Source organism: Helianthus annuus, chromosome 16, assembly GCF_002127325.2.
Source record: "Helianthus annuus cultivar XRQ/B chromosome 16, HanXRQr2.0-SUNRISE, whole genome shotgun sequence".
In the NCBI taxonomy this organism is placed as follows: Eukaryota; Viridiplantae; Streptophyta; class Magnoliopsida; order Asterales; family Asteraceae; genus Helianthus; species Helianthus annuus.
This window is the reverse complement of record NC_035448.2, coordinates 150040852-150112940: the sequence shown is the minus strand read 5'-3', so window position 1 is coordinate 150112940 and position 72089 is coordinate 150040852. Positions and strand designations below refer to the sequence as shown.

General features: G+C 38.1%; 1 protein-coding gene across 1 annotated transcript; it reads right to left on the bottom strand.

Moving 5' to 3' along the window:
• Positions 1 to 33809: 33809 nt before the first annotated feature.
• On the bottom strand, positions 33810 to 35730 carry LOC110919788 (probable WRKY transcription factor 65). The gene is made up of 3 exons (XM_022164044.2): positions 35423 to 35730; positions 35155 to 35304; positions 33810 to 34638 (listed from the first exon to the last, which is right to left on the bottom strand). Exons 1-3 carry the CDS (start codon positions 35530 to 35532, stop codon positions 34032 to 34034), a joined length of 867 nt encoding a protein of 288 aa, XP_022019736.2. The 5' UTR covers positions 35533 to 35730; the 3' UTR covers positions 33810 to 34031.
• Between the last annotated feature and the right edge of the window lie 36359 nt (positions 35731 to 72089).

Here is a 72089-nt window from a genome sequence, read left to right as displayed (position 1 = left end):
GCGTGTCATGTGTTATTTGGGAGACCTTGGCAATACGATCGCCGAGCCAAACACGATGGTTTTCGGAACACCTATTCATTCAAAAAGGATGGGATCCACATAACCTTAGCCCCTTGTGACCCCCGCAAGGAACCCGACCCTTCTTCCCTCGTATCAAAGTCCGTTTTCACCACCTTGCTTAAAACCGAGCCCACACAACTAGTTCTCGGCCTTGTCTTGACCGAACCAAACACATCCGAAGCTATTATCCCGCCACAGGTCCAACCACTTTTAGCCGAGTATGGGGATGTCTTTCCATCCGAGATTCCACCGGGTCTTCCCTTAATCCGGGACATCCAACATTGTATAGACATTGTACCAGGTGCGAGCATCCCTAATAAACCTGCCTATCGCATGAACCCGACTGAATTCAACGAGCTGAACTGTCAAGTTCAAGAACTGTTGGAAAAGGGGTTAATTCGCGAGAGTATGAGTCCATGCGCGGTACCGGCTTTGTTGGTTCCGAAACCAAACGGAACTTTCGTATGTGTATCGACAGCCGAGCGGTCAATAAAATAACCATCAAATATCGGTTTCCTATTCCGAGATTCGATGACTTACTTGACCATTTACACGGGGCACGTGTTTTCACCAAAATCGATTTACGTAGTGGGTACCATCAGATCCGGATGCGTGAAGGTGACGAATGGAAGACGGCTTTCAAAACACGTGACGGACTGTACGAATGGATGGTGATGCCTTCGGGTTGTCAAATGCCCCGAGCACGTTCATGCGCCTTATGAATCACATCTTCAAGCCTTTTATCGGTACGTGCGTTGTGGTTTATTTTGATGACATTCTCGTTTATAGTGCAGATGTCGCTCAACATTTATCCCACCTTCGATCCATTTTTGAGGTTTTACGGGCACAAAAACTCTACGCGAATAAAGAAAAATGCCAATTTTTACAACCGGAGGTGATATTTTTGGGGTTCTTTATTTCGGGAGACGGCTTACGTATGGACGATTCTAAGGTTCGAGTGATCACCACGTGGCCCGCTCCTAAGTCACTTCACGACATTAGGAGTTTTCACGGGCTCGCGTCTGTTTATCGGAGGTTCATAAAAGATTTCAGTTCCATTGTCGCCCCGATCACCGAGTGTTTAAAGAGTTCAAAGTTTACGTGGACACCTGCCGCCCAAACGGCTTTTGAGAAGCTGAAAGCCCCGGTCACTCAAGCGCCGGTTTTAGCAATTCCTGATTTTGATAAAGTCTTCCAAGTCGAATGTGACGCGTCGGGGCTAGGCATCGGGGGCGTCTTATCACAAAACAACCGTCCAATCGCTTTTTTCAGTGAAAAGTTCAGCGACACACGTAAACGTTACAGCACCTATGACAAAGAATTTTACGCCATTGTGAGAAGCTTAGAATATTGGCGTCATTACTTGTTACCACACGAGTTCGTTTTATTTTCGGATCACCAAGCGCTCAAGTTCATTCAGGGCCAAGCAAAGTTAAATCCGCGGCACGCTAAATGGGTTGAAACGCTTCAGGATTTCAATTTCGTCATTCGCCACAAAGCGGGCACAGCAAATTCGGCTGCCGACGCACTTAGTAGACGCCCGTCGTTACTCGTCACCATGGCTGTCGAGGTTCACGGCTTCGATTCGTTCCCGGCCCTATACCCAAACGATCCCGACTTCGCCGAATGGTGGATCTCCACGGCCACTGCTCCGCAAAAAAACTTTTGGCGAAAGGGTGATTTTTTGTATAAAGGAACGAGGCTTTGTGTCCCGCGATCGTCTTTTCGGGAATCTATTATCTTGGAATATCATCAAGGCGCGCTAGCGGGACATTTTGGAAGGGATAAGAGTGTCGCACTTGTGAAAGAAAATTTTTTTTGGCCGAAACTGTCAAGAGATGTTACCACTATCATAAAACGTTGCCGAATTTGCCATCTTGCAAAAGCGAGACACACCAACCAAGGCCTCTACACGCCGTTACCCGTACCCGCAAGACCGTGGGAAGATATCAGTCTTGATTTCGTTTTGGGTCTTCCACTTACCCAACGGAAAAAGGACTCCATTATGGTGGTCGTCGATCGTTTCTCAAAAATGGCCCATTTCATCCCGTGTGTTAAGACGTATGATGCCTCACAGGTAGCTCGGTTGTATTTTTCGGAAGTTGTTCGGTTGCACGGCGTACCCAAATCCATCACTTCCGACAGAGACGTAAAATTTGTAAGCCATTTCTGGAGAACCTAGTGGAAACGTCTTGGAGCGAAATTACAGTTTAGCAGTTCGCATCACCCACAGACAGATGGCCAAACGAAAGTCACGAATCGAAGTTTGGGAAATCTGTTGCGGTCATTGGTTGGGGATCATCCGAAGCAGTGGGATTTGGTACTTCCTCAAGCGGAGTTCGCGTATAACAGATCCAATAACAGTTCCATGGGTCGAAGCCCATTTTTCATCATATATGGGAGGCAGCCTTTTACGCCATTGGAACTTGTCCCTCAACTCGACGTGGAGCACTTTAGCGCCGACGGGGAAGCCCAAGCTAATCAGATTAAAGCGATTCACGAACAGGTGCGCGAACAGATTGTGGCCCATAACTTACAGTATCAGCAAAAAGCGAACCAACATCGTACAAAAAAAGTTTTTAATGAAGGCGACTTGGTTTGGGTTTTTTTGAGAAAAGATAGATTTCCCCCGGGTCGACATGGGAAGTTACAACCGCGAGCTGATGGTCCGTTTCGAGTGCTAAAGAGGATCAACGACAACGCATACAAGATTGAGCTACCAGGTCATTACAATGTCTCTGCAACCTTTAACGTGGCAGATCTCATACCTTTCGAGGGACATGATGTCAACGATTCGCAGGCAAATCATTTTTTAGAGGGGGAGGATGATACGGATCCGTCCCACACTCCGAAGCCCAATAGCGACACGACCCGAGAGGAAGATGAGGCGGAAGAAAGTGGCTAACAGTTCGGGCCGGCCTAATCCTTATCCAGCCGATTATGCAGCTTTAATTTTTATTAATTTAGTTTCTTTAAGTTTTGAACCTTTGTTATCTTGTTTCATATTTTATCTTGTTTCCTATTTTCTTGGACCTTGTTATTTATTCTCCATCGGCTGGAATATCAATTTGGTTTTTGAAGTTTAAAGTTTGTTTATTGTTTATCTTGGCCGATTGGATCCCTCAATCGCGGGCTTCCTTCGTTGTCGATTACGAGGAAGGTTTACTTCGCTAGGGTTTCTAGCGTGCACTTGTACGAATCCGTATCAATATATTTCTAGGTTTTCGAGTCGGGGTCTCACTGGAAGCAGCCTTTCTATTCCTACGGGGTAGAGGTAAGGTTGTCTACATCTTACCCTCCTCCGACGCTACCTTAGCTTTGCTATTGGTGAGATTTACTGAGTATGATGATGATGAGTCTCAACAAGCCTCTGTTTTACTCAAATGACTTAACTTGACCACCGTACATCCAAATTTAATTACCTATATACCATTTCATGGTACAATGTCCGAGTTTGGTTTGAACTTTGAACTAGATTTAAAACTTTAATGATGAGGCAAAGCATTGGAGGCAACAACCTTAAGCAATGAAGGCGGCAACCTCAAGCAATAAATCTCGTATATCTTGTTATTCTTAAACAATTGAGGCACGTGTTTCTAGTTAGAAGCATGCAAAAAACATGCATATAAACTTATAAAGTAACATAAAAGGGCTTTTATATACTAACACGAACTTTAACCCACGCGTAAATAAATAATTCACATAGTTTCTTTTGACAAGATGCAAATAATTAATACATATCCATCATGTATTGATTGATTTGAAAACCGAATCAGTTATCAAATCAGTCTTATTACTAGTTTACTGGTCGGACCAGTTGACTTGTTGAACTCCGGACTAAAATACCGGTTGATATTATAGTTAATTTGATTTTGGTTTGAACTAATATGTTGTTATGTTATTTAAATATTTAACAGAATATAGGAAATATGATATTTTATTAAAAAAATAAAATAAGGAGGAGATCATTTTGGGGAGAACATTCAATTTAGCTACCGAGCAATACAATACAAGTATACAACACCAATGTCTTTGTACATTAGGTGACAAATCTTTCATATGTGTATGATACATTGATACCTATCAACTTCGAATAATATTATCTGCAATGTAACATTAACATCTTTTGAGATTAGTTAGCAAACATGAACTTATGTACAAGGTAGGTTATTATATTTTTGCAATATATTAAGTCAAAACATGTCAAAGAAACAAACAGTCTGAAGCATTAAGTGTTGAACCCGCAAGAGGTCTGAACCATTAAGAGCCTATTAAGAGCTCATATGAACTCAACTCATGAGCGCCCCTGAGGATGGGCGGGGAGGACCACCGGCCAGGGCCCGATATTTAGAAGGGCACGTTATTTAAAAACAATCCGATATGTATATGTAAAAAACAAATTAATAGGGTATACACATACAAACATCAAAATAGACCCACTTATACAACTATTTTTATGGTTCAGATTAGTTGTTAGCCAATTGTCATTAGGTTTAGAACGCCCAATACCCAATTTCGTTAAGGTCTAAGAGCACGTTTTTATCGAGCTCGAACAGGGTACACGAATTCTCAGAGCCGGCCTTGACTCAACTGTCAAAGGATGTGGTTCACGGGTCAATCCGATTTTAACATCACGTATATCATATTTTAAACAAACATGTGGTTTGGTTTGTTGGGTGTGAGTTAGCCCCCACCGTTATTGAAAATGGGTGCTTTTTATTATTTTTTAAACGGTATAAAAGTATTATAAAGAAAAAAGAACTCTAACAAGTTGCTAGATAACAATTGCATAAAAGACAGAATGAGCTGTCATTTGACAACTTGGAGCTGGGGCCTAACAATTTTTGAGTTTTGGTTCTAATCCATGGGCTTGGCAGCCCAATTCATATCTAATTATCTACTTCTATCATTTTTTTATTCCATGTTATAATTAGAGGTGTAAAAAAAATTGGTTTGGATTTCCAAACCGCTTCCTAACCCGGCCTGGTACCATATGAAAACTGGTTTGACGCAAACTGGTGCCAACCCGACCCCGTCCACATGTTTGTATACCGGTTCGATAATTCTCCAGCAAAACCCGTTGTACTCGAACCAGTGACAAACTGATGCAGCCCACAGGATTTGAGTATCAGTTTGGGCCTGAGCCGGTTTTAATTCGCCCCCAATCCATTTGGATAGGGTTCAATTATTTTCCTATAAAACCAGTTTATATGAAATCTTATACTTAAAAGCCGTCATTGATTATTCTGTAATCACAAACGAAACGTTTGTCACAAATACCAAGTCACAGACAACACCTAGAGTGAAATTTTAACAAAATACAATCCTTGAAACACGTGAAATATGACTTTTTTTAACTTTTAGTGTAATATTATGGACGGACTACCGATAAGTAAAAAGGAATATCTTTTTTAATATAAATATAATTAGATGTAAGAGATCCGTGCTTCATGGAATTAGGTGTACACGAAAAAACTGGTTTAGGCTCGGCGACCCGGACCCGGTAAAAAGCAGGTTTGGGTCCAACCTGACCCGGCGGTTTGGTATAGCTTTTGAAACATTTTTGTTGAGAATCGGTTCCGGCCTAAACTGGTTTGAGACCGCCTAAAAACCGTTAAAAACTAGTTTAAACGCTAAAACTTGTTTTGAACCCGATCAGAATCGGTTTGAGTGGGTTAGGGTTTTCAACCCTAAAATCGGCTCTTAACCAAGCCGTTTGGGCCAAACCGGTACGAGACGAAATAAAAAAAAAGGTTCGGTTTATAAACTGAACCAGTTAGAGCTCAAACTGAGTTTTGTACACCTCACATGGAATTAGTTTTGAAGCCCATTATTAGGTGGCAAATGGCAATGGTGGGTGATCCAATTAACTAAGTTAAAGAAACTCCTAATTGGGCTGGGCTCATCATCTATCTAGTAATTGGGCTAGGACACATTTCAAATTGTATTTCTCCTTAGCTTTTTGTTTAACAGCTTATCTTCATTTTCGCAGTGGCAAAGTTTGAAATTTCTGATGGGGGTCGAAAACGTATATACCCAAAAATTTCTATAGAACCGGGGGGGGGGGGTCGAAAACGTATATACCCAAAAATTTCTATACGAAAGCTACATACATAACACTACTAAGCGAAAAGTTCGGGGGGCCGGGCGCCCCCACCGGCCCCTTTTAACCTTCGCCCTTGCATTTGCGGATACCCGTTCATTGGTTATCATTTTTCCATTGCTACATACTCAGCATAATTTGTGGCTTAGACTCGGACATCCTTTACATTATGTTTTTTTTTTTTCAATATCTTTCTTATATAAAATCAGCACATGAAATCTTGGATAAAAAAATGTAAAGCTTGCAATCAAGGTCCCATCTTCATATCCCCAACTCATAGTATATAATTATTTTTATATGTTATCCATTGTGATATAGGGGGCACTTCACCTATTGCCTCTTATAGTTATCCCATATTTTTTCACTTAAATGTTTAGAGTTTATAAATTGGATTGAGTTAATTACTTTTTTTTGCATGTGGTTTGTTGAAAATAACTATTAGAGTCTGTTAGATTAAAAATTACAAACACGGTACCAGTACATTCATTTTTGTTTCAATAGGACTCACCCCGCTAACCCATCCATATCACGGTACCAGATCTAATTGAAACAAATATGAAAGCACTAGTACTGGTTTGACAATTTTTAAACTAATGGATTATAATAGATTTTTTCAACAAACCACACAGACAAAAAAAAAGTAATTAACTCACTTGGATTTAACCTTTGACATATCATTCCCAGTACGTATTGTTTCTTTTTCATCTATATTAAAAATATATTTCCACCAGTGTAAAACATGTATAAGTGTGATGAAGCTCCTAAATTGGCACAAGGCCAAACGATATAGTTTCATGTTAATTTCAACATTACATATCACATTTTGTCTCATTATAGATCGCAACAAGAAATCCCTGAAAGAGAAAATTGTCATGTTGTCTGACACTAGCCACACTACAACCTTTCTTATTAACCGAATATCATCTCCAGCCACCCTCATTCAGTTATTCATCACCCAGTTAGTTTCTCTTTCCATTCTCAGAGTGATTATACAGTATTTGATAATTTTGGGTTTCTTTGTTATCTATAAAAGATGTGTTGTCTTTGTAGAACTAATTGTATCCTTCTATGCAGTGGCGAAGCTTGACGTTTTCGACGGGGGGTCGGAAAACGTATATACCCAAAATTTCTATAGAATCGGGGGGTCGAAAATGTATATACCCAAAAATTTCTATACGGAAACTACATATATATAACACTACTAAACGAAAAGTTCGAGGGGTCGAGCGCCCCTCCCAGACCCTTCAAAGCTTCGCCAATGCTTCTATGGCAAAAAATATCGAGTTGACATGATACCCGAAATTGGAAACATCTGGGCGGGTATTGGAGTATGAGATTGAAAAATGAATATATTACGCGGATATGAGATTAGGTAATGCCTGGCCAGATTACCTAATGTTAGAAATACCCCGTTGACATGGGAGGCTTTGATGGTGTGCGGGGAGGACCTCCGCACAAGGCCCACGATTTCGAGGGGCATGCGATTTAAAAAAAATCCGATACGTATATGTTATTTTTTTAAATAGTAAACACATACCACTTTCAATATAGGCCCATTTACAAATAATTTTTATGGTTTAGAATTTAGCCCACTTGGAATTATGTTTATTAAGCCCAATACTGATTTGATCTTTTTTAAATAATAACAAAACATAACAGAAAGGCACATTTTTTTCAATCTCGAACAGGGTACGTGAATTCTCAGAGACGCCTCTGCCCGTTGATGTGGCCTAACAGATTATTTAAGTAACGTTACCAATATGACATAATTAGTCACCGGCAATTACTTGACGATAGTAATTGTAAATATTGAAAAATTTATCAATTTTTATATATTCTAAAATGTTTTTTTTGCTAATATTTTATTCTCTCGCACTTTAAACTTGGATAAGAAATAAAGTCAAGTCTAGCACAACATCAGTCTTAAATAAAAAAAAAAGTATATAAATTTGGTCGTAGAAACCTCGCAAACGGTTTTCCAAAACGAAACAAAAGGAAATAAATAATAAGTTTGTGGCAACTTGCAAATCATTTGGTGAGACTACGATCCTCACGGAAACTGTGGGTGGGATAAACTCTACAAAAAGGTAATATTTATATTAATAAAAAAGGGATTTTTTTTTTTAATTTTAAAAGCCTTTTCAATAGTTAGAAATAAGAGTATACATTTCATCCTTTAAATCATATGGTGACTCACCTTTTTGCTTCACAACTGGCTGCTTTGGCTCATGCAACAGGTGAAGGGCTAGACTTAAAACTGGAGTCAATGATCTATCAGGTTTTGTCAAATATTATGTTTTGCATTCTTCATAGTTCATAGTCACAATCCAGGATAAACTAGAAATGTAAATTTTCCTAATCTAAAGTTGTGAAAACTTAGTACCATCATCCTTAATGATCTAGTTATATGTTTTTTTTTATATATTGAATAAACATCATGCTACATACAATGTTGTCTCTCTATCATGGTAAAACCAGTTAGAGCAATAGTTGAATTGCCGGAAATAAACTTATGGAGTCTAAAGTAGCGCAGATTTTTCTATGTTGATTGGTTGCAAAAGAAGAGATGAAGTAAATGTTTGCTAATGAATAAAAGACCTACGTTTCTTGGTTTCGTGGAATGAAATAATACTTCGAGAGTTCTGTCTAGTTATCCAAATTTTATGTAGTCCTTTTAAGTTTCAAAGATACTACTTTAATAATCGGCATCTCAACTTCGCTCCATATTAGACATATCTTAGCTTGTTATGAAACTATCACTAAAGAGAGAACACAATACCGAAAATTTTTAATTGTGTATCTTGTATATAAATATAACTATCTAAATCCAAACTTAGTGAAAAACTAACTTCAACAAATACATAGTTAACATATGCCAACAAAAGAGAAAGACAAAGCTTCTTACAACATATCAAGGATGTTTGAATTAGGGACTTAGGGTTATTTATGTCCCGCCTACACGATCCTAGGTTTGGGAACTAGCATTTTTTGTTTTTCAAACTTTTCAAACTAAAATTTATCTTTGAAACTGTCTGAACAATTAGGTTTTCGAATTAGAACAGCTAACACACACTTCCTCTATATTTCTAAAAGCTAGTTCTAAATCTACACCAATGTGAGTCATGACTAGAACCCTCTACTTTGCAGAACACCTTCTAAACCTACTCTAAACCCTTTGATATAAAAAGGGGTCTACATATTCAAAGGCCTATTTCCACACCATTTAAGACGCCTCGTATAGGTCTAGACGAGGCGTCTAGGGTTTTTGCCTCCTAACAGTACACCCTTTAAGACGCCTCGTATAGGCCTAGACGGGACGCGTCTAAGGTTTTTGTCTCCGACCAGATACTGAACTCGTACCAGGTCAAATCAATCACATCAGATGGGACATCTAGGTCTAGCTAGATGATAGAGGAATACGATAGAGGAAGACGCCTCGTCTAGGCCTAGACGAGGCGTCTTGAGGACTGATTTGACTATCTTTCTAGCATGTGATTAAAGTAATAAGATGCGTATAGAGCTATACGAGGCATACATATTGGAATTAAATAGGGACATGCAGGCCTAGACGAGTCGTCTAGACCCTTTAAATTTTGTGCCCAACGTCCTACTCAAAGCCCCTTGATTTCAGTGCCTAGAAGCTTCGTATAGGTCTAGACGAGACGTCTAGGACACCAAAAGTGTACAAATAGATACGATGGGTGTGTGAATAGATCTAGCCAAAAAAAATCATTACTCCTGGTTAGACTTAAAACTATTTAACTCCAACGGTAAACAAACACCCTATTTCAATGAAGAGGAAGTGACCTTAACACTCCAAAGATCCCTTCTTCTGGTTTATTATAAACCAATTTGTTACTAGTTAACTTTATGAAATGTAAACGCTAATTAAATATTCAAGTAGGCATATTAGATTAAAGTTTAAGATCTGTGTAATCTCACATGGTTTGAAGTTCAGTTCAAGCTTCCAGCTGGCATATATAATTAATCTATTCATCCAATGAACTTAATTAAGGATAAGGAAGAAGATTAATTGACGATGTAAACAATAATGCTCATCTTGATGACGCATTCCAGAGAAAGTCTTTATGATGCAAATAGGGTATCAGATTGATGGTTTGTAACTTTGGTTTAATTGTGTTTTTTTATTATTATTTGTTGTTCAAAAAATTAGTTTAAAGGCCCACTTGGATGCTCTTTAATGTAGTTTCTTTACCTACTACATTTTTGTGTTTAATATATATATATATATATATATATATATATATATATAGAGGCCGGTTAACGTACAATACCTCTTATCCAACATTATGTACGCGATGCCCTCAGCCGTACGATCTTCAATCGATCAAACGCGAGCGAAACTAATTTAAATGATTAAGTTAATCATTTTAATATATCTAAATCATACCAGGAAGGTTAAACGTCATAGTTCAAAATCAAACCCTAAATCAAATTCAAAAACCTGAAAATCTTCTTCCCCAACCTCCCTTCGTTCCTTTTAGTGCGATATCGGTAATAAGAACTACTAATTTGAGAGTTGTAAGGGTCAAACGGAAGAAGACTGACAATGATCGACCAACAATCGAAGAAGATGAACAGTAACACACACACAGATTTTTCACATGCGATATTCAATTTTCCACATGCGATTCTACACACCCCATGCCATTTTTCACATTACCCTATGCTAGCCATTTTTTCACATGCGATATTCAATTTTCCACATGCGATTCTACGCACCCCATGCCATTTTTCACATTACCCCATGCCATTTTTTCACATGCGATATTCAATTTTCCACATGCGATTCTACACACCCCATGCTATTTTTCACATTACCCCATGCTAGCCATTTTTTCACATGCGATATTCAATCTTCCACATGCGATTCTACACACCCCATGCCATTTTTCACATTACCCCGTTCCATTTTTTCACATGCGATATTCAAATCTTCCACATGCGATTTTGTCCATCTACATACCCCGTGTCATTTTTCACACTACCCCATGCTAACCATTTTTTCACATGCGATATGTATTGAATTCGCACCAGATCTGCACCTGATCGAACGGCTGGGATGATCGTGTACGTATCGTACGATAAGCGCATTTGTATTTTACTCTTTACCTATATATATATATATATATATATATATATATATATATATATATATATATATATATATATATATATATATATATATATATATATATATATATATATATATATATATATGTATCATCATCATATTCAGTAAATCGCACCAATAACAAAGTTAAGGTAGAGTCTAAGAAGGGTAAGATGTAGACAACCTTACCTCTACCCTGTATGAATAGAGAGGTTGCTTCCAGTGAGATCCCCGGCTTGATGGTAGTTTTGTATCAACCCTTGGACATAAGACACATGACACTCGGCAATTAAGACAAAGGTCAATTAGTGCATATACTCCATTGTCTTTCGGCTATCAACGCCACCACATGATGCATGATTAATCATCCTCCTCTTTTAACATTATTTTCACGAAATTAGTAAAATAATGTTAAAATTAGTGAACTTTCACTTTTGCTACCCGAGCGCCCACACATATATACATTACATACATTATGTATGTATGTATGCGTATATTCTTAGAGCATCCACAATAAGCAATATCTAGGAGATGTTTTTAAGGTGTCACATGACATCTGCCCATAAATTTCTCCCTCTTGCCGTCTCACAAACAAAATACCCATCAAATATTTATCTTCTCTCTCCTCTCTCATCTCTCCTACATCATACTCACATACCTTTTTTCCCTCTATTTTTTCTCACATACAACACTACACTATCTCTCCTCTACCTCACACCCTCTCTCCTCCACATCACACCATCTTTCCTTAAAAACACAAAAAAATGCATCTGGATGCTCTTAAGGTTTCTTTGATAGTGGTCAATCATTATTTTTCTTCTATCTGTACATAGCTATGTTAAGTATAGATAATTAGATGAAAAATAATAAAATATATACAATAATTATTAGGCTAAATATACTTATGATTATATATAACAACCTAATTATTTAGATGCCCGAAATTAAAAAATTCCAGCTACGATTGCTCAATGTCAACTGTATAAATGACTTTTATGGGATATAATAAGTTCATTCATTTGATTACAATGAGTTTTAATTTTGATCTTTTGTATTTTTGAACAATTTTTTTACTCCTAAATACCATGTAATTAAGCTGTATTTGCAGGGAATTGAACTCATGCCATACTTATGAGGAGTAATCACGAATGTCACTCGACCACAAGGACGTAGACATTTTTTAAATTTATTTGATTAGACTACCTAGTGGGCATGAAAATTTTACACATCAATAACCTTTGTGTGCTTTTTTTTAAAGCTTAAAAATTTGTGTATTATATAAGTTAAATATAAAAAAATAGATTTAATATTATTTTAGTTTTCATGTGTTATAAACACGTTTATTACATAAGTTGAATATCGAAAAAAAATGTAAATCATAAATTTCTATATAGCTTTTATCACATGGTTAGAATATATAATACTATTATAGTTTTATACGTTCATAATTCATGAAATGTATAACACTGGTTGAGGAAATATAAACTATAATCTTATAAAAATGTGTAACACGGTTAATAAATGTAATAATCTTATCACACGGTTAAAAATCATGTATTGTTGATGGGTATATAAATTGTTTTATAAATTAAAATATTATTCAAATTTTAAGTGTGATAAACTCAACCATTTTTTGTGTATAAGATTTATATGGAGGTGGTAGTTTATAAATAAAGATTATAATATTATTTGTATTATTATATAACACCTTTGTTATTATATTTATTTTATAATATTAGGAAGTTTGGCCAATTTTTTAGGGTAAAAATTAATAGATATATGTATATAGGGTAGGAAGTAAAAAACTCCTAAAAATGTGAAAAGTCTATGCAGGCATTGTGTTATAAGTTTTAGGCATAAAGTTTTACAATCTTTTGACATAATATTATATAGAAAAACACCAAACGTATGCATTCTAGGCATGAAATTTAAAACACACTTATTAACTTTCTTAGCATGGTGGTTTGAATTTGATGTCTAGAATACATTTCATTATGTTCTAAATTGTTACCTTTGATGTTTTTCTATAAAATACCTTGCTAAAAGAATCTAAAACAACCTGCCTAAAATTTAAAAAAACAATACCTACATAAACCTCTCATACTTTTTTAAAACTTTATAACTAACTCATAACCTATATATAATATTAAAATTGTAAGAATAGGTTTGGTGCTTATACGTAATATTCTTGAAATCATTTATCGTAATAAGGATAATAAGGATGTGTTATTATATGTGTGAATAATTGTGAAAGATCAATTGAGAAAAAAAAATTGTGAAAGATCAATTGAGAACAAAGAAATTAAATTCATAGTACTACGTGTAATTTCACATGTGCTTTATATGCCATCTATGAACATTCTCAACCATTCATTCACATTTGTGAATAAATCAAATATTGTACGAAATAAATATACAACTTTTGGCTTTTAATATCTTTTCTCATTAAACAAAGTCACATGATTCGATTTAATATATTACATATGAACCGATAGGGTAAGAATAAGGTCTGAGGATTTTCTAAGCGTTTTATGTGGAAAAGAAATGTTACACATACACATTAGTAAAGGGTGTTATGTTGAGTTGAAATATGAAATATGGTATTAAGTTGAGGTAGAGGTAAAGAATTGGTTAATATATTAATTTATAATACAAAAGAGGGGTAGTTGGCGGTTCGCCTTACGCCAAAAGGGGCAGTGCCCTATTTAAAGCCTTTATGTAATGGTGTACATCACACCCCGCTCCCTCATTGGGCCTAAGTGTGGGGCATTTGTATGACGATTGTATGACAGAATCACATCACAATGGAAGTAAATATAATAGTAATCGAAAATACAAGCTTATTCAAAACTCGATATTTATCAAAATATTTAAGTATCAATATCTCATACAAAACAACCAAAAGGTAGATAAAAAGAAGAAGTGACTTGGCAACATCTTAGGCTTCGTCAATGGAGTCGCAACTTCCAAAGTGACGAACCTAACCCATCCTATTGTTAAGGAGCAACACACATGAGTCGATCTTTAAAATATGTCAGCTTTCGCTAGTAAATAAAATTATCAAAACACATTTATAAAGCATGTTTAAACAGTCATGAGATAAGTATCTTGAATTAAAGGATTACCAAGATATACCAATCGTACACATCACCGCAATCATTAGGTGTTATGCCTACACTTTGTGTTTTGTGGCTTAAACCGCAATCATCATGTGTTATGCCTACACTTTGTGTTTTGTGGCTTAAACCATGAATACATCAAGGTACTTTCATACGTGCATGAATTGGCTCAAAGTGTTTATAGTTACAAGCATGCTGCCATAAATCGAGTTATCTCATGACGGCCAAAGCCCCATTATGTGTGATACGTTTACCAAGAGGTTTTATACTAGAATCTTAGATTTTCATAAAGTAGTTAATATGTATTTACCTGTAATAACACTTGGAACACAGTCTATTCACAGTTGTATTATAGATGTATCAAAGTATTATTGTCTCATAGTGCGTATTCCAGGTTGGTTCTATAGTCATAGATCATAATGGAATAATCTTCCATTAAGAGGGTTACTAACTGTTAATTTTCATTTTGGGTGATCATAAGTCACCGGATTTTAAAAGCACAACCGTTAGATTAAACGGTTGAATCAGATAGATTGGTGTTTTACAATCCGCCTGGGTGAAATATTCACATTTCACAGTTTGTTCGTTACTGATCAAAGAGTTGAAGTTAGTCCTTTATGGACCGTGTAGGTGGATTAGGCTAAGACAAACGGTTCGTAACCCAATTACTTGGGTTAGGACAAAATGAGTTCGTTATGGGTCATGTACATGAAATAAGTTGTATAAGTCCCCAATGCAAAACTAGTCAATTTAGTTGGATGGTTACCAAGACGTGTCATGGGGAACCATTATGCACTTGGCACATGATCCGAAGTGGGTTCTTGAACACTTAACCTGTTTGACTTAACCAAACTGAAATCAGTTACCCGCAATTAAGGTGAACCTAAAGAGTAGACACGTACCTAGATTTAAGATAAAAGTCCAGATGCAATGATTTTGAAATTGGTGGTTCCAATCAACCTAGAACAAAGGTCAAACCAGAAAGTTCAATATAAAAAATACGCAAAGTACAGAAGAAATAAAGACCAAACCATTAAGGACATCGAATGGCTTGGGAATGAGCTTGAATCTATGAAACTCAAAAGAACTCAGAAATCAGAGTGAAAGTGAGTGTTTAAGAGAAAGTTTGTGAAAGGTGTGAAGAATTCATCAATGGAGGTGTGTATTTATAACCTAAAAGATAAGGGAATGAGCTTATACGCTTCTAATGAGTGGAGATGTAGAATATATGTGGCACAAAGTGGTGATAGAAGCCACCATGTACCAGTGTGAGCACATGGTTTTTGTAGGACTGCAATGGTTCACAGTCAGGGTCCGCGATGAATGAAGAAAACTAAAAAAATTACGTTTTGTCAAGTATGGTCGCTCAACTTCAAAATTTTAATCCAATGACAACTTTAACTCCTTAACTTCAATTTAGTTATCACAAGAAAAGTGTTGAAACACATGTCATTCATTACCATGGTTAATCGAGAAATACCGGTTGGTACAGTGTACAACACCCAATTTGCCAACATTGTAAGTGGTTGCCCCCCCCCCCATAAAGCCCACAATACATGGTCTAATACAAGTCCCACCTGATTGAACTGAACTAACTCGAATTAAGTATTTGGTCTGGATATCATTATGCTATTTTATATGATGGTTTTCGGTGAGGTGCAAGTTCTGACTAAACCAAAATGAAAAAAAAAACTTTTATTTTGACATTTATTATTTATATGAGAGTAAATTACAAAAATCGTTCTTTATGTTGACACAAGATTGCAAAGTGTGTCCTTTATCTTCAAAAAATACAAAAAAACGTACTCGATGTTTGCAAACCTTGCACATTATGTCCTTTATCCCTAACTTTGTTATTTTTTATTGTTAAGTGGGTGTGAAATAACCTAAATACCCTTACTGTTAAATAAATAACTAAAAAGTTAAAAGAAATATAATTAATATTTAAAAATTTATGTGGGACCCACCACTCATCCTACCTTCTTCATCTTCCCCGATCTTCACAACCTCTACCTTTCACCACCACCACCACCTCACCCATCGGAATTAATCTACTCTGGTTTGGCAGGCGATGTCTCCATCCTATCCACCCCCATAAAAACCCAGACGTATCTCTCACCCACACCAACAACACAATAATACTTTTTGAGAGAGAAACTTCACCTCCAACAAACTCTCATTTCTCCACACTTTCTGTCTCTAGATCATCCACACTCTTTCAATCTCCGCTCCCTTTGATCGGTGGAATGCAATCGGAAACCGTCGAAACGACGTCGTTTGCCATGCTTAACAACAAAGTGATAGATAACGGAAACTCAACGATGCCGGTGACTTTGACGATGCTTCTGGAGAATCAGTTGCTGGTGCTGATGACATCAGCAACAGTTTTGTTAGGTTTTATAGTAGTTTTCGTGTGGAATAGAGCGTCCGGTAAGAAGTCCGGTAAGGAATTAAAGCCTCCGAAGATCGTCGTGCCGAAGCGGCAGGTGGAGGAGGAGGTTGATGACGATAAGAAGAAGGTTACGGACTTTTTCAAGCCAAACCTAGCTTGAAATTAATAAAGATTACTGTAACCAATGAAAAATTAAAAATCCCATCAAGCATTTATCGATTCAGAATTCAAGAATGAGTATAAATAAAGAAATTGAAAAATTAAGTAAACCCAGTTTGGGTGTAGACAATCGTGGTTGCAGGTGTGGGTGGAGGAAGAGGCTGAAGTGGGTGATATGGACGAGAGTAGATTAATTATGGCGGGGTGAGGTGGTGGTGGTGGTGAAAGGTGGAGGTGGTGAAGATTGAGGAAGACAAAGAGGGTGGGATGGGTGGTGGGTCTCACATAAATTTTTAAGTATTAATTATATTTCTTTTAACTTTTTAGTTATTTATTTAACAGTAAGGGTATTTAGGTCATGTCACACCTACTTAACAATGAACAATAACTAAGTTAAGGATAAAGGACATAATGTGTAGGGGTTTGCAAACATCGAGTACGTTTTCTATACTTTTTGAAGATAAATGACACACTTTGTAATCTAATATCAACATAAAGAACGGTTTTTGTAATTTACTCTTTAGAGCATCCTCAACAGGGTTGTTGTTTTTGATGTTTTTATGATGCCAAGGTGGCATTGCCCCACCAATCACAAACATTCTCTCTCTTGCCCCATTCCCATCACCTAAAAACAACACTCCTTCTTCTCTCTCCTCCCTCCCTCTCACAACACCTTTCTCTCTCCTTAAATACATGTTTTTCACTACATACATCACCACACCTTCTCTCTTCCACCTCACACTCTCTTTCATCCACCTCACCTTTCTCTCTCCTTAAAAACACTCAAATACACCTTATTGGGATGCTCTTATACGAAGAATCCCTATGTTGTACCCATCATAGTTTGCACACCTAAAGAGTTTCTTATTTTTTGTATCAACTTAAAAATTCATGTGTATCCCCATCGTTCCTCACCAAATATACAAATTCACTAAATTTTACATGCCATTCATAAATATACAAAAATTTTCTTTTATGCAATATTAGTTCAATAATATAAATGCATTGTCTTTTAACCCCTATCCCCCACCATTTCATCCCTTGAGCGCATTTTGACCCAACCCCCACACTTTAGAAGGGCGGCCGTCAAGGGTGCCCATTATCGATTGTGTAAATGTTTCATTTTAGGGATTTCTTTCATTTTCTCCATTTAAAAGGCACATAACTTATTCGTGGTTATTTGATTGGTTTTGACAAGATTTGGGAGCAATAACAAATGATCCCTTACTTCAATCCATGATCATTTCCATTCTTCACCATTGAGGGCCGTTAAATTCTTATCTATCTTATAAAATAAAGAAACATGATGGTAGTTAGTATGCATCTTAGCTTTGCTTTCTATGCTATGGATTCATGGTAGATCTATTTTGTGTTCACTGTGATGATGTGAACCCAAAATTTTGTTAATTAATCTTTAACACTTATAGTTTGACCTATATTTGATTGTGATTCGAAATTGTTCAAGTAAATCTTAGAGGACTACCATTTGGATGTTTCTTGCACGAGTGTTAACATTGGACTACTTGTATGTTAAGAACCGTTAATTTATGTTGTTTGCATGTGTTTGACTATTTTCAAATGGTTGAATCTCATATTTGGATGACATTTAGTATTCATTCTATCATAGTATGTAGTTCTTACTCTGACATATGATCAACTTCAGTGTATTTTGACATTTGATAACTTGTACTATGAATGTTGATTCACGAATAATTTTTAATGTGTTTTGCATATCTGGTAATATTAAATAGATCACATGTAGGTAATTTCATAAATTTACTTTAACAAATGGGGTTATATGTGTTTCATGGGCATTTGATAACTAATGTGACAAGACCATAACTGGTTTCATTAATATACCCGCACACGATTAGTTTCGAGTTTAAATTGGCATAATACATTATGAGCAATCTAGTTTCATATATGGAAGAATCAGTGGTTTCATGTTTGATTGCACTATTTTAATGCACACCTGTTGGAAATTTTTTGCACTCTTTTTTCGATATATGTAGGTCTAGAGGCTTACTAATTTACTATTGCCTTACTTGTTTTCATCTTTATTTTATTGTTACCATACAAATTGTAAATTGAGAGATTAAGAGCTAAAGATTGGAGAAGAAGAAGAAATCCAGAGAAGGAGGAGATTACTCTTAAATTCAATAGATACTCACTTGTTTGTTACATAAATGAACACTTATTACACCATACAATTACAACCTTATGCTATTGAACTATTACAATTCTGGTCCCTATACTATATAGTATGTAACATTACTCCCCCTTAAAATATTTTTGTCCCAAAAAATCAGAACAGGGAGAACAAATGTAAAAAAAATATAATCAAAACTATCAAATTTAAATTGGAAAAATTCATGTGCTTGACTTTGTAGCTCCAAATGAGCATGCACCTTAGCAAATTGTTTTGGCAAATGGAAGTGAAGTTTACCCACCATAGACTCCAAGATTATGTAGCACATGCTTTTTTTAATACCATAATTTCTTTTGTACAACAAAAGAGATAACTTTTGCTTCACTTTTTTTAGAAACTTATTTTACTTTCTCACTGTTAACCTTGCCACCCTTCATGACCTCACAGGGTCTTGCTTAATGTCTAAACCAACTTGGTTAATTACGCTAAGAACTGTATAAGTCTCAGCATTAACAAAAGTTATCCTCATTAAATATATTTTTAATCCATCTACAAGAATGCTACTTGCCTTCTGAAAATAGGTCTCAACATCATTGGTTTCTTCATCCTTACTAACTTTGAATGTATGATCTATCGTTTGCAACTCCCATGTATTGATCTGAATAATCTGGTTCTCACTGGCCAAATTTATGCAATTATGGAAGAAGTTCATGATCTGTTCAATGTTTATAATCGGATGAAAATCAGTTGTATTGTTGGTGCATACGTCTGTCGACTTCGTCTTGTATCGAGTCTTGTAATAGAAATGTTAGATCAGGACACGTAGTACGAGAAATATAGGATTTGTGTGTGAATGGTTGATTTCGCATGAAATAGCATTTATCTATTTCGTACGAAATGGCATTCAAGTCATTTCGCACGAAATGACTTCAGCCTATTTCGTGCGAAACCACTTCCCTATAAATACCTCTCATGCGAATTCATTTGTAAGGTTCGTGATTCCGGTACCGAAGTGCTGCCGACGTCTCTACTGATCTGTAAACGTGTTATATCAATAATACAAGACAATTAAAAGTGAATCAAGCTGTTACAAAGTCTAATCAATGAATTCTGCCTCTGATTAGACCGAGATCTCTTCTGATAGACTCATTTTGATCGTCTAACGATCCTACAAGTGGTATCAGAGCTCAGGAGGAAGAGTTCTTACCAAATTCAGCTTGATTTCTACAAATTTCTGAGTTCTACACCTTCTTTCTCAAAATTAACAAGTTTTTATGGTTAAAAATGGTCTGAATTTCACATATTACACGTGAAACAGTGTTTTAATGAATCCTTGAAAGAATTAGACCTTAATTCAGCTTAAATTTTGGTCAATTTAACAAAAATCAGATCTGTCATGATGACGTCAGCAGTATTTCGCGCGAAATAGACTATTTCGTGTGAATTTGTCATATCATTTCACACGAAATTAAAGCTTTAAAATCTCATTTCGTACGAAATCACTCATTTCGTACGAAATCATCCTTATTTCGCACGAAGTCACCCATTTCGTACGAAATCATCCTTATTTCGCACGAAATCACCCATTTCGTACGAAATCATCCTCATTTCGTACGAAATCATTGTATTTCGAACGAAACCAGTACTCATTTCGTCTGAAATTGGTATTTCGTGTGAAAGCTAATATCATTTGAAAAGGCTATTTCGCACAATTGATTTCGTTTGAAAATCTTTATTTCGCACCAAACTGATTTCGTATCAGTGTGTCATTTCGTGTGTATTCTCATCTTGTGTGAACTTTCGTTGTTATTTGAACTTTGTGAATTTGTGAAACAGGTTACCGAAACATGGAAGAGGAATTTTACAATGCGTTTGCAACACCTGTTGCTCCAGTTACTGCTGCCGAAACTATTTACAGTGAGAATGAGACAGGAACTCACCAAAAACCACCAAAGCTAATGTACATTGAAGATTTCAAAGGTTGGCAAAGTCGGTTTGAAAACTGGGTGCAAGCATATAAGTTTGACGCATGGTGTTCACTAGATGTAGATTACGTGAAACCGAAAAATGAACGTGGGATTGAAAAAGCTTTCAGTGATTTTTCAGATGGAGAAAAGTTAAAATACACCTGTGAAAAAATGATGATTAGTCTTCTACAACAATTCGTAAAAGAATATATTTTTGTGCTAGATCAATTTGGTTGGCATTGATTAACAAGTTTAAAGGAAGCGCTGATATGATAAAGAACAAACAAGCTTTATTAAAGAAATCATTTGATTTGTTTGTAGCATTAGAAGGAGAGTCAACAAAAGCAACTATTGATAGATATTGTCATCTCGTTCTGGAAATGGGAAGATTAGAAATCAAGAAAGATGACGATGAGTGGGTTGATAAGCTAGCCGATGCGCTACCACAGCATAAATGGAGAACGTATTTGTTGATTTTGAAACACATGAGAAAGTCTGAAAGTATGAACTTGGCAAAATTTATTCAGAAGATTGAAGAAAATGAGTTGGATATTCAGAAAACTGCAATTATGAGTAATCCAAATGCTCAACAAGATGTCAGTTTATACTACAGAGGAAACAAATTTGAGGTTACTCCGAGTCCAAAGACTAAAACTGCTTTCAGTGTTGATGGTTCTTCTGGAACAACTGCTAGTACTGTGACTCAGAGTGGTGGATATACTTCATCATATTCAAGTTTTGATCCGAATTCCACAACACCAACTCCTCAACGACAAAATTCAACAAATTTGCAACGCAATGTTACTTTGAACATTCAAAATGGTCAAAATCTTTCTCCAGAAATAGCTAAGCAACACATGGCATCACTTGTTACTATGTTAGAATCGTATGAAAGCTTAGTTGCTAGTAGAATTGGAAATCTAATGCTTACCAAAGAGGATTATGACCAAATTGATTCTGAAGAACTTGAGTTGATGGACATCAAGTGGTGTCTAGCCAGTGCTGTAAGAAGAGCAGAAAAATTCACACAAATCACCGGAAGAGATGAGTTTCATGAAATGGGTGCATCTCCGATAGGGTTTAACAAATCAAAGGTTACGTGTTTTCGTTGTAAAGAAAAAGGACATTTTAAACGAGAGTGTAAAAATAAAGAAGCAACTGGAAGACAAGATGGAAAGAATGATTATTTTCAAAAATCAATTTTTCATCAGATGGTTCAACAACCGTCATCATCTCGTGCCATTGAAGTTGAAAAGAAGAAAGCTTATCTTGTTAATCAAGATGATGAAAAAGTAGCAGAGGGATTTAGCTGGGACAAATACATTCCGGCTGGTTCAGGTCTTGTTGCTCAAATCTTGGAAGCATGAGAAGTCAAGACTAAACCAAAAAGAACGAAGATTTTTAGATCATCTGAAAGTGATGATGATACTGATGATGAAGAAGAATATATTAATACAGCTCGAAAAAATTTGTACTCATTCAGTTTTAATTTGTTTTTTGCAGATAAAATTGAGATGTTGAAAGAAAAACGAGCTGCTCGTCTGAAGAAAGAGTTAGAAGAAATGGAAGCAAGAAAGATGGTTGAGAAAGAATTGGAAGCTAGTAGAATTGCTGAAGGAAAGGTAAAATTGGAAGCTAAGAATGCAGAAGTTGAAGAAAATTCAACTGAAAAGGTTGTAAATGAAGGATGGGAAGCAGGAATAGAATTTGATGAAGAAGCAGATGTGGTTGAAAAGATAGTGGAGAAAGTGGTGGAGAAAATTGTCGAAGTCGAAAAAATTGTTGAGGTTATAAAACCATGTCAGAAGTGTTTAGCTCCATGCAAAGATTGTGAAGAGAAGGATAAGAAGATTGCTGAATTGGAAAAGATGAAAGAAAATTTAGTGTCTGATGTGAAATACGTGAAGGAATCATATGATGTATTGAACAGAACAGTTGATGGTCTGAAAAACACAAATTCAGAAGTTGATGTTTCTATGACAATGATGAGCTCAACATTAATGACAAAGCAGAAGGTCATCAATGAGTATATTGAAGACTGTGCTAAGCTGAAGCATGATTTGGAACTCGAAAAGATTGAAAGTGAAAGAATTAAATGATTACTGTTGAGCTATACAACTTGTGATTATTTGATTGATCGAGTTTATCCTACTGTTGTAGGTCTTGAAGCTTTTCAAGATAAAAAGACAGAAGAGACAGATGCTGGTAAGAAACCAAATATCAAGTATAATAGGTGTCCGCCTCCAATCTGGAATAGTTATTCTCCCAGAAAACCAAATGAGGAACGGTTAAAAAAGGCAGTCAACATCAAGTTAAAGTCTGAAACCATTGATGAGTTACCAGATAACATTGATGTCACATTCACATCGTCTGACACTGATCATGAGTCTGAGTTATTAAAGAAAGTGGTCAATCAGGTGTTGGATATGGATGAAGAGTCAAAACCGGAGTCTAAATCTGAAAGTTAGAGTTCATCAGAAAAGAGTCCGAGTTCACCAGTCAAACGGGTTTATAATAAAGAATTTCTGCTATCAAAATCTAATTTGAATGACAAATCAATCAAAGTGGCATATACTTTGAATGATTTAGACAAATTATATTTTGATGATGAATTCCCAATAAGAAGTGTCAAAATTGAACAAATCAAACAGGCTTTCAAATTAACAGAAATTAATATTTCTGAAATAAAAGAGATAAATCTTTCTGAGAAACCTAGAAAATACACTTCAAGGATTAAACAAAGAGTGAACAAGAAAATGGGTCACAATTCTGGTTATAGGTTTCAAAAGAAACCAAACCATAATGGTAATTTTGAAAATAATGGTTTAGGTTTCATTCCCCCAGAAAATCATAAAAATGAGAAAAATTATAAACCAAATACAAAATTTGTTTCAGGTACAAGTTCAGAAGAAGAACAGAAGACACTATTCTGGAGACAGTCAAACAAAGAGTTTCTTGCTGAAAAGAGGAGGAGTATGGTGAGAAAGTCTGTACCAAGAGTTGATATAAGAACATGTTTCAAATGTCAAGAAGTTGGGCATATGGCTTGGAATTGTCCAAAATCCAACAACACAAAACAGGAAGTTACTTTAACTCAAAATTGAGAGAAAAATGTGTTGATGAAAAGAAACAACTAACTGAGAAATCTAAGGTGTTTGAAAATTCGAATTTCAAAACTGATGAAATATCAAAACGATTTTACAAAAGAAAAGTTGATCTAAACAAACAAAAATGGGTTGTTAAAAGTTCAGATGAAAGTTTTAGCGATGAATCTGATTCCATAAAATCAGAGGAGCTATCAGTTGAGAAGAATTCCATTCCAGAAATGAACGAAGAAAACTTTCCAAAATTGTCAAAAGAAAATCTGAAGTTGAAAGTTGGAAAGGTTGAGATTTCAGATCAATTCTTTGTCGGTAAGAAAGAATTTGATGCTGAAAAGGTGTTTAATGGAAAAGTTAAACATATTTTCGGAAAGATGGTTGATGGGAAGGTTAAAGGTGCCAAAGAATTTTATCAATCAAAAAGATGGTGGGATAGATGTAAGTCAAAATCACCCAAGGTTGGTCAGGCTTGGGTGACAACATTTACAACTTGAAATCCTGACTTGCCGGAGCTCCCAGGTTGGTAATTGTGGAGCAGGAATCGGCACATTTCTTGAGAAATTCACAGGTTGGTAACTGTGATATTTCAATCTACAAGTGGTTAATCAGGGACATTAAGTTGTACTTGATTTCCTTCAAGTGGTATTTGTTGGTAGAATCTAAAATTGTTAAACTTTCCATACAAATGGAAGAACAAGGTGATGAATTGATCCCCATTCCCTTCAAGTGGTAAAATAAACAAAACTTATTTTCCGGAAAAACCATTTTGATTAAAACAAACTTAAGTGTTTTGAAATCATAATGGGAAAATAGTTTATTGACAAGGGGAAGTTCTGATTGTTTATGCCAAGTGAATGGCGAATTGAAGTAATTCACAACAGTTGTCACTTTATTTGTACAGTTTGTTTTCAAATTTCTTTTTAATGATTTTGAATTTTAAGGGGAATAAGAAATTTCAGAAAATCCAAAAACATTAGAAAATTTGAAAAAGCAAAAAACATGATAAAATCAAAAACGAGTTTTGTTGTGAAAAAGAGGAAATGATAGTACATCAGTGGACTATCACAGCACGCTAAAGAATTGGAAAGTCAAATGTGATAAACAATCTTACTGATGATGTACCAGTAGGTTTTTACACATTTAGTAGATTCTGTTCAAGATATAAACATAAATATCAAACTTGCTTATCTCGTGGGGAACATCTCTCAGATATATGGGTAACCCCCGAAATCTTGTTTGAAAGGCTTTCTATTTCTGACATACTGGGTCTTTGTGCGTGGTGATATCTGGGGTATTATACTTGGACTTCTGATTTTGCGGGAGCAATAGCCTAGTCCTCGTATAATGCTTTGCATTGCTTTAATCTTAAAGCTAGCCCTCAGTACAAAAAATGATGAAACATTGAAAAATGTTAATCATGTGCTGTTGAAGAAAAGATCCCCAAACGGGACACACCTAAAGACAAGCCATCATCTCTTTGTCTGAACGGAAGTTCTAACCTGAGCTCTCATGGTCTCGCATTTACCCGATTACAGATATCATTAGTGTACATTCACCTGTAAGACTGAATATAGAAGTCTGGATACGGGAGTATATTCTGAGATGGGACATGCAAATAAGTTTAAGTCATTAAAACACTAATCTCGTATCTCGGAACAGTTGAACTTTGTGTGAAAATTTAAGTGGATCAGTATACTGACAATCTAAGTGAATTGTTTAGAACTTAAAATGTTTAAAGCTTAACGGTGTTAGTGATTTGTTTCATAACTGATATGATCCTCTTACACAAACTCACAAAAATATTGTCTGTAAATATTTCTTTAATGCAGTTCATTATAAAAAATCCAAAAAGATTTTCAGTGTGTTTTAGCATAAATTTTGAAAAATTCAAAAAGATTTTCGACAATTGATGTTAAAAAGCAGATTTTCAAAATTCCAAGTGCTGAGCATGATGAACAAATGGGTTGGGAGAAATTGTTTAGGAATGATGCTTTCATACATGTGGTCATCAGAGTTTTTAAATGATAAATCATGTTGCAATTTGTTTTTACAAGTGGCAAACAAAGAATAAAATTTGTCAAAATTATTAAATTCGTGAGATTTACTTTGAGGTAGAGGATGTGCAGGTTAGTCAGATTTCGAATTCTGAGCAGAGAGAGCTAGATTTCGATCTTAGAACCTGTAAAAGCAAGACTACGATCCCAGCATAACTCAAGGGGGAGTTTGCTAGCAGAGGGGAGACTGTAGATGCAAGAGCCAGATTCAATTCCCGAGGTTCACGCTAGTTGCTGATACAAATGAACTTAAAAAATCAAGAGATCTGATCAAGAGAATTAGAGTGAGGTAAGAGCCAGGTCGAGATCCTGCAGATGAAAAGAAGACAGAGATTGAGGATGCCTTACATTGTTAGATACGATGAAAGAGCCCAAAGACTGATCAAGGCTGAAGACTGTGAAGACTCGACACCGAAGACTTCGTCAACATCCGAGGGGGAGTCTGTTGGTACATACGTCTTTCGACTTCGTCTTGTATCGAGTCTTGTAATAGAAATGTTAGATCAGGGCACGTAGTACGAGAAATATAGGGTTTGTGTGTGAATGGTTGATTTCGCACGAAATAGCATTTAGCTATTTCGTACGAAATGGCATTCAAGTCATTTCGCATGAAATGACTTCTACCTATTTCGTGCGAAACCACTTCCCTATAAATACCTCTCATGCGAATTCATTTGTAAGGTTCGTGATTCCGGTACCGAAGTGCTGCCGACGTGTCTACTGATCTGTAAACGTGTTATATCAATAATACAAGACAATTAAAAGTGAATCAAGCTGTTACAAAGTCTAATCAATGAATTCTGCCTCTGATTAGACCGAGATATCTTCTGATAGACTCGTTTTCTAATGAATAGCGTACGCACGAGTGACCATTGTTGATGCAAATGATGCCAAAACCGATGTATGGTTTGTTACCTCAAGTATATGAGATAACACTTTATCCACATTATTTGAGTGTTTGACATAAAATACTACGGGTAGTAATGGAATAATCATTAACAGAAATAACATAACTACAACTTCATCTATGCCGTTTTTATGAGTGAATGGCCACACAATCGGAATCAATACAACATCCTTTATTGCCTCTAGCCCATAACAAACTTGACATTATTGGACTGTTGCATACCTAATTTCACAAACTTGTCATTCAATATTATTCTTCCCGAGTGTTCATATATCATAAAACTTCTATTCTTTTTACTTTGTAATCGAGGAGTATTTGTGGTATTATACCTTTTTTTCATGTGAAGTCGGTTCCAGACCATGGGATGAATCGTGAGTGCTGTCACACCCCGACCGCGTAAAACAACAAACCGCGGCGGAAACTTTGGGGAGTGGAGCGACAGAATTATTGTTTCACAACCATGGCATTTAAACTTTAGTTTTATTTATTAGCTTGATTACATTGTATTGGAGATTAAGGAAAACACAACATAAGTTAAACTATTCTTGCTGCTTTTAAGTCACTAAGGCCTGAGTCCGCCTAAGTGTATCACTTTCAACCTCAAACATTTGCTCCTGAAAACACATGTGAAAATAGGTACGTCAGCATAAAAATGCCTGTGAGATACATAGGTTTTGTAGATGAAGGATTCATGACTTGTAAGTTAAAAGAAGTGTTTAACAAAAAGTATTCATGAACCTTATAAAAATGTTTTCTTTTATAAATCATACGAAAATCGATAAGAAAATCAAATGATAATAAAAGAATGATGTATGGTTAAATAAATAACCAATTGAAAATGAATTTGTATAAAATATGTTATTCGTAAAGCAATGTCTTGTAAAAATATGTCAGTTTTATAGAATGTTTGATGTCTTTGTCTTTGTCGAAGTGGTTTAGATAACGCTACGATATTTAATATCATAAAGGCACTTATATATAGGAAGTACCAGCGGCGTATCCACCATGCTTTTATCATATTACACACGCCTCGTTATTAAATCACTTACCGAATAACCACCAAAATGTTTTGTTTAAACTAATGTCAAATGTTCATGTATAACAATGTTTAATGTCTCAATGTCATGCGTAAATCATGTCTTGTATAGCAAATGTCAAGTAATAACAATGTCTTGTATGGTGAATAAAAAGTATTTACTCAAACCACATGTATATGTCAATGTATAATCAAATGTCATGTGAAACCAAATGTCATGTACAAAACAATGTCTTTGAATGAACCGTAGTTTAAGTCAAAGGTTATGTTTTGCAAAAATCAATGCTTTATTGATACAAACATCTATGCAGTAATGTTTATCGCATACATTCAAGCCTTGCGACTGTCGGACAAACCCTTAACAAGTTAAAGGTTTATCAATTATGTATATCGAATTCTATCATTCCCTACTTCCAAACAAACCTAGGAAGCCGGGAACGGGATTTGTTAAGTCCTATGGTACCACTACATACTACCGAGCGGCGTGATCAATGTTAATGAACATATTTTTGTCCCGGTAATCATACCAAATGTAAGCATGTTATGTAAAAACCATGTACTAAGTATGCTAAGTAAACATACGAAGTAGAAATGTCCATGAAATCAATGTGCTAGCATGCTTAGTAAACATACATAGCAGAAATGTATTGTAAATCAATGTGTCCATATGTTGAGTAAACATATGCAACAAAAGTGTCTTATGAAATCAATGTGCTAGCATGCTCAGTCAACATACATAGCAAAACATAATTGAAATCATGTATTATATGTGTACTAGCTAAACATAGCTAGTATATGTCATAAAAGCATGAAAAGCACAAAAGTAACAATGTAGGCACATGTGTATCACCCCAAAATATTTGAAAGCGGTAAAAGAGGGGACTATGTACTCACTTGATATTGTTTAATAGTCTTGGAATAACAAATAAGTAACGCTCAGAGGATCACGGAATCAAACGGCACCTAATATAGGTAACTATGTTAATAAACTGAACCTAAATCGAAAGATCGGGTAGAATGAGGTCTCGTAAACCAAATGAGTATTGGAACTCATATGATATGGTTTAACAAAGCCTACATTCTAAGTCGGAACCTATCCTAAGTGCTTATGACCCGTTACGACTCGTTAAGGTAGTTTACGCTACTTTAACGTGTTGTTCGCGCAAAAGCGCGTTCGGACGGTCTAACTAGCCCTATGACAAGTATTATATGCCTTAACATGCTTAATAACATTGCATAATCAGTTTAAATGTCAAAATTTAGGTTACATATGCTTAAATGAAATTATGCGCAAAAAGGGTATTTTGGTCATTTTCCTAAGGCATATAAACTACCTATCATACAACTAACTAAACAAAGTGACTACCTATCATACAACTAACTAAACAAAGTGACCATAAGGTATAACCTCAGAAGGTTATTCCCTATACAACTATGGTCACAAAATATGTTTGGTCGGATCCTAATGATCAGCCAAACGAGTCGGGTTCGAAAGTCTAAGCGGTTGTTTTGACCGGTAACTTACGACCCTATATAAGCACTAGACTAAAAGTGACGAGTTAAACATGTTAAAACATGTTTAACTAGGTTAGAAAACTGATTTGATATCAAAACAAAGTGTTTTGATACCCTAAAATAGTTTCGTCGCAAAATGCGCATAAGCGTGCATTTTGACCGAAACTTCGACTCGTCACTTCGACTAATTAACGTGGTAATAAGTAGGTATAGTCACAAGGGACTATAACCATCGTGATTACGCTCACGTTGCAAAGTTCAAACGAACTTTGTCTTGACCAATCATGGTCAAAGCAGAAAGTCAAACACTGTTTGACTTTCTTGCTTGAAATACATAACCAAGCATGAAAGAACACTTACAAGAGGTCCAAGCTTGGATGAAGAACAAAGAAAACTGAAGTTTGAAGTTTTCAACCAAGTGGGATAGCTTCAAGAGAGCAGGTGTGAATGAAGAAGATGAATGAGCAAGGAATGAGGCAAAAATGCTTGCTATTTATAGAAAATCAAGCACCATTAGGATCATTGCAAGTGTAATTCAGTGGCTCAAGGCATGATCTAGACCCTACACTTGTTATTCTCTGATTTGGCAACTTGATGAGCACACAAACCAGCCCATAGAATGCTAAAACAAGGATCAAAAACAGGTTGCACAGCTGGGTTTTGCAGGAAACTGTTTTCTGATGCCTGGAGGGTCTTTACGGACTGTATACAGTCCCATACGGTCCGTATGGGACCTGCAGACCAGCAAGAATTGAAAAATGGCAGTTTTGGTCCCTGTGTGTGTTTTGTCGCATTTTGGCACTTCTAACACCCATCAAACCTATTTTCATGCTCCGTGATGAAGTTAAAGTATATTCAACTTGAATTATGCTCAAAAATGTCATGGATGTCGGTTCGTTTGCCTGTACGGTTGCGTTGTTCGGTTAATTACGACGAAACTCGAACGGACGCGAAAACGACCCGCGCGACGAATGATATTTTTACATTCCTATCACTAAAATATAATATTTTAATGATTACAAAAATTTTTGGATGTCCGGATATGTTTAGAACGTAAGATATGCGCGTAAATTAAACTTATGCACCTTTTGACGCTTTTAGTCCCTATTGATCAAATAAGCTCATTTTTGCATACCGAACCTCTCAAAGCTTCTTTCTAAGCTATGTTAAGGTTATTTATGGTATGTTTAGCTTATGATCCTGTTCCGGAGTGTACGTTACTATACGAATCGGCAGACTTTCACAGTTTGTCGCAAATAGTCCATGTGATCGAATAAACTTGATTTTGCCATACGAAACCCTTCAAAACTTATTTCTAAGTTATGTAAAGGTTATTTAAGGTACGTTAAGCTTATGTTGCTATTCCAGAGTGTATGTCGCATTAAACTGATTACGTTTACGCGTCAGTTTGCGTATAACTTTCCGGAAAGTGATTTAGAGTTTAAAATCGAACAAGATCAAAATGTGCAAAAATGTCAAACATAAATAATCAAATATTGGGATCAAATCACATTGTTTTATTGATAATTGAATTGTTCAGAGTTGTACAATGATTACACAAGCACAAATGTCACAAGTGCCAAGATATGAATTCAAATAATCTTCATGCTCATACATGTTTTCAAGCCTAGCCACTTTGTAAAGCCTTCCAACTTACTTCATTCATCATTTTTATTGTCTTATTATGCCACAACGGAATCCTTTGAGTTGTAGTATGATTGCTCCCTTGCCATATCAGAATCACAACATATACGATAATCCTCTCTTTGGCTCTGATTTATTCGCATTCTTTATAGCCATTTCCATTTGTATTAAATTGTCTTCACATAGTAGTATGTATTTTCACATCTTGCTTGTTGTATAGCTTCATAAGTACCATACCAAAAATCACCATTTTTGTTCTTTAAACCATCATCAAGATTCATACTTGGAAGGTCACAATTATCAACATTTTTAACTTTTGCTACAAACTCTGAACACTTCTGAATACACCTAAATGTAAAGGGTTGGTATGTGCTTTTAAAAACTACACTTCTGAACACATCTTTTTTATAAAGAACTCTCATACATGTTTATCACCACATTTTCCAACCATTTTCAACTCAATAGTCACATTGCTAATACATTTCATGTTAGAAACCCAACCTATATCTGACCAGATCATGAGACTCTGTATTCTTGATCCAAGTCTGTTTCATCAGACTTGCATTCCAACAATACAAATTGCAACAATTCGTAATTGACGATCGCCTGGTTTAAAAGTTTAGTTAAACAGAGCTACCCACCAGGTTTCCATTCAAAACTTTCAACAACTATCAAATTAATACTAAACTGCCATTCTTTTCTACCTTTGAATATAACAGTCCCAACCTCATCAACTTTTCTTTGAACCATGCCTATTACACCTAATGAAATCACCTGAATCGATTCGTTCTCTATTATCTTACGATCAACCCCTTTTAAATCGCCATTATCCACTAGCGACACTAGTTCATCTAAAACATCTAGACACTCCAATTTCCTATCGGTATCTGTCTCTAAATCTATTATGTTTTCCTTTTAATCTTCAACCATTATCATAATTAAATCATTTGTCTTGATTTCATTTTTTGATTCTATAAGATCATCATCGTTTTCATTTATAAATTCTTGAAAATCACTCTTTGTTTGCTTCATTATATCTTCAGGCATTTCATCAAATATCTTGGTTGTAATCTTACTATCATTTCCATTCTCTCTTGAAATATCATTTCAAATACCCTTCGATTTCCCCTTCATTCATTAATATCAAATACCTTTAAAGCGTCATATAAAAAAGAATTTGGATCATAAGGAGAAAACAAATCTTTCATTTCATTTGCATCCAATTTAAAAGCTAAATAAATATCACCATATGAAAACTATATTGATGCCATGTTATAAAAACATCCCTAATTTCTGGTTCAAGATCATCCATAAAGAGGTATATAGCATAAGTTTCACTAATTTCTTGAGAATATTTAACTTGGTTGAACAAAAATTCGAATTCCTCATAATAGTTCTTAACCGTACCTTCTTGCCTTAGTGCCATAATCTCTTCCACTGCTAATTCCAAGGTCGATTTTTTGTTGGTGCTCTGAATCACAAAATCTAACCGATGCCCTAATTGCCACCGTTCTTGTTCAATTGGTTTAATCACCAATCTGATTGATGCCCTAATTGATTTGTTGATGTTGTTGTGAATCTTGATTGTTGTTGTCGTTGCCCTAACTCACAGTCAGAGGAAAAAAATGCTCAGATACCATTGTTATGATATAATTTGGTAATCGAGAGATTAAAAGCTTAAGATTGGAGAAGAAGAAATCTAGAGAAGGAGGAGATTACTCTCAAATTCAATAGCTACTCATTACGATTCATTAGTTCGTTACTTGTTACTTAAACGAACGCTTGTTATAACATACAGTTACAACCTTCTACTATTGAACTATTACAATTCAGGTCCATATACTATTTAGTATGTAACATTTATCAAGTAACTCATGAAAAACTGGAATATTTATCTTTGGAAGGCCATCCTGAAGAGGGGCTTATGAGCACCCACTTTCTCACCTCCACCCTAGCTATACACCTGGTGCCATTTGTTCCCATTTTCCACATATTTGGACAAGCACCACACTTTTTTTTTCCACCGCTCACATAGACTTCACAGGTGGAGCCCTTACAGATGAACGTACAGTCCCTCTCTCCATCACATGTGTTGCCACCTCCCTATCTCGCTTCCACATCATCCCAAAGGATTCCCTAAAGTCTCTCATTGAAGACGATCTAACAACGGATCATAATCTGAGAAATTACAAACCCTTTTTAAGGTTTATAATTATATATTTAAGCATTTATCGATCTAGACTAACACACAATAATTATTACACTCCTCTTTTTTATTAAGCAATATTATAAACAAAGAACTTCAATAATCTAATCATTTTGTTGAGTGTTAAAGCTTTTGCATCATAGCATCCCTAAAAACATGCAAGAAAATCTAATAAATAATTGTGATATGGTGGTATATCCCTTCACTTATAGTTAAAGTGTCATGTAAAGCATCTTTACGTTAGAAACAATGGCAACAAAAAGTGCTCAATAACATCCACATGGAGACAAATTTCTATCCAATAGAAACAATTTTTTTCTCCACCTTTTGTTCGTTATGACTTATGACACTGAAACCAAGAAATATCTAAACATCAAAAGTTGGAAAAAAATATTCAAGGTTATAAAATTGTTTGTCTAGGCATCTTTAGGCGCACTGTACGCAAATTTATAAAAGAAATGACAAATTTGTGACTAAAATGCCTATCACCCTTTCGTCCCGCACCACGGGGCCAAATTGCGCGTCCTTCGGTCCTCGTTTATTATTTCTCTTCGTCGGAAAACCGTCGTGCATTCGGGTAACTCGCCTAGATCAGCGAATAAAGACTCGTCTTCTTCTCTGATCGAAAAGATCATCGCCATGTCAGCATCCCCGACTATGTCCCCAGCCAGCAATGGACTTTCTAGCATGGTTGATGATTGATCAAGATCAGAAAACCATCCATATTGATCAGTGTTGGTTATAAAATGACCCCCTGGGCCCACCTCGAGGTTCGTGAACTCGGGTTCAACTATAGATTGCTTGTTTAATGTTGGAAGCTCTTCCTCTTTTTTTAAACAGGGAAGATCTTCCTCTTGATCATCGATGTTGGAAACTTCTTCTTCCGTGCTAGTGGGAGTAGAGGCCGGTGGTGGTGATATGGCAGAGTTGTGGTGATTGTGATTGTTATTATTGTTGTTATTTCTTGATGCCGGCCAAGAATGGTTGTGGTCACATGAATACGTCACAATTACCATTGTAGGGTCCGCTCGGTTTCTCTCTACTTGTTTTCTTGCTGGACAACCTTTCGAACTACTACATCTATAATAGCCCCTGCCAAAAATAATAATTGAGGCTTATTAGTTTCTTAATCCTCGTTTTTCTTGCATTAGCATCTTGTAAACATCAATGTATTTTAATATTCAATTTTAAAATTAGTTTATCACAATACCCTATTATTCTAAATTATCAACCAACGTTGTAACTTGGGAGTTGAATTCTCAAAGTAAATGGTATTTCTTTAAAAATAATTAGGAAGATACAATGTAATTAAAAAAGAAAAAGAAAGAAAACAAAAATCTCAATTATTTTCTTATAATTCAGAAAGTTAAAATATTGTAATTACAACTTCTGTCTATAACTTGTTTAATTTCTTTTCAATTATATATGCATATATTAGTTAAAAGATTATGAATTTTAGATGTAGGAACATGTATAATTGAAGAACACAATAATGTTTTCCAACAATTTATGTGCAAAATTCTTTATTTCAATTAAGAACCTCAATTACCTTAAATTAATTATATTATGAACTTGTTAAACTAAACAAACTTTGGAGTGTAAACTTACCGAGGGTAAGGTGAGCCTTTGATGGGTTTCTGACCATATTTTCTCCATGCCCAAGAATCAGAAGGGGGAGCATTTATCTCACTCTTAAGCCGCGATCCTTCGATTTCTTTAATTGGCACAGACACAACTCGTTTTTGCAACGAACGTTTACTATAACAAATCCAAAAAAACATATGTTACAACAATTGTTAGCTTGTTATGTCATGTAAAATTCAGTTATGTACGCGTGTTCTAGACAAAATAAAAAAAAATAAAAAAATCAACTAACCTTCTTTTAGAGGACAAAGTGGAAGTTGTCTTCGTGTCGTTAAACACGCCAGAAGATGGCGAATCTTGGCTGTTTTCTGGTGAGTATTCGTGTTCTTCGTGATCTTCCATGATTGAATAATTTCCAGAAAGAAGTGGATGTGATCTTCTTAAGCTTTCTTGATATTTACCGTTGTGTTTGTGCCTATATATGTACAATAGCTCATATGGATTAATGAGAGATGTTTGTGTGTGTGTGTGTATGTGAGAGAGAGGAAGAAAATGGAGGAAGGTGATGAACAAATGGAGTTGGTCCAAATTAATTATATGGGTCCCGAATGTTGACAGATGGGCAATTGGATATTTTATAGAGGACGTGCAAGAAGGTGTGAAAAATAAATCCAAAATCCAAATGAAAAGGGGGGGGGGGGGGGGGGTTAATTACAATATTAATAAGGTAATGGTAATACAATACTATACTCCAACTTGAAAGGGACTTCACAATTTTAATCTATATTAATTTCATTCAAATATACGACTTTGGGATTTAATTAATTTTCTTCCTGACAGTTGTAGATTTTTTTTATTTTATTTTTTTTTCTAAATTTCAACAAGTGAATTATTGGGTTCATTGGTTCAAATGCTATCGTACATAATATTAGTCGTGATTTTTAATTTCACATGCCGAGTTCGGTGACGTTTTATGGTAGATATATGTAATTTGCTGCGTATTAATATGGAGTAATGGGACACATTGATTTTCTACAAATTATTAGATTGTGAAATTGGATTTTCAAACAACATTTGTGTCCGAGATTATATTAACTTGTTATGTTTTAATGGTAGACCCACACCAATAATGATCCATGTTTTTAAAAACATGTAAGGCGGCTACCACAAAGAGACACCGCATATTGGCACGTTGCTGGAGAATTGCAGTTACATCCTTCAACTCTCTCTTTTGTGTCGTTTCATATTTAAACTTAAGCAAGATCATTGTTTCCGTACACCAAGATGAGCTTGTGAGGAAGCGGTTAGCAACCCTCTAAGATGGTCTTAATGCATACTAATTATGGGTGAGAGTAGGCTACAAAGTATATATTGGAAATATTGTGAATATATAAATTTTCACAAATATAGAAAATGCATTTTTCCTAATTTTGGACTACAAATAAATATAAGAAACGAAGGAGATTTCATATATTTATTTGTGTATTTGTATTCTATGTTGGAAGAGCTTCGCAACGAACTAAACCGCGTCCAAAACGGAGCTAAGATGAATGAGATATCGATACTCAAAGTTTGGTGTTTGAAACAATGAATGCTGAAATAATGGGAAACTGGCACATTGTCCCACATAGAAGGAGAGATGAAACTTAAAGGGGGTATTTAAGTGGGAACACCCCATCCTTAATGTTTCATGGAAGCACACACTCGCACGCGCACCAGAGTGTCTGTCAAGCGCGCGCACACGACAGAAGCTTCCAGACTTTAATAACAGAGCAGTTTCATTTCAGCATTTGAAATGGACGCGTCAACGGTTTTAACTGAGAATTAAATGACGAATTAAAGTGCATTGAAGACGTTAATGCAAGTTAATTCTCTCATTTAGTTCGTTTTTTGGCTATTTCAACTCAGATGCTGTATAAATACAGCATCTCATCCACTGCAAAAGACACCAGCAACACCAACAACTTATGCAAACTTCCTTCTACATACTTCTGATCTTTTTCTTGCTTCTTTCAAGGTATTCTTCGGGTCCTCGAGCCAGCTCCGGCAATACTACTGCTCCGGCAGTTGTACCCTGGGAAACAAAACGAGTTCTCTTGGGAGACTCGGAATTTGTTTTAAGGGCCCTGTGTTAAACACAAATCTCAGCCAATCTTAATTTCTGTTTCATCTTTCATTCTTGTAATTTCATTATTTAAGTTGTAATTGTACTGTTTTTCAGCTTTCTTTACTTCTGTATTGTAATTGAATAATAAAATTGTTTTATTTTATTTAATACGCGAACGACTCCTACAATCTTAAAACAAATTTTAAAACACCGTTCGTGTATTCAAAACCACTCTGTTTGTGATTCAAACTAGTTTTGTTTCACACAGTTTGTGATTTAGAAACAGATTTTATTTCTGTTTTCATCTTCAAAGGAACGACTTTGATTGAAAAAAGTGCTCATTACTTGTCCTCAAAGTTGTACTTAGAAGCTGACTAGGAAGTTTGTTTTAATACTTATAATTTTTTTTTGTTTTGGTTTTTAAAGTTGGACTTAAAAGCCGAACAGTAAATTTGTGGTAAATCTGACTAAGAAACGCCTTGGTTGTTTGCACTAACCCGCTAGTTGTCTCTGATTGTTAAATCAGCGTGCAAAACCTCGGAGGTGTACCCAGTTGACATTAAAAATTATAATTAAATAGTTTATTTCTGAACTAAACTTGGAATTTTAATTTTTCAGAATGTCGACTAAAAACATCAATGTCAACAACAATACGAATGTTGTGACGGGAACCCCCTTGAATTCCAACACTATGGGAGCGTCCACGGTGGCCAATAACGCTGAAAGACTAGAGAAGTTCTCGGGTTTACACTTCAAAAGGTGGCAATAGAAGATGTTCTTCTACTTGACCACCATGAACCTTGCGTTCTTGAATGAAACCGCTCCCCAACCTGCGGAAGGGGAGACCGGCGGCCAAACTCTGTGCGCGGTAGATGTAACAACCCGCACTTTCGTGCGTTGTTACTACTCGATACACTCGTTACGCCTAGCACCAGAGATTCGGATCATAATGTAACTATATCAGATCTATCACTAAATCGAGGTATAATCGAATAATTACGCATATTCTATCGCTAATACAAACCTATTTTCAATAAATTATAACACTCACGATGATGTTGAGTGAGGGCTTAATCTACCCTCCTCGATAACCGTGAGGTGTCAAAACGTAAACAAGCAACAAAGACTATCAGGTGAGTACCATGTCTCCAGCCATCATGACGATGACGGCAACACGAGCAAGTAGTGCCCCGATAATCATTGTGGAACATCACATCGAAGAACGCACTCGAAGGCACGCGTAAATCGATCATCGCATCGAATATTGGATATATAGATACGTATATACGGCCCTTTTGTGATTAATTATAATAAATAATTAAATAATTATATAAATATATGAAAATACGGCCCAAACAGTCGAAATCGTGCCAAAAACGAGGACCCAGGGCTTCCGTACGGACGGGCCAGCCAGACGGCTGGGCCAGTCGATCGACGGGCCAGCCGATCGGCTGGGCTGGCCGATCGGAAAGACAGCCAATCGGCTGGGCTCATCTGATTGAACGGACCGGCCGATCGACCGAACGGGCCAGCCGATCCGGCCCACCTTACCTCCTTTTTCCTCCTCCCTTGCCTATAAATACTCCTCTATCACCCTCAAACACTTGTTGTTGCTGCTGTTACCCGACCAAGACGTTCCAGCCCCTTAATCTTCCGATTTCGCGCGATTCTTGTAAGTTTTCAACTCAAATCTTGTACTTCCTTGATCTAAATACAATCCTTCATCTTTCTATCTTTCAAAATCCGACTTTTAACCGTGAAATCAACGGATTCGGAGTGCTCTAGGGTGATGTCACCATGGATTTCTTCAAAGGTGATGTCATCCCATGAAGAACAACTCAGATCCGAATGGTTTCCATGCGATTCTTCATGAATCTCGTCCAAATCTATGTTTTCTAATCAAAAAGACATGGATTGAGATGTTCAGAGTGATGTCATCACAAGGTTCTTATGAACTTCAAGTGTTGGCCTCATTCCACTAAGAACAACTCAGATCTAAGAAATTCCATAAGAATAATCAAGGTTTTCATATCTGATCTATACACAAAAATGGTAGAAACAGAGCTTAGACCGACCTTCTACTCATTCTTAGTGTCGTGTTGGTCAGGGATCTGATTCCTACCGAAGAGACGACCAATTTCGGGTTAAACACGGGAAAACCGCCAAGAACGGCCGGTTCTGATGGAACGGGGTGATTCCCGGCCGATAGAACAGGTCGGAATTGATATAATTTCAGTTGTTCAACGAGTCACAACAACGTCTCGACCAAAAACACCGAAAACACTCGAAAACCATCGAAACAGCTGGACAGGCTGGCCAATCGAGCGGCCCAGCCGATCGAGCGGCCCAGTCGATCGAGCGGCCCAGCCGATCGAGCGGCCCAGCCGATCGGCTGGACCAGCCGATCGAACGGCCCACTCGATCGAGCAGTCCATCCGAATGGGCCAGCTCAATTCAATTTTCGTCCGAATTCGTGTAACGCGTAATCCAATACTCATGCAATTAATCTAAAATCAGGACATTCTCAGGCACCATTCCATCAATCCAACCGAATACGCACTGTGAGTATACTTGACCCCTTTTATCGAATTTTGGGTGTAACATACGTTCCTTATAAATCGAACTTATCAAACAAATGATTCAAATTGTCAATCTATCACTTGCGAATAACTGTTTGCATAGATATACGTGATGCTAGTTGCATGTATGCTAGGACTTATACTCGTGACGTCCCACCCAGACTAGTATAGTACTATTGCGCCCGATGGGGTCTAGTTATGCTATCGAAGAGTCGAGCATCGAGGACTTAGCTGGTAGTATCAGTTTTGTGAGTATATATGTCGTGTATTACGTTTATGCTTATAGAAATTCGCAGTACTTTTAATCTATTACACTATTACATATCAAACCTGTATACTCGCCAATACTTTTGTATTGACAATATTTTAACGTATTTTGCAGGATTAGTCGAAGTCTACAATCAAATCAAGTTAGGAAGTCTAGAAACTCACCTAAATTCTAGGTTGACGGATTTGAATTGTTCGAGAGGACAAGAAATCTGTGATAACTTAGGTGATTGTATTGTTTGTTAGTATGGGATGACAAATGTAATGAATATTATCGCAATATAGTTGTTACGGATTCTCTTGAGCAATCTGATTCGCCTAGTGCCGCGCCCCGATGATTCCGCCATCGGTTGGGGTGTGACAGATTGGTATCAGAGCCATAACTATAGGGAATTAGGCGAGACTCGACCTAGTCCGGGTCGACGTCTTAGAGAATGACCTAGTCTATAGTCTAAGCACCCACAGGCTGCCTCGTACGAACCCAGTAGGGTTTGTATTGCGCCTACCTGATGCTTCTGATCGAAATTGCAAAAACTATGACTTTGTGTGAACCCCGCACACTACAACTTCACACGAAGGAGCCTTTCCTAAGGCTGGAATACTATTAGCCTTTCCTAAGGCAGACATAATACACATGTTTTCGAAAATACTCGCATCTCACAACCGAGCGATCCAGTCGAGACCAGGTGTGAAAACCAGTAACTCTCGATAGGATTGCTCACTCAGCGCGTTTTTCTAGCACGAGAATCTTTCGTTGAGTCAGGAGTGACATCCACACCTCGACGAAGGCCTCCCTTTCGAAATTCTAGTGAAGCTCTAGGATTCATTCGATGAGCGTAACCACAAATTTGGAACAAAATTGTTAAGTTAGGGGTGAAACCCGTACCTTAATGAACCGTTCCGCTCCCTACAATATTTTTCAAAAAGCTCTCACCAGGGACTCGACCATCACAATGACTCGAGCCTCGCGATGACTTGGAGGATGAATGCCGTGAGCTACATCCCAGTGGAAGCATAAACCCCCAGAGTCAACGCGTGTGCACGAACTTGTTGGGTGTGATTGAGTTACCTTGGGTAGTCGACGCCTAAACACCCGAGGCACTCCGAGTATCTTACTAAGCCTACAACTCACCGGATTTTACGAATTGATGAACTCAGTTTCGTTTTATGTGTTTAATTGCGATTATCAATTTTCGCTCCTTGTTTTACAAAGCACACAACTCGCACAACCATCGCAAATCCAAAACAAAGACCGAATGATCGCAACAAAACCAATGTCCAATTGTCCGATTTCTCTCGCAATCCCTCCCTTAACGCGTCCTCGCGCATTCTAAACCGTAATACATGTGTGTGTAAGCATGAACTACAACTATCTATATCTAAGTACAATCAAGACATTGTGTGAAAATCTAGGAAGTTTGAGTCTCCTATGTGGCTCCTATGTGAAGTCTATTTATATTACACATCGTAAACTCGAAATCATTATGATCGAATCTCATTCCAAATCTCTCTCTATCTAGATGCCTTCCAAAAACTCTATCTCGAGACGAATAGCTAAGAGAAGAGCCAAACGAAGCGCCAATAAGAGGATTGCCTCTATTGTGACCAAGGAAGTGGTCAAGCTCATTCCTCAAATTGTCGCTCAAGTGCACACTCTCAGCAACGCTCGAGCCGCGAAGGACTCCAAGACGGGAGAGCCGCAATCTACTTTCCTCTACAAACACTTCAAAGCCTGTGACCCGATGGAATTCACAGGTGAAGGAGGTGCGACCCAACTGCTCCAGTGGTTCGATTCTATCGAAGTCACCCTTCGACAAAGTGGGTGTCCCGATAGTTTCCGTACTACTTGTGCTACCGGAGTATTTCAATCGCGAGCACTCGACTGGTGGACTGCCAAACGCAACAAACGTGGGATCTCCGCAGCTTACGCCCTTTCTTGGGACGAGCTGAAGGAACTCATGAAGGAAGAATATTGTCCCCCTCACGAAGTCCAGAAGCTAGAAAACGAATTTTGGGAAATCAAGCAAAACGGAGGTGACAATGCTGACTACACAGCAAGGTTCAAGCAGCTTAGTGCAATCTGCCCAAGTCAAGTTGACACTCCAAGGAAAGCCATCGCGAAGTACCTCCGCGGCTTACCTGAGAGTGTGGGTGATTTTGTAGAAGCTGCAAGACCTGCTACCATCGAAGAAGCCTACCGTTTAGCCGCAGAGATCAACAGCAAACGAGTCTTGGACGGGTTTTTCTCCCAGAAGCCTGTCAAACAAGCTCGTCAAGCAATCATCATCAACTCATCCGACGATTCCTCTGGCGAATCGATCAAGGAATCATCTGACAGCTCCTCTGAAAGCTTTTCTAAGGATTGCTCCGACAATGTCTCCATCAAATCATCAGGCAAATCCGACAACGACACTGCATCATCTCAGGAAGCACAACCAAGCCGCAAACGAGAGACCGTGAGCCCAGACTCATCAACAATTGGACTACCGCAACCCGAACCTCTCCAATCAGTCCCAGTTCAACCGAAACGTGCTTACAATGGGCCCCATCCCCTGTGTTTCACGTGCACGTATCATCACCCGCCAGAAGCAAATTGTCGCTATTGCACAAATTGCAACTGGTATGGTCATCGTACACAGCACTGCCGCGCAGGACCGCAACTCTGAAGGAAGTCAACAACAGCCGCAGTCTCCGCTAGTGTTCTCCACAGCAACGTTATTTTGCTTCTAATGTTGTTGTAATAATATGACTTATCGCTATCATTTCCTTTTATGTGCGGAGCTTATTTTCGCATGTGGACTCTATTTCTCTTTTACTCTAGCACCACCTAAACGCTAGCACTATGTACTATATAATGTATTTTACCCTTACAACACTATTAGAATGAGGTACGATATACGTGCAAGGAACAACTAATCGCGGGTGCACACGGGATTATTTTGGTTAGTGCACGGGGATCGTAGTGAAGTTCTAATGGTGCCATAACGTTTAAAAGCATGATCAAGGGTCTTGGCCATGTCAACGAAGCGTGACACCAAAGCACGGGGCATAAGTATTAGGGGTAACACAAGGTGTGCTTTACCATACTACCGAAGCTTCGTGAAGAAAGTGCCATGTGGAGTTGGGACGTTATTAGACCTATTATATTATAATGGTTACTTTCGACACGATACAAATCAATCACAAGGCGTAACAAACTAAAATCGCATCACTGCGAGACTTCTCGTAAGTCTGCGTACGCAACACAATTGCCACATCGATGGACTTAGGTAAGTTCACCCCGAAGAGCAATTGGAGCAACGCAAGACTGGTCGTAAGCCTAGAATGCAACCCAATCGCAGTTTTGCTGGATCCATCTCGCAATCTAAATCACTCGATATACGGCTCGAAATCGCAATCGCCTCATGTGTTCATCTCGCAATCTCTAACGCTGGTTATTAATTACTGTGTGAACTTCTACCGCCTGGTGTGGATCGCTTATTGCGGATCGCTAGACGAATACCGAAAATCACTCGTCGCTTTTCGCTTTAACGCATTTCGCGCCTATTTCACCGACTCGATACTCTCATCGTGTGTTGCTATCATTCATCGATACTTGTGTTATCTGTGCTACCTTAGCAGGCACGACCTCGCTTCACGAGACGAAACTAATAGGGTCGAAACATGGTGGTGTTTTGACCATATTAGCAGACTTTCGTGGAAAAAGGCCATGCGGGCTAGCAATAGTTACTGTTTGTGGTGTATTCAACTCAATCGAATCGCGTATCGTTCACAACGCAACGAACGTCGCTTATCATCTATCAGGGTCTATTGCCTATCGATATTCGGTTATCGCGTGGAATTCATCGCAGTTGTGTCGAATTAGGGTACATGACATCGCTTCACGGGACAAAACTAACATGGGAAACGTGGTGTTTTCTATATTAGCAACTCTCGTGGAAACATGCCATGTAGGTTTTATGCGGAACGAATCGAAATCGCATCTAGTCGAATTAAAATCGCGTCATTCGCCATCACTTATCAACCGTCGTGTCACACCCCCAAATTCCACCTACGGAGTATCATCCGCTTGAGGGCGTGACTGACCAGGATCCAGCCACCAATTATACTGAATAATTGAATTAATAACCAAAGTAATACTTACTAACCATACGATTAGCAAATATCATGTTCAGAGCTTAAAGTTTTAAGTTCAAATAGTAGCAAGTAGCGGAAGCATAAGTAAAACAGTTTTAAACAAGGTTCATAGTTCATGTTTATTTAACACCCAACACAGGGGTAGACGAACACTACACATCCCCAAGCAGCAAGCTCCTCCGTCACTGGTTACCTGCAAAGCATGCAGTAAGGTGTCAACAATAATGTTGAGCGAGTTCACTAGTTGTCCAGTTTTAATTACCAAAAACTTGTTTCACCAGTTAATTTATCCGTTTATACATGCCATGGGGAGCTACCCCAAAAGTTAGCGACTAAACTGTTTTTCCAATACCGAACACTAGGTAACCGTTGCGTTTCCGCAGGATGCCCCGATGTCAATGTTCTATCATCATTGACGGATGCCTGAGTACATTAGTTCACGACCGATCCCATACACGGGCACGGTGTGAGGATGGTAAAACCTAAATAGCGCTATCAACTAATAACCCATTCGCCTGGCCCCGACGACTAATCGGTATTATGTAGTAGGGACTTGAGTGATAGAGTTTCGTTTAGTGCCGTTTGTTGCAATCCGTATAAACAGTAATTAACTAAAGGTTCCCAATAACAAGGGAAGAAAAGTAAGTAGTATCCCTCATAAGGGGATAGTGTTGTTTTTAGTTCCGTTTCCCAAACCACCGGGAACGCATGCTTTAGGTTGTGAACTCACCTTGGGTTGCTCGGTAGATTAAATACCCGGTCAATCACGTTGGTCACCATGTCCTAGCATGGTTACCAAATATAGGTCAAGTTGGGGTACAAGTAATCACGTATAGCAAACACGTATAGACACACTTAGCATGCATACATTCAAACAGTTGGGTTATTGGGCCTGCCCTAACATTTTCACAAACAAACAGTAACAGAAACACATGCAGTCCAGTCAACAGATAGCCCAACAAGTCGTGGCCTAATAACACGTAGGCAGCCCAGTCGAGACAAGGGTGGTCTCGACTCGAGAATACACGGTCTCGAGTTGCAACCGGGAGATCTCGAAGAATCACGTTTTGGTCTCGAGTGTGCTGCTTGTGAGTCGCAATCTCAGGAGTCTCGAGCCCAGTCTCGAGTCGAGATCATGTCGTCTCAAGTCGAGACTTAGTCGGTCTCGAGTCCCTGAAGCCCGTCTCGGTTCATCATGCTTTGGTCTCGAGTCGCAACCAAGGGTTCCGACTCGCAACCATGATTACGTGCACAGAAATCTTCTAGAACCTGTCAACATGTACTATCCAATAGAATTCTGTTTTCATGTAATTTTGTACTAACCAACCATATTGCAATAACATGTTTCTTTGTCTAATATCAAAAGAAAATGGATCAAACCCACTGTTTTTAAATATTCATATCAACATTCAAATAGTTCATCAAATATTCATACATATTCAACACATATTCATCATATCATCATCCTACATAACCTTGTATTTTTCGGACAAAAATCATAGCACATAGACTAGATACCAAAGCAACATTTCCCTTCATTTTTCTAGCATGAATCACTTATTCAAAGCACACTAGCTTACTCATATCCTTTAGTTATTTCAAGTCATTCATTTGGCTCACAAGCAACACATTGTTCATTTGAATTTGATAACAAATCTATTACCTAACAAGCAACATAATCGATCAAACATCCAACTAATCAAAGTAGTTTGTGCATCATGAACCATCATTTTCAATCAAACAACTATAGTATACTAACCGGTTAGATGGAGGAGTACAAGAAATTGATGAACCAAGTTCCGAGTGATGATCTCGAGCTAGTCCGAGAGCTTTGATGTTTCCGGTTGAGTCCACCGAGAGGAGGAGAGGAGGATGATTTTGTTAGGGTTTAGGGTTTTAGTGAGGGAGAGAGTGAGTGAGGATGAAGTGAGAGAGAGTGTAAAGGAGAAAGTGTGAGGGTTTGGGGCTATATATAACAAAAGGTGCACCCTAAAGGTTTCCGAGTGGGATAAGGGGAGGTTGCGGCCCAACCGGCCCAACCGTTCACTGTTCACTCGAGACCGGGTGGTCTCGAGTTGGGTTCCGTGGTCTCGGCCCACTACACACATACATACCTATATATATATACTACATACACGTTAATAACACATAGCACACCGAGATAAAAATGGAAACTTTTCATATAGTAACGTACACATATACATACACAAAAAGTTAGTTCGAGAAGGTTGCCCGGGAAAAACCCGAAGTGTCACATTATCCCCAAGTTTTAAGAACTTTCGTCCCGAAAGTTAAGGCAGTCACTGTCAAGCTAGTATAAATGAGAATGTTTCAACGGGGTGTCACATCATCCCCCCGTTAGTTTGGAATTTCGTCCCGAAATTCGGTTGTAGCTTCAGTGCTGGGGTTTTCGTTTGGGAACAGCTGGGGATACTTGTGCTTCATCTGGTCTTCCCGCTCCCAGGTAAACTCTGGGCCACGTCGCGAGTTCCAACGGACTCGCACGAGAGGTATCTGGCTACGTTTGAGGGTTTTGATCTCTCGATCCGTGATCTCAATCGGTTCCTCAGTAAAGTGTAGCTGTTCGTCAATAGTGAGTTCCTTGAAAGGAATTACAAGTGTTTCGTCTGACAAGCACTTCTTCAGATTAGATATGTGAAATACGTTGTGTACCGCACTCAGTTCTTCAGGCAGGTTCAATCTATAAGCCACCTTACCGATTTTCTCGGTAATTTCGAATGGTCCGACGTATCGCGGATTAAGCTTGCCCCGTTTGCCAAAACGAACCACACCCTTCCAGGGTGAGACTTTAAGTAGAACCCGATCACCGACCTGGAATTCTAGCGGTTTCCTACGCTTATCCGCGTAGTCTTTCTGACGGTCACGAGCTGCCGCCATGCGTTGTCTGATCTAGGCAATCTTTTCCGTTGTATCTACCACCATCTCTGGGCCCGTGATTTGACTATCACCGATTTCCGCCCAGCAGAGAGGTGATCGGCATTTACGACCGTACAATGCCTCAAAAGGTGCTGCCTGAATGCTAGTGTGGTAGCTGTTGTTGTAGGAGAATTCCACTAGCGGTAGATGCTTCTCCCAATTTTTGCCAAAGTCGATCACACATGCTCTAAGCATGTCTTCTAGGGTTTGGATGGTGCGTTCGGACTGTCCATCCGTTTGCGGGTGATAAGCGGTGCTCATGTCCAATCGTGAGCCAAAGGATTTGTGCATAGCTTGCCACAATTCTGAAGTAAAACGAGCGTCTCGGTCGGAAATAATTGAGGTTGGCACCCCGTGCCTCGAAACTACTTCCTTTAAGTAAACTTCCGCCAAGGTAGAAAACTTGTCTGTCTCCTTAATAGCCAAAAAGTGTGCGGACTTGGTCAATCGATCTACTATTACCCAAATAGTGTCATTTCCGCGTTGAGACCTAGGTAGCCCTGTAACAAAATCCATGGAAATTTGCTCCCATTTCCATTTTGGGATTTCTGGTTGTTGGAGTAGGCCTGCTGGTTTCTGGTACTCTGTCTTGACTCTTGCGCAAGTCAAACATTTGCTGACATATGTTGCTATGTGAGCTTTCATACCAGGCCACCAATATGTAGTCCTTAAGTCATGGTACATCTTATCCGAGCCAGGATGTACTGAGTAACGGGACTTATGGGCTTCGTCCATCACGAGTTCACGTAAATCTCCATAGAGTGGGACCCAAATGCGCCCTGTTACATAGTAAGCGCCGCCCTCCTTCTGTTCTAGTCGCTGTCTCGATCCTCACAGGGACTCAGCCCTGATGTTTTCCGGTTTCAATGCTTCAACCTGGGCATTCCGAATCTGAGTAGGGAGGCTAGACTGGATGGTAAGTTGCAATGCTCGCACGCGCTTTGGTGTAGTGTCCTTTCGGCTGAGGGCGTCTGCCACGACATTAGCTTTTCCCGGATGGTACTTGATGGCGCATTCGCAATCATTCAAGAGTTCGACCCATCGACGTTGTCGCATGTTTAGTTCCTTTTGCCTAAAGATGTGCTCGAGACTCCTGTGATCGGTGTAAATAGTGCACTTGGTACCGTACAGGTAATGTCTCCATATCTTAAGAGCAAAAATCACTGCTCCCAGTTCCAGGTCGTGTGTAGTGTAGTTTCTTTCATGCGTCTTAAGTTGTCAAGAAGCGTAGGCAATAACTTTCTCGCGTTGCATCAACACGCAACCGAGCCCATGGATAGACGCATCGCAGTAAACCACAAAGTCGTCAGTGCCTTCAGGCAACGAGAGAATAGGAGCACTACAGAGGTTATCCTTTAGCCTTCGAAAGGCCGACTCCTGAGCTTCATTCCACTTGTAAGCAATGCCTTTCTGAGTGAGAGTCGTGAGGGGTTGAGCAATCTTTGAGAATCCCTTGATGAATCTGCGGTAGTATCCTGCTAACCCCAAGAATTGGCGAACTTCGGTTGGAGTCTTGGGCGTAGGCCAATTCTTTATCGAGTCGATCTTAGCGGGGTCGACGTGAATCCCGTCCTTATTGACCACGTGCCCAAGGAAATGGACCTCTCGAAGCCAGAAGTCGCACTTCGAGAATTTGGCGTACAATTGCTCATTGCGTAAGAGTTCAAGAATAAGGCGTAGGTGTCGTTCATGCTCTTCTTGACTTTTCGAGTAGATCAGGATGTCGTCGATGAACACAATCACGAATTTGTCGAGGTAAGGCTTACACACTAGGTTCATGAGATCCATAAAAACCACAGGCGCGTTAGTCATTCCGAAAGGCATGACGAGGAACTCGTAATGACCGTAGCGAGTCCTGAATGCAGTCTTGGAGATGTCTTCATTACGAACTCTCAGCTGATGATAGCCTGATCGCAGGTCAATCTTAGAATAGTAGCTCGATCCTTGCAACTGATCGAACAGGTCGTCGATGCGTGGGAGAGGGTAACGATTCTTGATGGTAACCTTGTTCAGCTCACGATAGTCGATGCACATTCGGAATGTGCCATCCTTCTTCTTAACAAAGAGTACTAGCGCTCCCCAGGGCGACGAACTTGGACGGATAAATCCTTTATCCAATAGTTCCTGTAATTGCGTAGAGAGTTCCTTCAGTTCTGCAGGGGCTAGTCGATAAGGCGCACGAGCTATAGGTGCTGCTCCGGGAGCTAGCTCGATTTGGAATTCGACCTGACGGTGGGGAGGGAGTCCAGGTAGTTCCTCAGGAAATACCTCGGGGTAGTCACGTACTACTGGAAAATCTTCAATCCTCTTTTCCTTTTCGTGGGTGTCGGTGATAAGTGCTAGGATAGCGGTGTGCCCTTTTTGTAAACACTTCTGGGCTTTTAGAAGCGAGATAACGCCTGTGACTTCTCCGCCTTTGTTACCTTGAACGATGAGGGGTTTGCCAGAACGACGAGGAATACTGCTTTCTCTTGACAGAGGATCTCAGCGCGATGTTTGGATAACCAATCCATACCGATGACGACGTCGAAGCTTCCAAGTTTGACAGGGAAAAGGTCGATACTAAACGTTTGGCCAGACAATTCTAGCTTGCAGCCGTGGATCACGTGCGAGGCCTCGATATTCCTACCATTGGCTATCTCGACGATGTGCTTAGAACTTAATAATGCAGGTGGGTGCCTAAGCTTCTTACTAATACGTAGGGATACATAACTAGCATCGACTCCAGAATCAAATAACACAGAAACATAACGATCATCAAGTAGCATCGACTCCAGAATCAAATAACACAGAAACATAACACGACGTTGGGGTCGTTCCTTGCTTCTCCAGCTCCAATCACAAAAGCTCTTCCTCTCGCACCATTCCCCGCATTGTTGTTTTGTTCATTGTTCCCAGCTCCCTGGTTGTTGTTGCGATTCTGGTTCAGTTCAGGGCAATCCTTCCGCATGTGTCCTGTTGCCCCACATTTAAAACATCCGCGGTTGTTTCCCTGCTGCTGTTGCTGTTGGGGTTGTTGCTGATTCCGCCTTGCCGGGAACTGACTTCTACAATCCTTGGCTTCATGCCCCATCTTGTTGCATCGCTGACACTGACCTTTGTTACATGCCCCATTGTGGTGCCTGTTACACTTGTTGCACTTAGGGTAGCTTCCCCGGTAGCCACCCTGTTGCTGAGGGCCTTTGTTGTTTTCAGTTTTCCTATGCTGGGCTGGGGCCTGAGTAGAGTTAGCATCCTTGCCCTGATTTCCATCCCACTTTCGTTTGCCATCACTAGAAGTTCCTTCCACAACACTGATCCTTTTGGGCAACTTGCCCTCTTCCACAGCCTGGTTGGTGAGTTTGTGGGCAAGACGAACCACAGGCTGTAGAGGTCACATGGCTCCGGATTTCTGGGACCAAGCCTTTGATGTACAATTCGATCCTTCGATACATGGGTCGGGACATGTTTGGGCAAAGTGCAGCATAGTCGTTGGACAACTTGGTGTAGGTCTCAATCTCTGACCCAACCATCTTGAGACCATAATACTCGTCCTCGAGTTTGTGGATGTCATCCCTGTGACAATACTCTTCATTGACCATATCTTTGAAATCTTCCCATGCAGTAGCATTAGCAGTCTCCAAACCAAGCATTTGAATTTGCGCCTTCCACCACGAAAGCGCGCTTCCCTCAAGGGTACCAGTAGCAAACTTCACCCAATTAGCTGGGGGGCATTCGCAGACAGCGAAGACAACTTCGACCTTCTCGATCCAGTGCAGAAGCCCTATGGCACCCTCAGTGCCATTGAAAGGAAGAGGCTTGCAATCCATAAAGGTCTTGAAAGTACAAACACGTGGTTGCACAGGTGCATGCTGACCTGTTGTGAAGGGTGAAGCGAAATGGGTTCAGAGGTGAAAAGACGATGTGGCGGTAGGATCTAAACATCCTAAAACAACGAGCTTACCTCCAGGGTGAGCTGCGAAAGCTGCAGCCACCGTGTTGATCAGGTTAGTGAACTGAGCCTGAGTCATGTTGACGTTCCCTCGTCCGCGTCCACTCATTGTCTTCATAGCCAGAAAACATAGTATGAGCATGATGTCGTAATATAGCGAGAATGAGATAGAAGAGGGGAGGCGTATCTATCTAGTTAGGCAAACTAGTACGTATAGCAGAGCAGAAAGCATAAGACAAACAAGCAAGTAAACATGGGTCCGAGCTATGAGGTCAGATAAGTCGAGTCTTGCACTTGGAGTGTAGTGTTGTCACGAGTCACGGGTTATAGTCTGGTTTTTCTCAAAAAGATTTTCCTCCTTTTTAAAACCAAGTTCACTATAACCAATGGCTCTGATACCAATTTGTCACACCCCCAAATTCCACCTGCGGAGTATCATCCGCTTGAGGGCGTGACTGACCAGGATCCAGCCACCAATTATACTGAATAATTGAATTAATAACCAAAGTAATACTTACTAACCATACGATTAGCAAATATCATGTTCAGAGCTTAAAGTTTTAAGTTCAAATAGTAGCAAGTAGCGGAAGCATAAGTAAAACAGTTTTAAACAAGGTTCATAGTTCATGTTTATTTAACACCCAACACAGGGGTAGACGAACACTACACATCCCCAAGCAGCAAGCTCCTCCGTCACTGGTTACCTGCAAAGCATGCAGTAAGGTGTCAACAATAATGTTGAGCGAGTTCACTAGTTGTCCAGTTTTAATTACCAAAAACTTGTTTCACCAGTTAATTTATCCGTTTATACATGCCATGGGGAGCTACCCCAAAAGTTAGCGACTAAACTGTTTTTCCAATACCGAACACTAGGTAACCGTTGCGTTTCCGCAGGATGCCCCGATGTCAATATTCTATCATCATTGACGGATGCCTGAGTACATTAGTTCACGACCGATCCCATACACGGGCACGGTGTGAGGCTGGTAAAACCTAAATAGCGCTATCAACTAATAACCCGTTCGCCTGGCCCAGGCGACTAATCGGTATTATGTAGTAGGGACTTGAGTGATAGAGTTTCGTTTAGTGCCGTTTGTTGCAATCCGTATAAACAGTAATTAACTAAAGGTTCCCAATAACAAGGGAAGAAAAGTAAGTAGTATCCCTCATAAGGGGATAGTGTTGTTTTTAGTTCCGTTTCCCAAACCACCGGGAACGCATGCTTTAGGTTGTGAACTCACCTTGGGTTGCTCGGTAGATTAAATACCCGGTCAATCACGTTGGTCACCACGTCCTAGCATGGTTACCAAATATAGGTCAAGTTGGGGTACAAGTAATCACGTATAGCAAACACGTATAGACACACTTAGCATGCATACATTCAAACAGTTGGGTTATTGGGCCTGCCCTAACATTTTCACAAACAAACAGTAACAGAAACACATGCAGCCCAGTCAACAGATAGCCCAACAAGTCGTGGCCCAATAACACGTAGGCAGCCCAGTCGAGACAAGGGTGGTCTCGACTCGAGAATACACGGTCTCGAGTTGCAACCGGGAGATCTCGAAGAATCACGTTTTGGTCTCGAGTGTGCTGCTTGTGAGTCGCAATCTCAGGAGTCTCGAGCCCAGTCTCGAGTCGAGATCATGTCGTCTCAAGTCGAGACTTAGTCGGTCTCGAGTCCCTGAAGCCCGTCTCGGTTCATCATGCTTTGGTCTCGAGTCGCAACCAAGGGTTCCGACTCGCAACCATGATTACGTGCACAGAAATCTTCTAGAACCTGTCAACATGTACTATCCAATAGAATTCTGTTTTCATGTAATTTTGTACTAACCAACCATATTGCAATAACATGTTTCTTTGTCTAATATCAAAAGAAAATGGATCAAACCCACTGTTTTTAAATATTCATATCAACATTCAAATAGTTCATCAAATATTCATACATATTCAACACATATTCATCATATCATCATCCTACATAACCTTGTATTTTTCGGACAAAAATCATAGCACATAGACTAGATACCAAAGCAACATTTCCCTTCATTTTTCTAGCATGAATCACTTATTCAAAGCACACTAGCTTACTCATATCCTTTAGTTATTTCAAGTCATTCATTTGGCTCACAAGCAACACATTGTTCATTTGAATTTGATAACAAATCTATTACCTAACAAGCAACATAATCGATCAAACATCCAACTAATCAAAGTAGTTTGTGCATCATGAACCATCATTTTCAATCAAACAACTATAGTATACTAACCGGTTAGATGGAGGAGTACAAGAAATTGATGAACCAAGTTCCGAGTGATGATCTCGAGCTAGTCCGAGAGCTTTGATGTTTCCGGTTGAGTCCACCGAGAGGAGGAGAGGAGGATGATTTTGTTAGGGTTTAGGGTTTTAGTGAGGGAGAGAGTGAGTGAGGATGAAGTGAGAGAGAGTGTAAAGGAGAAAGTGTGAGGGTTTGGGGCTATATATAACAAAAGGTGCACCCTAAAGGTTTCCGAGTGGGCTAAGGGGAGGTTGCGGCCCAACCGGCCCAACCGTTCACTGTTCACTCGAGACCGGGTGGTCTCGAGTTGGGTTCCGTGGTCTCGGCCGACTACACACATACATACCTATATATATATACTACATACACGTTAATAACACATAGCACACCGAGATAAAAATGGAAACTTTTCATATAGTAACGTACACATATACATACACAAAAAGTTAGTTCGAGAAGGTTGCCCGGGAAAAACCCGAAGTGTCACACGTCGTCTAACCAAGTGTGCCATACCAATGTCTCGCATGATTGAACTACTCGCATTCGCTATCAACGCTTTGTCTACATCCAAGTCGCTTCAGTACTCGGTCTAGCGTCCTATCGCTTGGACCGAGGGGTCGAAATTCTATCTGTGTCGTATCGGCACGCGTGACATCGCCACACGAAACGGAGGTAATATGGGTAAAACATGGTGGATACGCCGCTGGTACTTCCTATATATAAGTGTTTTAATCATATTAACAAACTTTCGTGGGAAAGTGCCACGTGGGGCTCGATGAAAATTATTTTTCTGTACTGTTAAAGAAAACCAATTTTTATAAACCTTTGTTAAAACCGTTGGACAAGTGAAATATCCTTACAACATGGAGAAAACATCGAATCAGTTTAGCTCCGTGCCTAAAGGAAGTTTCATAAGTTCAGTTCTTCCTCAAAAACTTTTGCAATGACAAAAAGAAATCTTCCTGAAGACGATGGTTCGACAATCAAGTTTCAGCTCGAACCCACGTTGTAGGAAAATTTTCTTAAAACTTATTTTGCCGCCGAATTCTTTTAAAATGTATAACTCGAAAATCTATTCTCAAAATAACAAAAGAACCCTCCCCATAGTGTTGGTGTGGACATCGTTGCAGTTAGCGCCGCGCCATGAGGGGATTTTCTGAAATATCTTCGAAGATTAGTCGATTATCGGTAAGTTTAAAACGTTATGAAATCGTTTTTGTGTGTGTCATCGCTTCTGGTTATTCGAATCGTATCTTCACACCGCTCTCACTCGTCGAATCTTTAATCGATCGCTCGCTTATCTAGACGCTTTTAATCGTTACTCTCATTCGCGTCAACCCTTACGACCCTACTAATGGATTAATTTCGGGGCGAAATTTCCTAAAGCAGGGGAGACTGTAACAACCCGCACTTTCGTGCGTTACTACTCGATACACTCGTTACGCCTAGCACCAGAGATTCGGATCATAATGTAACTATATCAGATCTATCACTAAATCGAGGTATAATCGAATAATTATGCATATTCTATCGCTAATACAAACCTATTTTCAATAAATTATAACACTCACGATGATGTTGAGTGAGGGCTTAATCTACCCTCCTCGATAACCGTGAGGTGTCAAAACGTAAACAAGCAACAAAGACTATCGGGTGAGTACCATGTCTCCAGCCATCATGACGATGACGGCAAAACGAGCAAGTAGTGCCACGATAATCATTGTGGCACATCACATCGAAGAACGCACTCGAAGGCACGCGTAAATCAATCATCGCACCGAATATTGGATATATAGATACCTATATACGGCCCTTTTGTGATTAATTATAATAAATAATTAAATAATTATATAAATATATGAAAATACAGCCCAAACAGTCGAAATCGCGCCAAAAACAAGGACCCAGGGCTTCCGTACGGACGGGCCAGCCGATCGGCTGGGCCGGCCGATCGGACAGACAGCCAATCGGCTGGGCCCATCGGATCGAACGGACCGGCCGATCGGCTGGGCCGGCCGACCGAACGGGCCAACCGATCCGGCCCACCTTACCTCCTTTTTCCTCCTCCCTTGCCTATAAATACCCCTCTATCACCCTCAAACACTTGTTGTTGCTGCTGTTACCCGACCAAGACGTTCCAGCCCCTTAATCTTCCGATTTCTCGCGATTCTTGTAAGTTTTCAACTCAAATCTTGTACTTCCTTGATCTAAATACAATCCTTCATCTTTCTATCTTTCAAAATCCGACTTTTAACCGTGAAATCAACGGATTCGGAGTGCTCTAGGGTGATGTCACCATGGATTTCTTCAAAGGAGATGTCATCCCATGAAGAACAACTCAGATCCGAATGGTTTCCATGCGATTCTTCATGAATCTCGTCCAAATCTATGTTTTCTAATCAAAAAGCCATGGATTGAGATGTTCAGAGTGATGTCATCATAAGGTTCTTATGAACTTCAAGTGTTGGCCTCATTCCACTAAGAACAACTCAGATCTAAGAAATTCCATAAGAATAATCAAGGTTTTTATATCTGATCTATACACAAAAATGGTAGAAACAGAGCTTAGACCGACCTTCTACTCATTCTTAGTGTCGTGTTGGTCAGGGATCTGATTCCTACCGAAGAGACGACCAATTTCGGGTTAAACACGGGAAAACCGCCAAGAACGGCCGGTTCTGATGGAACGGGGTGATTCCCGGCCGATAGAATAGGTCAGAATTGAGGGAATTTCAGTTGTTCAACGCGTCACAACAACGTCTCGACCAAAAACACCGAAAACACTCGTAAACCATCGAAACAGCTGGACAGGCTGGCCAATCGAGCAGCCCAGCCGATCGGCTGGACCAGCCGATCGAACGGCCCACTCGATCGAGTGGCCCACTCGATCGAGCAGTCCATCCGAATGGGCCAGCTCAATTCAATTTTCGTCCGAATTCGTGTAACGCGTAATCCAATACTCATGCAATTAATCTAAAATCAGGACATTCTCAGGCACCATTCCGTCAATCCAACCGAATACGCATTGTGAGTATACTTGACCCCTTTTATCGAATTTTGGGTGTAACATACGTTCCTTATAAATCGAACTTATCAAACGAATGATTCAAATTGTCAATCTATCACTTGCGAATAACTGTTTGCATAGATATACGTGATGCTAGTTGCATGTATGCTAGGACTTATACTCGTGACGTCCCACCCAGACTAGTATAGTACTATCGCGCCCGACGGGGTCCAGTTATGCCATCGAAGAGTCGAGCATCGAGGACTTAGCTGGTAGTATCAGTTTTGTGAGTATATATGTCGTGTATTACGTTTATGCTTATGGAAATTCGCAGCACTTTTAATCTATTACACTATTACATATCAAACCTGTATACTCGCCAATACTTTTGTATTGACAATATTTTAACGTATGTTGCAGGATTAGTCGAAGTCTACAATCAAATCAAGCTAGGAAGTCTAGAAATTCACCTAAATTCTAGGTTGACGGATTTGAATTATTCGAGAGGACAAGAAATCTGTGATAACTTAGGTGATTGTATTGTTTGTTAGTATGGGATGACAAATGTAATGAATATTATCGCAATATAGTTGTTATGGATTCTCTTGAGCAATCTGATTCGCCTAGTGCCGCGCCCCGATGATTCCGCCATCGGTTGGGGTGTGACAGTAGATGCTTAGATGAATTCGAATTTCATATGTCGGGGCTATGTGCTAACTGTCACACCCCTTTCTCAGGCGGAAGCATGAGGTGTGATCCTGAAAGGTTCTCATTGCATACGAATGGTAAACATACTACATGCTCGTAAAATAACTCCAAAATGCCATTGACATTACATAATCAAAACATAACATAAGTTTAGTGTTTACATCACAAGACAAAATATAGTCTGAAAAGTTTTACAACTTATTTCAAAGACCAACATCAAGGTTTTGATCCTTATATCGCCACACGGGATGGGATATAACAACCAAATCCCACAAAATAGGCATAGGAGTCTTGACACAACATAGCTAAAAACATAAACAACATCCAGGAGCAAGAGTGAGACCACGCGTACATCCACTTTAGTTACCTGAAATACATGTAAGTTTTGGAAAATCGTCAACATAATGTTGCTGTGAATTCATGCAGTTTTGTGTAAAACATTTAAGCATTCGTTGTAGAAAACATGGTATGTAATTGTATGAAACAAGTATTTCTGTAAATGTAAGGAATACGAGATCGCTAATGGTTCGCGAGGCCACTAACATATGTAACGACATAGGAAGTATCCAAACCATAGGCATTTTTACTTGTCGATTCACGACTAGAGACACAAAAGCACTTCTTGCTAAAAGTGTGGCCAAGAGTGTGGTTGCCTGAAACCCATTAGATCTAACCTTTTGTTCCGCGGTCTAGGTATGTAATTGATTAATGGTGCTTATGGCACCCTATACGTCACATGATCTATAGTATCATTCCCTAGTTTTTGTCAGTGTTGTAAAAGTCGGATTACTCGGCCGAGTACTCGGCGAGTACTCGGTCCTCGGACCCCCTCCGAGGCGACTTCCTCCTAGGCGGTCTCAATTAGTCGGCCTCGGGATTACTCGGGAGTACTCGGTGCCTAGTCGGCCTAGTCGGCGCCTAGTCGGACGTAGTCGGACGTAGTCGGCCTAGTCGGTCTAGGCGGTCAACGTGGTTTGTTGACTTTTAATCGGTCAAACTCGGTCAAAATCGGCATACTCGGCCTTGTACTAGGACTACTCGGCCTTGTACTCAGACTAGTCGGACTTGTATTCAGAATATTTGAACTTTAAACATGTTTCATTTTAAATTATACTCAGTTGACATGAATTATGCTTATTTTAACACATAAATAATATATAACAATTAGTTTTCTTTATATTTACCATGTCCGCGTACTCCCCGAGTACTCTCCGAGTACTCCGATTACTCCCAACTCCCCAGTCGGCTGACTAGGGACCGCCTAGCGACTTTTACAACACTGGTTTTTGTATTCAACATACCATAGCACATGTATTTTCCCCAAGTTTAGAAAACAAGTAAAAGTTTAAAAGTGGGGACATGAACTCACAAATTTGCGTATCATGCGTCGTAAACGTCACCGGTTGGTTTTGTAGCGTCATGACCTATACGTGTTCTATTAATGTTAGTCACTAGACTTGTATCACACAAGTACAAGTCACCATCTTTTGCTTATGTATGTTCTTTGTACGTTCATTCTTTATGAGGGTCGTGCCCTTGTTTGTCGGGTCTTGCCCATTTGTCATGTTCTTGCACTATGAGTATATATTGTTTATTTGTAAATATATATTTCACTTCCCAAATATATATTCTTTTATAAAGTCTTTCTCAAGGTAATAAGTGTTAAAAATAATTTATATTTTTAACTTTTCATGTATGTTACTTATATTATTTTCCAAAAATAAATATAAGTATTTTGTGAAATAATATTCTCAATATTGTTTTTGTACAAGTATTCTTAGGAAAGTATATTTGTGTTTTATGTAAATACTTGTGTATTTTGTATTTTTTTTACCAAAAATCAATACTTTGATTTTTATTACTTTCCGGAATTATATTTCTTAAAAATAATATATTTTTAAAACTAGCATGAAATACATATATTTTGTCATGTTATAAAATATATATATGGTTATTCTTGATATCCACTCGATTTTTATATAAATTCCAATACATGGCATAGGTTATATATTTTTGTCCAAAAATATATATTTAAGTCCATAGTGTCCAAATTCAATAATATGATAAGGAATATATTTTCATAAATATATTTTCTTGTATTTGTCCATGTATTTCCTTGAGAGGAACTTTGTCTACTTGTATACTTATGTATTCTCATGTATTTGTATGTGTATTTTTGTATTCATACTCCTTGGGAGTATTTAGTGTATTTTCAAGTCCCTAATACACTACTACATATAATACACATAATATACACTTAGCACAAAATTTGGTGATCACTAAATATATATATATTTTCCCTAAAAATATACATACTTAATATAAATTTTAACTTGAAGAAATCATCATTTCTTAACTTGTAATTTCTTACAAAAATTTGGGAAACCTTGGTAAATATTTTTAGGTGAATTTTTGGGGAATAAGTTTCACCACAACTTATATTTTCCCAAGTATCAAAATTTTTATAAAATTTTGACATAGTTTCCCATAAAAATGGAGGTTTCCCATGTTTTCAAAACATGTGTTTATTTTCTTTTCAACACCAAAACAATTTTTCAACAATAATCATCAACAACATACACTAATTTCTTCATATGAAACATCATGGTGAACTTGATTTTTGTTAAAAATGTGTAGTCTTTTAGATCTACACTTTACATAAGATGATCTTTTCAAAAATAAGTGTTCTTGAGCATTTTAAACAAACTTTTATGGAACTTTATTTTACTAACCAACTCATCCATGAGTTTAATGGTCTTTAAAGTTTGTAAATCATGTTCTAAAACCAATTTTTTGTTCTTTAGAAAGATCATTATTTTTAACATCATGTTTCACCATGGATCTTTCAAGATCCATGCTTAATATCTTTAGATCTTTCATAAACAAGCTTTATGTTAACTTTTTAACAAACTTTCCATGAGTTTTAGTTTCAAAAATTAGTTCTACACACACTTTATTACTTCAAGATTACAAGATTATGCATAAAAATTCATTTTTCATGTTCACATAATGCTTCATATGTTCATCTTCAAGTTTAACCATGGATCCTTTAAGATCCATGCTTAAACTTGTTAGATCTAAGCTTTTAACAAGCTTATCATACTTGATCTAAACATAAACACAAGATATAACATCAACAACTTCATTACATGCACTAAAAATTAGTATAATCACTTGTTTTCTTCATGAATATGTTTGATCTTCTTATTTCTAACTTTAAAAGTTAAGTTGTTTAGATGGTGAAATTTGTACATAACATAAACATGACTTACTTTAGTGATAAGAAGCTTACTACTAGCTCTAATGGCTAGGGAAGTGGCACAAGAATGAAGATGATGATTATGGAAGAAATCAAGTGGTTAAAAGCTCCAAAGTGAGGTCCTTCAACTTCTAGCACCTTACACCTTCTTAGATAGCCTCCATACACCTCCTAGTAACCTTGGATGATGAGTTTATAGCTTGAAAATGGTGGTGGTAGTGTGATGTGTTTGAGCCGAGACCAAGAAGGAAGGAGAGGAAAAAGATGATGAGTTTATGTGATAATGGACAATGTGTGCTACTTAAGATCTTTTAGAAAGAAATTCTAACATGGTAATCTAAATCAAGATCTTTGCACATAATTAGGGGACAAGAGGAATTAAAATAATAAAAAGGTAAGTGGGGCCCATTGGGGCCGGCCAAGGGTGAAGGGGGAGGGGGTAAAGTATAAAATTTTGGAAGTTGGGGGTTTAAAGTGCAAATGGGGGGGGGGGTTAACTTAGTTTAAGTGTGTTTAGGAGTTTTTATGATTTTTAAGGTGTTTTAGCACCAATACTAGTTTAATATCATTAAAACATTACTTCTAGTCAAATTTGTGTTGGTGCATATGTCTGTTGACTTCGTCTTGTATCGAGTCTTGTAATAGAAATGATTGATCTAGACACGCTGTACGAGGAAAATAGGAAAAAGGCATGAAACAGTCACTTCACACGAAATGGCCATTTCGTGCGAAATGGACTAGTCCCAATTCGTACGAACTGGACTTACCTGGTTCGTGCAAAATGGTGAGGCCTATATATAGTGGTCTTGATCATTATTTGTAACTTTGTGATTCCGGAGCCGAGGTGCTTCCGAAGTGTCTCCAGACCGTGTAAAGCTGTGAAATCAATATACAAGACATTATAAGTGATTCTGAGTGTAAATCAAGCTGATACAACATCGATACGTCTGTTTCCGCCTTTCGTATTGATCAAGAACTCTTCTGATAGACTCGTTTAGATCGAATCTCGATCCTACAAGTGGTATCAGAGCTCAGGAGGAAGAGTTCTTACCAAATCAGCTTGTTTTCACCGAAATTTCTGATTTCTACTCATTCTACTTCACATTTTCAAAATTAACGGAGTTTTTACGGTTAAAATGGACTGGTTTTCACATATAACGTGCGAAACATAGTTTTATTCAATCCTTGAAAGTATCAGACCTAAAATCAACCTAAAACGTGATCAATTTTGGTAAAAACATGTCTGATTGTTCAAAGATGATCCAATTCGTTTGAGTTAGGGTTCCATTTCGCACGAATTGAACAGAATTGGTCCCAGTTCGCTTGAAATAGACTCCAGTTCGCGTCAAAGTATCATTTCATGTGAAAATACACTCATTTCGCACGAATTGGACTCTCTGTTCGTATCAAAGTGCCAATTCGTTTGAATTTGACCTTCAATTCGTACGGTTTGGTTGTTTTGAGGATCCAGGTCACTTGGAATAGGTCCATTTCGCATCAAAATTCCCAGTTCGCTTGAAAGTTGTTTCAGTTCATTTGAAAAAAAGCCATTTCATACCAAATCCAGTTCGTTTGAATCATCAATTCGCTTGAACTTTGTGAACTTGTGAAATTTTTTTTACCGAAATATGGAAGAAGAGTTTTATAACGCGTTTGCTACTACTCCAGCTGCTCCAGTTACAGTTGCCGAAACTGTTGAAATCGAGAATGAAATGGGAACCTTTCAAAAGCCTTCGAAGCTTATGTACATTGAGGATTTTAAAGGATGGCAGAATCGTTTTGAAAACTGGGTGCAAACTTATAAGTTTGATGCATGGGTTTCGTTAGATAAAGATTACGTTAAACCGAAAGATGAACGTGGAAATGAAAAATCTTTAAGTGATTATTCAGCGGATGAGAAATTAAAATACACCAGTGAAAAAATGATGATTAGTATTCTCCAACAAGCGGTAAAAGAAGATATTTTTGTTTTGCTTCAACATGAGGAAACTACTAGATCAATTTGGTTAGCGTTGATTAACAAGTTTAAGGGAAGTGCTGATATGATAAAAAATAAACGTGAAATCATTTGATATGTTTACAGCTTTTGAAGATGAGACGACTAAGAAGACTATCGATAGATATTGTCATCTTGTTCAGGAAATGAGAAGATTGGACATCAAGAAAGAAGACGATGAATGGGTTGATAAGCTAGCTGATGCACTACCACAGAATAAATGGGGAACATATTTGTTGATTTTAAAACATATGAGAAAATCTGAAAGTATGAATTTGAGTATGTTCATTCAGAAGCTTGAAGAACATGAATTGAATGTTTAGAAAACTGCTATCATGAATAATACAAGTGCTCAACATGATGTTAGTCTATACTATAGAGGAAGCAAATTTGAGACTACTCCGAGTCCGAAGATTAAGACTGCTTTCAGTGCTGATGGTACTTCCGGAACAAATGTTAGTACTACAACTCAGAGTGGTGGATATTCTTCGTCATATTCAAGTTTTGATCCAAATTTCTCTACACCAAGTTCTCAACAATAGAGTTCAACAAATCTGCAATGCAATGTTACATTGAATATTCAAAATGGTCAAAATCTCTCTCCAGATATGGCTAAGCAACACATGGCATCACTTATTACTGAGTTAGAGTCGTATGAAAGCTTAGTTTCTGGAAGAATTGGAAATCCGATGTTTACAAAAGAAGATTATGACCAAATTGATTCTGAGGAACTTGAGTTGATGGACATCAAGTGGTGTTTAGCTAGTGTTTTGAGAAGAGCAGAAAAATTCAAACAAATCACCGGAAGAGATGATCTTCGTGATGCTGCTACATCTTAGCTAGGTTTTGATAAATCAAAGGTTACTTGTTTTCGTTGCAGAGAAAAGGGGCATTTTAAACGAGAGTGCACAAACAGAGAAGCAACCGGAAGACAACATTCGTTTGGAAACAACGATTATCATCGAAAAGCAATTTATCATCAGGCGTCATCATCCCGTGTTATTGAAGATGGAAAGAAGAAAGCTTATCTAGTTAATCAAGATGGTGAAAGATTACCAGAGGGTTTTAGCTGGGACAAATACATTCCAGCTGATTCAGAAAAATCAGCCTTTGTTGCTCAAATCTTGGAAGAAGAATCAGTTAAATCTAAGCCAAAAAGAAAGAAGATTTTCAAGTCATCAGAAAGTGATAAAGACACTGTTGATGAGGAAGAGTATATTAATAATGCTAGAAAAAATTTAGACTCATTCAGTTTTAATTTGTTTTTTGCAGATAAAATCGAGATGTTGAAAGAGAAAAGGGCGGCTCGACTGAAGAGAGAAATGGAAGAATTGGAAGCAAGAAGGATTGCTGAAGAAAAGGCAAAAATGGAAGCTGAAAAAGCAAAAGTTGAAGAAAATTCGACAGAGAAGGTCGAAGATGAAGAGTGTGAGGTAAAAGTAGAATTTGATGAAGAATCGATGACTGAAAAGGTGATAGAAAAAATAGTTGAAAAAATCGTTGAAGTCGAAAAAATAGTCGAAGTTGAAAAGATTATTGAGGTTATAAAACCTTGTCTGAAATGTTTGGAACCATGCAAACATTGTGAAGAGAAAGACAAGAAGTATAGTGAACTAGACGAGTTGAAAGAAAAATTGTTGTTTGATGTTAAGTACGTAAAAGAATCGTATGATGTGCTGAATAGAACGGTTGATAGTTTGAACAAGACAAACTTAGAAATAGGAGCTGCTTCGACGATGATGAGTTCAACATTAATGACTAAGCAGAAGGTCATCAATAGCTATATTGAAGAGTGTGCAAAGCTGAAGCAAGATTTGGAAATCGAAAAGATTGAAAATGAAAGAATCAGACGATTACTGCTGAGCTATTCAACTGGTGATTATTTGATTGATAGAGTTTATCCTACTGTTGCAGGTCTTGAAGCTTTTCAAGATAAAAAGTCGGAAGTTACGGATACTGGTAAGAAACAAAGTGTCAAGTATAACAAGTGTCCGCCTCCGATCTGGGAAAGTTATTCTCCTAGAAAACCAAATGAGGAACAATTAAAAAAAGCAGTCAATATAAAGTTAAAGTCTGAAACAACTGATGAGTTACCAGACAACATTGATGTCACATTCACAGCGTCTGACACTGATCATGAGTCTGAGTTATTAAAGAAAGTGGTTGATCAGGTGTTGGATATGGATGAAGAGTCAAAGTCGGAGTCTAAATCTAAAAGTTCGAGTTCGTCAGACAAGAGTTCAAATTCACCGGTTAAAAGGGTTTACGATAAAGATTTTCTGTTATCAAAGAATAATTTGAATGATGGAATATTCAAAGTAGCATATACTTTGAATGATTCTGACAAATTATTTTCTGATGAAGAATTTCCAATAAGAAGTGTCAAAACTGAAATGATCAACAAGGTTTTCAAATTAACAGAAATTAATATTTCTGAAATAAAAGATGTAAATCTTAATGAAAAACCTAAAAAATACACTTCAAGAGTTCAACAAAGATTGAACAAGAAAAAAAGTTACAGTTCTGGTTCTGGTTTTCAAAAGAAACCAAACCATAACAGTAATTACAAAAAGAAAGGTTTAGGTTTTATTTCACTAGAAAATCATAAAAATGAGAAAACTTATAAACCAAAAACTAAATTTGTTTCAGGAACAAGTTCAGAAGAAGAAGAGAAGAAACCATTCTGGAGACAGTCAAACAAAGAGTTTCTTGCTGAGAAGAAAAAGAATATGATGATGAAATCTGAACAACGAGTTGAAATAAGAACCAGTTAAAAATGTCAAGAGGTTGGACACATCGCTTGGAATTGCTCAAAGCCAACCAACACAAAACAGCGGGTTTCCTCTAACTCAAAGATGAAAGAGAAATGTGTTGATGAAAAGAAACAACCAACAGAAAGTTTTAAAAAGTTCAAAAATTCGACTTTCGAAATTGGTGAAAGTTCGAAACGTTTTTATAAAAGAAGAGTCTATTTGAACAAAAAAAATGGGTTGTCAAGAACTCAGATGTAAGTTCTGGTGATGAATCTGACTCGTCAAAGTCAAAGGAGCCACATGTTGTGAAAAATGATGAAAAGTCGGTTTCGCCAATAGATGAGGTCAACTTTCCACCATTGCGGACTACAAATTATAAACAAAAAGTTGAAAAAGTTGAGATTTCAGATCAATTCTTCTCTGGTAAGGAAGAATTTGATGCTGAAAAGGTTTTTAATGGAAAAGTAAAACATATTGTTGGGAAGATGACTGAGGGGAAGGTGAAAGGAGCAAAAGAGTTCTATAAATCAAAAAGATGGTGGATTGAAGATGATTCACAATCACCCAAGACTGGTCAGGCTTGGGTGACAACATTTTCTACTTAAAATCCTGACTTGCCGGAACTCCCAGGTTGGTAATTGGGGAGTATGAATCGACATCATTCTTGAATTTTTTTTTTGAAAATTGTTAAATTTTTTACAAGCATGAATCGGCATCTTTCTTGAGAAATTCACAAAAGTGATATTTCGACTTACAAGTGTTAGTGTTCTTGAAAATTGTCATATTTCAATTTACAAGTGGTATTGTTGATAAGAGAACCTATAAGTGGTTAATCAAGGTCATTAAGTTGAACTTGATTTAACTTTCATATAAGTGGTTGAAAAAGAAAAACAATGTGATGAATTTAACCCCGATCTTACAAGTGGTTTCAACAAAACTTGTTTTCCGGAAAAACCATTTTTATTAAAACAAAATTAAGTGTTTTGAAATCATAATGGGAAAATAGTTTGTTGTCAGGGTGAGTTCTAATTGTTTATGCCAAGTGAATGGCGATTTGAAGCAATTCGAATCCGTTTGTCATTTTATTTGTAAAGTTTGTTTTCAAATTTTCCTTGAAAATCAAAAATTGAAACATATTTTTGATTTTAGGGGGAGTAAAAATTTTTAGAAATTCCGAAAATTTGAAAAGTCCAAAATCATGATAAAATCTAAAAAGCCAAAAACATTGAAAAAAATCAAAAATGAGTTTTGTTGTGGAAAAGAGGAAATGATAGTACATCAGTGAACTATCACAACACGCTAAAGATTTGGAAAGATAAATGTGATAAACGATCTCACGGATGATATGCCAGTAGGTTTTTATACATTCAGTAGATTGTTTTCGAGATATAAACCTAAATAGAAATACTTACTTATCTCGTGGGGAACATCTCTCGGATATATGGGTAACCCCCGAAATCTTGTTTGAAAGATTTTCTATTTCTGACATACTAGGTCTTTGTGCGTGATGATATCTGGGGTATTATACCAGGACTTCTGATTTTGCGGAATCAATAGCCTAGTCCTCGTATAATACTTTGCATTGCTTTAATCTTAAAGCCAACCCCCAGCATAAAAAATGATGAAACATTGAAAAAATGCTAATCATGTGCTGTTGAAGAAAAGATCCCCAAACGGGACCCACCAAAAGACGAGCCATCATCTCTCTGATTGAACGGAAGTTCTAACCTGAGCTCTCATGGTCTCGCATTACCCGTTTACATATATCATTAGTGTACATTCACCTGTAAGACTGAATATAGGAGTCTGGATATTGGAATATATTCTGAGGTGGTACACGCGAATAAGTCAAGTCCGTAAAATACTAATCTCGTATCTCGAAACAATTGAACTTCGTGTGAAAATTTAAGTGGGCCAGTATACTGACAATCTACGTGAATCGTTTAGAACTTAAAATGATTAAAGCTTAACGGTGTTAGTGATTTGCCTCAAAAACTGATATGATCCTCTTACACAAACTCACGAAAATATTGTCTGTAAATATTTCTTTACTGCTTTCCATTAAAAACAAAAACCCAAAAAGAGTTTAAATATGTTTTAGCATAAAATCTTGAAAAAGCCAAAAAGATTTTATTTCATCTTATTTTCGACAACTGATGTTGAAAAGCTGATTTTCAAAATTCCAAGTGCTAAACATGATGAACAACAGGGTTGGGAGAGAAATGAGATTTGATTTTGAAATGATTAAATGGTTCATTCAGTTGAAACCAAACTTGAGTGTTACAATTACATGTGGTTAGCAAAGATTCTAAAATTGTTAAATCTTAAATAATTGTGAAACTTATGTTTTGGATAGAGGATGTGCAGGTTAGCTAGGTTTCGATTCCTTAAGACTTTCGCATAAAGCCTGAGCAGAGTTTGAACCAGGATACGATCCTAGAACGAAAGCTATGTCAGATTGCGATCCCAGAACAACTTAAGGGGGAGTCTGCTAGCAAAGGGGAGTCTGAAGATAGTAGAGCCAGTTTCGAATCCTGCTGTCCGAGCCAGCTACTGATGCTGATGAATGAAAGAAAGAGGAGATTGAAGTTTATTAGATCAACATCCAAGGGGAAGGATAGTTGCTGATGATGATAAGAGAGAAAGATAGAGATTGAAGAATGCTTAAAATGTCACAAACTTTGAAGAAAGCACGAGAAGACTGATCAAGACTGAAGACTTGTCATGCTGAAGACTCGACAACGAAGACTTCGTCAACATCCAAGGGGGAGTCTGTTGGTGCATATGTCTATTGACTTCGTCTTGTATCGAGTCTTGTAATAGAAATGATTGATCTAGACACGTTGAATGAGGAAAATAGGAAAAAGGCATGAAACAGTCACTTCACACGAAATGGCCATTTCGTGCGAAATGGACTAGTCCCAATTCGTACGAACTGGACTTACCTGGTTCGTGCGAAATGGTGAGGCCTATATATAGTGGTCTTGATCATTTCATTTGTAACTTTGTGATTCCACAGCCGAGGTGCTGCCGCAGTGTCTCCAGACCGTGTAAAGCTGTGAAATCAATATACAAGACATTATAAGTGATTCTGAGTGTAAATCAAGCTGATACAACATCGATACGTCTGTTTTCGCCTTTCATATTGATCAAGAACTCTTCTGATAGACTCGTTTAGATCGAATCTCGATCCTACATTTTGATGTGTCGGGTGTTGTCCGGTTGTTCGTTTCGTTATGGTTCGTTAAAGTGCTGAAATGCGCAGTTTCACTAGGTATGAAGCCCCCTTTTGTGGCAGTTTCAATCCCCGACACTTTGTAAGTTATTCTAGACAATAAAACATAAATTCTACATGATATTATTGTATTAAAAGGCTGATTATAGCTGAATTATGCAGAATTCTGCATTTAAAGTGAGTTTCGGGTGCTTTTTAGTGCATAGTTTAGCTTCCGGAAAGTTTATATGTTAACCCTTGTATCCACACTTGGGTTTTAATGTATTTTAGATGTTGGACCTATTCCTAGGCGCTAATTATATTGTCTGACTGCTTTCTGCAGAATTGCTGACACAGTGTGTCTTACCGGTGAGTTTACTAGTCTTTCTGACGCAACGCTTAAAGTAACGTATAAAGCAATTTTTGAAGTATAAAACATGCATGAATTCATATGTGTGGCAAGTAATCACATAATGTTGACGTTTAAGCACATAATTGCAGATAATAAATAATATTAAAATAGTACGAAAATTACCGGTTTGGTGACAGTTGTCACATTAACGGCCTGTCCGATGCATTGTATAATGTGTACTACAATGTCAAGAATTCCAAAGACTTATGGGATGCCTTGGACAAAAAGTACAAAATGGTGGATTCGAGCACAAAGAAATTTATGGTAGCCCGTTTCTTGGAATACAAAATGGTTGATACTAAAACCGTTATGAATTAAGTCCAAGAGTTGCAAATTATACTACATGACATCCTCGTGGCAGACATGACACTTAGCGAGAAATTTCAAGTGGCAGCAGTGGTTGAAAAGTTACCTATTAGTTGGGTGGATTTTAAGAATTGTCTTAAACACAAACGAAAGGCGATGACTATAGAGGATCTTATTGTTCGTCTTCGGATTGAAGAGGACAATAGAATTGCCCAAAAAGGCAGTCTTGCGCAAACCACTGCTACCGCAAATATGGATGAACATGGGCAATCCTCTAAAGGCAACAAGGGTAAGGGGAAGAAGGACAAAGAGAAAGAAAAGGCTAGCAAGCTTGGACCAAAGAAAGGGGTTGTAAAAAGAAGCCTTAGGCGTTCCAAGGGACTTGTTACAACTGTGACGAGCCGGGGCATCGGGCTAACCAATGCAAGAAACCAAAGCGTGTGCGCGCGCACATGGTATATGAAGACGGAATGCCTTTGGTGGCAATGATTTCCAACAAAACCGCCATGATGGATGAGGTCAATACTGTGACCAACACTCCAAAAGGATGTTGGGTTGATACGGGCACAACCCGTCATGTATGCCCAGACAAGAGCCTCTTTACCACCTTCAGGGAGCGTGCGGGAGATGAGAAGCTGCACATGGGAAATGCAACCACCACGAACATCATGGGTGAAGGCACGTTGATTTTGAAGTGGACTTCGGGGAAGGAGCTCACTCTAAGCAATGTGTTCTACGTTCTGGACTTGCGCAAAAGCCTAGTCTCGGGATAGTTGCTTAATAAGTTTGGATTTCGTTTAGTATTTGAAAGTGACAAGTTTGTTCTTACTAAAGGAGGCACGTATGTTGGTAAGGGCTATGCCCTCACTGGAATGTTTAAATTGAATGTAATGGCTGTAAAAAAGAACATGAATAAAATTGCTACTACTTCTACTTATATGCTTGAGTTTTCCGATTCGAATAAATGGCATGGTAGACTAGGTCACGTAAATTTTAATTCAATACGTCGTTTAATCAATTTAAAATGTATACCAACATTCCATATTGATTCACATTCAAAATGCGAAACTTGTGTAGAATCCAAACTTACAAGCTCATCATCAAAATCGGTTGAACGAATAACGGAACCCCTTGATTTAATTCACACTGATATTTGTGATTTAAAAGCGGTACCCACAAGAGGAGGAAATAAGTACTTCATCACATTTATTGATGATTGCACTAAATTTTGCTATGTATATTTACTTAAAAGTAAAGACGAAGCAATAAATAAATTTATCATGTATAAAAATGAAGTTGAGAATCAACTTCAAAAGAAGATAAAAGCTGTGAGAAGCGATCGAGGAGGCGAATATGTTGCACCTTTTGCTGATTTATGCGCAAAAAATGGCATCATACATGAGTGTACACCTCCTTATTCTCCACAATCAAAAGGCGTGGTGGAATGTAAAACCGTACATTGAAAGAAATGATGAACGCCATGTTGATAAGTTCTGGGGTGAGCCAGGAAATGTGGGGGGAAGCCATTCTCTCGGCCAATTATCTTTTAAACAAGATACCACTAAAAAAGAGGGACAAAACTCCATATGAGTTATGGAAAGGAAGAAAACCGTCATACAAATACTTGAAAGTGTGGGGGTGCCTAGAAAAGGTGATTGTACCACCTCCTAAGGCTCTTAGGATAGGAACCAAAACTGTTGATTGTATATTCATTGGGTATGCGCATCAAAGTAGTGCACATCGCTTTCTTGTACATGAGTCCATGAATCCATATATACACGAACACACTATCATGGAGGCGAATCCTAATGTTGTCTCGTACTTTGAAGCTGTGTTTCCTTTGAGAGGACAAACACATGCAACGTCATCAACACCCAATTTTGAAGTAGGTGAAAGCTCATCTACACCAGATGATGAGGTAATTCATGATAAGACACATGAACAACCTGAGGTTGACGAGGGTGATCATAGGAAGCAAAAAGCCAAGGGTTGAAAAATCCTTTGGTCCAGAATTTGTTAGCTATATGGTTGAAGGTGAGCCCAATACATACCGCGAAGCAGTTTCCTCTTCGGAAGGACCTCAATGGAAAGAAGCAATAAAGAATGAAATTGATTCTATATTGCAAAATCATACTTGGGGGGTTAGTAGATCTTCCACCTGGTTGCAAACCACTTGGATATCGTTGGATATTCAAAAGGAAGATGAAAACTGATGGAAGTATTGCTAAATACAAGGCTAGGTTGGTGATTAAAGGATTTAGACAAAAAGAAGGTCTAGATTCCTTTGATACCTACTCGCATGTGACACACATAACCTCCATAAGATTGGTTCTTGCTATAGCAGCTTTAAGAAATTTGGAAGTTCACCAAATGGGTGTTAAAACTGCATTTCTAAATGGCGATTTAGAAGAAGAGATTTACATGGAGCAAACTGAAGGTTTCTCTGCCCCAGGTCAAGAGGGTAAAGTATGTAAACTCGTCAAGTATTTGTATGGCTTGAAGCAAGCTCCAAAACAATGGCACCAAAAATTTGATTATGTCATGATTAACAATGGTTTCAAAGTAAATGAGTGCGATAAATGTGTTTATTTCAAAGACACAAATGAAGGTTATGCAATCTTATGCCTTTATGTAGACGATATGCTTATCATTGGGAGTAATGATAAAATGATCAAAGCCACTAAAAACATGTTGAAAGTGAGATTTGACATGAACATGGGTTTAGCGGATGTGCTTCTTGGAGTAAAAATCATAAGAACCCAAGATGGTCTTGTGTTAAGTCAATTTCATTATGTGGATAAGATGCTTGAAAAATTCAATTCGGGAGATACAAGTGTGGCTCGAACTCCAGTTGATACCTCCCAACATCTAACGAAAAATAGAGGAGAGGGAGTTGCTCAGTTAGAGTACTCAAGAATTATTGGCAGTCTGATGTATCTAATGACATGTACTAGACCCGACTTAGCATAGGTCGTGAGTAGGCTAAGTAGATATACAAGCAATCCAAGTCATGAACATTGGAAAAGTATAACAAGGGTGCTTACATACATAAGATACATAAGAGATT

Coding starts and splice junctions, on each gene's coding strand:
- LOC110919788 (XM_022164044.2), bottom strand. CDS start 35,532: ATGGAAGATCACGAAGAACACGAATACTCACCAGAAAACAGCCAAGAT. Junction 35,305..35,422: donor ACTTTGTCCTCTAAAAGAAG/GTTAGTTGATTT, acceptor GATTTGTTATAG/TAAACGTTCGTTGCAAAAAC. Junction 34,639..35,154: donor AAAGGCTCACCTTACCCTCG/GTAAGTTTACAC, acceptor TATTTTTGGCAG/GGGCTATTATAGATGTAGTA.